Below are 72,089 nucleotides of genomic sequence, written 5' to 3'. Positions count from 1 at the left end.
ACCCAACAATACCAATTTTGGGTATATACCCAAAGGATGCTCATTTGTACCACAAGGGCATAAGCTAAACTGTGCTCATAGCAGCATTGTTCGTCATTGCCAGAACCTGGAAATAACCTTAATGCCCCTTGAACTGAAGAATGGATAAGGAAAATGTGGTACATTTCCACAATGGAGAACCCTTCCTTTCTTATTCATTCCCAAGATCTCACGCTAAGATCATAAATAATTTTATAAACCCTGAAGTCTTTATAAACTCAAGCACATTAAAATTTTAGTCTCTTTTAAAATATCAAACCTCTTTTAAAAGTTTGAGTCTTTCATTTGTGGGGTCCCTTAGAAATCAAAATTAAATAAAATATCTTCTTCAAGAGGGAAGAACCAGGGCACTGTCACAATCTGAATCAAGTAAAACCAAATTCCAACAGTATACATAACTCAATGAACAATCATCTGGGATTCACTCACAATTGTCTGGACTCCTCCGAAGGGCTTGGGTCACTCCTCCAGCTCCACCCTCTTCACAGACAGCTTGTCTTCTAGGCTCCAGCTGGCTTCCCTCTGCGGCTGCTACTGGTCTTGGTGGTCTTCCCAGGGTACTGGCATCTCCATGATGCAGGTTTCTTTGCTGCAATTGAGTTGCAGTTTCATCAATAGCCTCTCATGGGTTCTCTTCACGGTGCCAAACCTCAACTTCTTTTTGCATGCCCCCTTCAGTCCTGGGTCTTCAACTGCCAGGGAGGCTGTGCCTCCCCCAATGGCCTCTCCTGGCCTCTCACAGTGCCAAACCTCAGCTGCTCTCCACGACCCCTTTATGCCTTCAAAACCAGTTCCACCTGGGTGACTCGTACTCACTACCACGTCCTGTTTCCAAGATGAGGTACAACCATGGCTGCCTCTGGAACACAGCTTCTCTGTTCTCTCAGGAAACACTTCCCAGAAGACTTCACACCAGTCATGCTAGTCTCTTCTGAATCACCACTAATTTCTTAGCTCCAGCTGTCCCGCATCAAATGTCCCGGGAATGTCAAGGTTTTGCTCCAATGATTCTGGTATCGTATTAATCACAGCTGATTTATTTTTTCAGCCCAAGCTAACCAGAACCACTGAGTCTTAATTTAAATTAACAAATGGCCCTGAGAGAGTCTTCAAACTTCCCTCTTAAACTTCACAAGGCAGGCCTCCATCCTTTGCAGTCAACATTCTTAGCTGCCAAGTTCCCACAGAACATCCCACAGGGCACTTGTAGCCCAAATTTCCAAAGTCCTTCTATAATCCTCCTCCAAAAGACGGTCAGGTCTGTCACAGTAATACCCCAAAGCGCTGTCATCAATCCATCCTGTATTAGACTCATCTTCAAATGGATCAGGACCTCACACAAGACCTGACATCTGACGCTGATAGAGGTAAAATTAGGTAATATGCCTGAGCTTATTAGCACACGAAAGGGATGATCTCAACAGGATCCTCCAGTAGTGAAAGCATTACAGCCAATAGTTAATAAATAAGACCTAATGAGTCTATGAAGCTAAGTATACAATAATTTGAGTGAAGAGGCAGTCTTCATCTTAACTAGTTATACCCCTAAGAGAGGATGGTACCTAGGACATACATACAAACTTTAAAATATCTTTTAACATCAAGAAAACAAACAACCCAATTAAAAATTGGGTCAAGCAATTAAGCAAAGAATTCTCAAAAGATGTACTACAAATGTCTTAAAAATATTTTTAAAATATTCAACATCCTTATCCATCAGGGAAAGTCAAATTAAAATGATTTTGAGATTTCATTTTCACTCAGTCAGAATGGCTGAGATTAATCTAAATTGCCCTTTTAAAAACTAACAAATGCTATCTTGGATGTGAGGAAAGGGAAGTGCTTCTTCATTGCTGCTGAAAGTGCACATGTACGCCATGTGGCCACTCTGGAAATCAGCGTGGATATTGCTCAAAAAGATAGAACTAGAGTTACCTTAGGATCCAGCCTTGTCACTCGTGGGCATCTACATAATGGAAACTGTATTCTACGATAGAGATACCTGCTCATCTATGTTCACTGTTGCTCTATTCATCACAGATAGGAAACCAAAGTGTCCCAGACATCCATCAGCTGATAAATAGGTAATGAAAGTATAATACATTTATACAGCATCATATTATTTGACTGTTAAGTAAAGTGAAACCATGAAATTTATAGCTAAATAGGTATAGCTGGAAACATTTCACTATGAATGAAATAACCCAGTGCAAAATGTGACATGCTTTCCCTAACAGGTGGAATCTTCAGGTTTGTGTTTCATTTGGAATATACTTAATGTCAGGAAACTAGAGGCCATGGTCAGGGAATACCATATTATTGAATATACTTCATACTACACAATTGAGTCACAGAGCATTTAGAAATCAATCTGGTACCAGCTTCATTTCTACTGCTTAGCTTTCATAGTGCTGGGAGATGTTACTATGCTACGAGAAGAGAAACATAATCAATAATCTTACCCACTTCTGAACTTTATGAGCTACAGTAATGACTGGCCTGGAGAGATGAGCCAACTGATGCAATACTGGCATGAACGTTGTGACAGTAACCATCCACTTTTTATTGGATTTAAAGACCACTCAACAATAAAACTCATACCTGGTATCATTATTAGGTTAAGACCCATGTCTAAACAGGTTATAGGCCCTGGGGAAGAACACAGTGTTATTATTCTACTAACGTGACATAGTATTAAACCAATCCTATGACATCATATTTCTTGGCCCTCATCAGAAAAGCTTCTATTTGCAGTAGATGGTAGTCAACACATAAATCCCCAACTGGTTAACGTGCCAATAGTGAGAGACAGCAAAATGTTCAGCCCTAAATGGGACATCTACATCATGACCCATTCTCCCAAGGCCCAGGAATCATAACAGAAGAGAGGGGCAGAAAGATTGTAAGAGCCAGAGGAGATGAAAGAATAAAAGGAAACCGATTTTCCAGATAGAACAGGGAAGCTGCTCATATGAGCTCATAACAGTTGTGACAGCATTCATAAGATCTTCACAATCCAAGGCAGACAATAGCCCAGCTTTGAGAAGATAGGTGGTCATGAAGTCTCACTTCTAGATGAGGAGATACTGGCAACTAATAGCTTCTGGGAGGGTGAGACTCACTTGTCCTACAGGGTGGGTCCCCTAGGAATCGATTACTCTCCAGTGGATTTTGAAACAACCAAGAACATGCGGGTAGCAAAAATTGGAGTTGTTGTCATATTGTTTTGTTTTGATGTAATTTTGAAGAGGACAAAATTGGATGGGAAGGGAAATTGGATTGGAGAGACGGCATGGGAGAGGGTGAATTTGAATATGGTTAAATATATTACATGAAATTCTGAAATAACTAATTAAAAATAACTGCTAAAACAATTTTAGAAATTTTATGAACAATACCTTTACTTTTCTTCTTTTTATTACTTTTAGTAAAGTTTTTATACAATATTTTGATCATGTTTTTCTTGTTCCCAGATCCTCCCCACTTCTCTAACTTCATGGCCTCTCTCTCTCTCTCTCTCTCTCTCTCTCTCTCTCTCTTTCAAAATACAAAGAGCCAAACAAAATAAAAGAAGATAAATGAAAACAAAATAACAAGATAAAAAAATGCCAAAATAAAGCAAAATGAGCTGAAAGCCCACCCCACCACACAAATATGGAGTTCATTTTGTGTTGGCTAACTATTCCATGGCCTCAGGCCTACCCTGCAGTGTGGTTGATATACCCAGTGATACTCCATTGGAGAAAACTGATTTAACCGCTCCCAGAAGGTATCAACTGCAAGTAGTTTCTCTGCTAGAAGTGGTACTTTGCACTCACTTCCTCTTTTAAGCGCAGGGATTTTTGTCCAGCTTGAACCTGTTCAAGTCTTATGCATGCTGCCACAGCTTCTGTGAGTTCATCTGTATCTCAGTCCTGATGTATCTGGAAGACACTGTTTCCTTGGCAACCTCCATCAGCTCCATCTCTTATAATCTTTCTACTTCATCTTCTGCATAGATCCCTCAACCATGAAAGGAGAGAAGGGGCTGATAAAGACATTCATATGTGACAGGGTGCTTCAAATTCTCTCACTCACTGCACATTGTCTAGTCGTGGGTCCATTTGTTAATTACTGTCTACTGCAAGAAGAAACTTCTGATAAGGGCTGATCTACGGGCAATATGTCATCAGGGGTCCTTTTATTGTCAAGTAACCAAACACTCTTTTTTTTTTTTTGGTTGTTCGAGACAGGGTTTCCCTGTAGTTTCTAGAGCCTGTCCTGGAACTAGCTCTTGTAGACCAGGCTGGCACCAAACACTTTTTGATTGTATATAAAGCCCACTCTATGATATAGATACATCTATATCTAGATATGGGATACAGTGCCCATACCTGACACTGCTAAAGAGAACTAGATAGGCCATGGGTTTAGGGGAAAACTTATTGCTTATTATTCTGTAAAAAGGAAGAAAAGGTTTTTCTTAATTTGAAAGTTTCATGGCTCAGAAAAAAATAAGAAATTAAGTGAATAATAACCACATTGTTCACTTAGTAGAAATTTAAGAAGCATTCTGAATTACCAGTTGATTCAAAGATAAATAAGTTACAAATTTCTGAAAAGCAGTAAGAATACTTTGTATCACACAATAATGTTCAGTTATATACTCATTTATGAGAATTAAAGACAAGCAATTGAACAATTGAGGGAATAGAAATAGAGCAAAATCAACTAAAATAGATTAGTAAGATAAAATAAGATAAATACAAAATAAAAAATTGCAAGAGGACAAAGAAATGTGAAAATGTAGTAATGACTGTATTGATAGTTCCTTATGAAACAGAAGTCATATCATTGACAACATCTCTACATTTCTCATCAGTAAAAAGGGAAATTATTATACCAACTGGTCAAACTTTAGGGAATTGAAATATTATAACTGAAGTCAAGCAATTTTATCTACTGAGACCATTAAGGAAGTAACCAGATCATTGGTGAAACTTTAACACAGGAAGCAAAGGATCCTTCCTAGCAGAGCAAATCAAGGTGGGCATGACATTATCGAGGGGTAACCCCTGATATCCAGACACACTGGGAAATGATGCAGACTTCCTACTAATAAAGACAAAACATTTTCAACAAAGCATGAGTTTGCACAGTACACCAACCAACAGTCAAAGAAAAATAGCAAAAGATTACAGCTGATAAAAATACAGTAAGTTTAAGACTGCACGCGGTGGATGACTTATTTTATACTAGCATTTTTCCAGAAGCAAAATATTAAGGACAGAATTCTCAGGCTTAGTGCATTTGTAGAATAGACACCCACATAAAGAACTGAGGAATTGGGCTGGAGAGATGGCTCAAAGGTTAAGAGAACTGACTGCTATTCCGGAGGTCCTGAGTTCAATTCCCAGCAACTACATGATGGCTCACACCCATCTAAAATGAGATCTGGTGGCTAGAACACTATATATATAATAAATACATTTTTAAAAAAAGAATTGAGGAATCTTTAAGACCTACAGTTTGCAGCCTGGGAGGTGGTGGTTCACATCTTTAATCCCAGCACTTGGGAGGCAGAGGCAGGAAGATTTCTGTGAGTTCGAGTTCAGCCTGGTCTACAAGAGCTGGGTTTTAGGATAGTCCCCGAAGATACACAGAGAAACCTGTCTCGAAAAGCCAATAAACAAACAAACAAAAGAAACAATAAAACAAAACAACAATCTACAGTTTGCCAGTTCCTCTGACCAGATGCAAATCAACTACACAGCATTTATTTAATGAATTAAAATGAAACCAACTTCTCTTCCCAGAAAAAAGAAGCTGTGATTTCTGCCTAAGACTTGTAAGCATATTTAATTTTCTGAAGGAATCCAGGACATTGATGCATACTTCTTTCCCTACTAACACATGAAAAGTTTCCATCAAAATGCAACATATGATGACCAGAATACAGCAAGATATATACCTTAAATTTACCAAAGAAAACAAAATTAAGAGCTATTTCCATGTTAATTAGCAAATAAACAGTTCATTTTATGTATCATCTCTGTGTAATACTTTAAAATTGGATGTGATATCAATTTCTGTGGTTTAATAAGCTGGAAAGACGATATTTAGATTCTTGTTTGCCGTCCACAAAACCAGAAAAAGATTCACTGTGCAGAAGGAAGGCCTGAGAACGTGTAGTGCATTGACTTGGACAGGGTGAGTTGGAGAGTAGAGGATTGGAAGAGGCGCGGACTGATTCTGGAATCCATGGTGGTTTAAAAGAAAACGGTCCCCAAAGACAGTGGCACTATTAGGAGGTGTGGCATTTTTGGAGGAAGTGTGTCACTGTAGTGCAGGCTTTGAGACCTTTGCTCCTCATGTTTCCCTCAGTGTGACAGTTAGTGAACCTCCTGTTGCCTGCAGATGTAGTACTCTCAGCTCCAGCCTCACGTCTGCCTGTGCACTGCCCTGCTCCCCATCATGATAATAAAGAACTGAACCTCTGAAACTGTGAGCAAATTGTTCCAATTAACGATTTTAAGAGTTGTCGCGGTCGCCGGCCGGTGGTGGCGCACGCCTTTAATCCCAGTACTTGGGAGGCAGATCTCTGAGTTCAAGGCCAGCCTGGTCTACAAGAGCTAGTTCCAGGACAGGCTCTAGAAACTACAGGGAAACCCTGTCTCGAATCTCTTCACAGCAATAGAAAACCCTAAGACAGGGTCTACCGATGGTTTTCTTTAGCAGCGGTGTCAGAAGTAAAAACTTTATAGTTTTTCATGGATGTAGGAAAACGTAAGTCATTGCATATGATCAGCATATAATAAAAGAAACAGATATTTTCAGTAACACCAGCAATAGAACACAGGTTATGAAAATCTAAACATTTTTGGAATAAGAAATCAGCAGAAATGTCGCTAATTTTGTATGTTTTAATTAGAAATCAATCAGTCAATCAATAAATCAATTTAGTCAACAGGCCTTAGCAGTTTTTCTCTCCTTTTTTTGAGTATGGCACAATGACAACAGGAAACAAAACTGGTTTTGTTCATTTGATTTCAGTGTTCGGGGTAGAATACAACAATTTAGCAAAATTCAACTTTAGTCTAAGACGGAACAAGGGGATCCTAGATGAAAATTATTCTATGAGTCAGTTAATTCCTGACATAGTTATCAGTTTAATCATGCATTCCTTTCTGTTTTGAGAGGGGGAGTGATGCTAATGATTTAAAGGTGCTGGTGGCTGTGCGCATGCTTCAGAACCTGTCATAATGCTCAGAGTTCAGTTTTGGACATGAGGTCTGAGTCTCATTTTCATGCAGAGCACAGAGATCATGTTCGCTTTTGTGGACGCGGCCCTCTCTGTGATAGCATGCTTGCAGTTTTTAATTACCGCGCTGCTTTTCACAGTTTTGAATCATTTTCATGTCCTTGCTGCAGCACCGTATTAAAGCCTCCTAGGAAAGATGAACAGACAGCTCGGAGGCACACGGCTTTGGTGGTAATTAAATGGCAGCACATTTCAAAGCTATGGATATTTAATGTCACCAAAGTATCAGTTTCACATTTGGTTCAATACTGTGTGTGGGAATTAAATACAGAACAGTGTGATCACTGCTTAATCATGTAAATGGTATTCACATGTTAGGCCTCTGTTCTTAATTGAATTTTTACTTCTTTATTTAGAAACAAAGATTTCTTGATAAGGTTAAATTGGTTTTAAGCAGAAGCATATTCTTAAGAAATTAATTTTCATATTTTCTTGCTGGTACTCTGCTGTAGGAGAATGTCACAGCATGTGGGGTGACAGTGTGGCACATTCCCCGGCACTAAATAGACCAGGATAAGGATGGAAATTGAGTGCATTGCTGGAAATCTAACTATGGCAGTATCCATGGCCAAAACGCATTTTCGTTTTGATTCTTCAACAATAGTTGATTCATGAACACCTCAGATTATTACAAAAGGGACATCAGAAAACTTTGACATATAGAATGGTTTAAGCGCCATTTTTTATTGTTTTTATTGAGTTATACATATTTCTCCACTCCCCTCTGTGCTTCTACCTTCTCCTGTGATTAAGCACCATTCAGAGACTTGGGTTGTGTACTTAAGTGGCCAGAGGTGTTTTCTTATCTATCAGGGTGTGACAGTTTTAAAATTTCATCCAGGAAACATTTCTTATGACTTGCTAATATTTCCCCCAATAGCTACTTACGGCAAAGGGCAAAAATCACATCTAGTCTTAACTTTCTTTACTTCTTGATCAATGAATGATTTCTGCCCAGAACTCATCAGCTGAATTTCTTGAATTCCAAGAAATGGCAGCTAAATTATTGAAAAATTAAATGTGGTTGTTTGCATACTAATGACATGCATAGAAACATTTGCTTTAGATTTCAGTTGAGTTTACTTGTACTAGAAATAGATGACTGGAAACAGTGAGGTCACCAACACCCATTTGCTTATTCCAGAAAACATTCAGTCCTAGCAAAGCGTTCATTTCAGGGAACTTGAAAATAAATTTAGTAAGTTGTCGCTCAGTTCTGTGAATAAGTAAACAGACTGAATTTTTTGTTAACAGAGTACAATTTGCATTATAATAATATAATTTCTATTCTTACTTTGAAAAGAAATGGACAATCACCTGTAAGATACTTACAGAATTGAAAATTTTGAAGGATTCCTAACTTCAAATCTCCAACTCCCAACTAACCATGCAACACTAGCCAAATATTGTTTAGTTTTGTTGTAAAAACAAAAACTGGAAAGTGTTAAGTATAGTGTTAAGAAGAATAAGATTAAACTTATTTTTAGATGAATCTATTAATGGATATCTGCAGAACTTAAGGATTCTTTTAGTTTTATTCATAAAGCTTAAGGTTTTTGAACCCACTTCTCTGAAAATATTCACCGCGGTAACTTTGCTTCTTACTCAAGATGTCTAATCAGTGCATGTGACCATAGTTTCTTGCCGATAGCTGTCTCCTTCTTTGGCCAAACTGGGAAGTTGAAAGTAGCTAATTGCTTCAATAACTTTATTTTATTCTCAAATGTTCAATAACCATTCCTTGAGTTTGATACAAGATGTTTTGCCCATTCTTTGCTGAATTTAAACCACCAGGCAGAGGGAGCTGAAGGTCTTTTTGATCCTCAAGCCTTTGTGAGAGCCTCTGGAAGCAGTAATAATCAAACCCAATGAAACAGAACAAGAACATCTATATTCTGTTATAGTTTATCCTTGGAAAATGATAATCACAAATGGCCAGAATGAAAGGGGCTTCTACAAGTTCTTCAGAGTATTCAAATATTCTACTTCTAGGGACCCAGAGGGAATGTTGGTAAGAAGGGGCTGTTGGAGATGAGTTTACACTTTACAACTATTAAATAGAAAATAACTTTCAGATATTCAAGGGAAGGTAATATTCAAGGTGTTGAGAAGTTGGCTAAACAGTTGATTTTTCTTATTTATATTAGCTTTAAAGATACTTTATCTAATTTATAATTTATAGACGCTTTGGGCTAATGAGTTGGCTCAGTAGGTTGGAATGCACACGTTATACAATACTGACTGCTCGAGTTCAATATGCAGAACCCATGGTAGAGAAGACAGCTGACTCCCAAAGTTCTTCTCTGGCCTCCACGCATTCACTATGGCATGTTTGCATTTGCATTCATACAATGGGAGAGGCACATACAAAGCAATAATACTTGCAATTTGAGTAGGCAGACCCTGCTTTAAATCTGCAATCATAGTACTTATTGTGTTGATTATCATCCACCCACCTTAGAAACAACCATAACACAACTGATTCTAGGAGAAACAACTGATTAAAGGGCATACACCTCCATCTAGCTGTTTAAAATATCTTGCGCATTCCTGTTACTGGTGCTGACTGTTCCTCATAGCCAGTTTAAGTTCCCATAAGTACAAGGACCGGAACACAATTCCCCTAAGAATGAACCAAACACTTCTATAACAAATCCATTTGTCCTCTAGATTTAGATTTAGATGAACAGAAGTTGCCAGAGAGGTGACAAGGTAAGGAGGGCATTCTGTACAGGTCCCTGGGACTCCCGCCAATAAAGGCTAAGCACAGACCTGTCCTGGACCTTCTGCCTTCCAGGTACTTGAATACAGAGGTGCATTACCTGTAGATTCCAAAAAGGTAGAACTTGTCATGTCCTATCAGGTAGAAGAAACTGGGTCAAAATGCTAAAGCTTTCTTGTGTAATAACCAGAAGTAGTAGAGGTATAACTTTAAAATATATGAACGGTAGAGAACAGATGTATACATGTCACACATGTAAAGGAATATTTACTGAGAAATTTTTTATCACAGCACATAGAACAGGCTTGCTATAATTTACTAGCTTAGAAAAATCGTTGCTAACTTCTTTATAGTTATTTCAAAGGTATAAGTCATAAACTGTCGCTTGACTCAAAGAAATTTGCATTTAGAGATGATGAACCTCAAAGCAGCCTAACCTGTTCACTTTATTAGGAGGTCAAAAGATGTGATGAGGCTTTGAGGTTTGTAATGTTGCCTTCATTAACACTTAAAATGCCATTGGATGCACCATAATAGAACAATATTAGTTGCATAATAAGTATGAATGAAGGGAATGTACAATTTATTTATGGTTTCATGATTCTGAAAATAAGGTAAGAGAGTGGGTTGGGCCTGTATCAACTCTATATAAGAGCATATTGATCAATTTATTAAGAATTAGATTATCTTTTATAGGGGGTAATGTTATTCTGTAGATTTAATGTAAAAATTAAATAAAACCATGTAGCTAAGCATCTATCTTGACATCAGGGATATCAGTCCTCAAAGTGGTAGACAGTATAATGAGAAAGACAGTGATTGCTTTCCATAAGACATTATTGTATCCCACTTTGATAGAAACCTAATTTCTCTAAGTCTTTAAATACATAAACCTCTGTTAAAATAATCCCTGTGCAAACTAAAGAAAGTTAGTGCTTCACTTTGTAGCAACTGAGTAATTATGCGATTGTATTGGAGGAGTGGCAAACTATTGCAATAAGAATCTGCAGTGCTGGGAAGGATTTTATAAGGCATGGATTAGAAATCAAAGATTAATATAATAAATGCAAACATTCTATCATAAAGGAAATTTCTTACTATAGTCTATTCCAAAGGGGGAAAATAAACACAACTTTGGGTACACAGATCCTTATGACATTTACAGAAGAAACGGGGACAGACCCTGGTCACAAAGCCAGAAATAGACTGTGTGTTAGGTCTGCTGGAACTGAACAAATATTCCTTTTCCCTCACTCGCAAAATAAGCAAAAGGTCCCTGCTGGGGAGCTAGCAGTCTATTACTGACCAGGTGGACCTTGTCTTTATAAACAAAACTCATTATGGAGTCCCGCCGTCAGTGAGGGCTTATGTCTAAATAGATCTCTGACCTACCTACAAGTCGAAATGGCAGATGAAACATCATTGAGGTAGAATGGTTTTAAAATATTCACACCACAAAGACCACTCTTCTTTCTCAAGTGCTCCCTTTAATCATTTATAGTGAAATGGTAAGGTCAAAATCTTAAAATCGATAACTTATTTCAGCCTTTTTAGAAAACCTCAACAATGCAGTGGGGACAGACGGCCCTGGGCACCCTAGGCCAGAAAGCTGGTTACAACCGAACAGATGCAACGCAATGCCACCATTCTGTCCTCTCACTTCCAAAACTAAAACAGGATATAAGGAAGGACAGGTGACCTAGAGAGGACTGCAGGAGTAATGAATGGCAGACCCTCATCTAAAATCTCATGTCTATGCACCCTGTGAGCACCAGAAATGTTCAATAGTATTCTCTGCTCTATAAGTCCATGCAACCACATTCAAACGCACAGCACATTTAGGGTAGTGTTTAAAACACAGGCAATTATGTATAAAAACTAAGCTAAGGTTCAAATAATTGTCTAGAAAAGAAGAAAGTGAAATGGGGGTCATTGTCCTCATCTCTGCAGAGGTTGATAGTGTTAAAAGGTACATAACTCAACCTCAGTGTTCAGATACTTGATACTTCATCTTTATGGGCTGTTCTTCTGCAACCAACTCTTCCCTTTAAGGGACACGGGAAACAGACAATGTGCCATTATAATGGCGGCTATTATATTATCTATAAGTATCTAGTATGGAAAGATTATGATAATATAATGCATGTTGTTAGAGCAAATTTTATCACTATACTGTTAGAGAACACAGCAAGAAAACATAAAAATTTTTGTTTCTTCTTTTTTGTTGTTATTGGTGGTGCTCTTGCTATTTTGAGACAAACTGTCCTGCAGCCCATGCCAGCTTTAAACCGCTGTGTAGCTGAGACTGACCTGAAATTCTTGTTCCAAAAGTGCTGAAATTCCTGGCAAGTACCACCATTTTCAGGTTCAAATTGACTATTGTGACAGATACTTCATTGTGTTGACTTGGCTGCTTTTTAAAATATTTTTATTACCTTTATATTTTACAGTTGCAGGGGCTGTGCCTGTGTCTGTGTCTGTGCACCATTTATATACTGTGTCCACAGAGGCCAGAAGAGAGAATTGAATCCCCTAGAACTGCAGTTAACGAAGGCTGTGAGTTGCTGTCCGGGTGCAGGGAATTGAAGCAGAGTCCTCTGGAACAGCATCTACTTCTCGCAACAACTGAGCCATTTCTCCAGGCTCAACCCTTCTGTTTTTAGCAGGTCACTAACACTATTCAAAGAATTCTTACAAATGCTGTTCATCCCTATTTATTACTAATTTTTTTCTAGATATCTAAGAACAGAAAGCACATATTTTATCTAAAAGACTACAGCTCATCAAACAGCATATGAAAATCAGAGTCATGATTTCTAAAATATGTAATAGAAATAGTAAGTCATGGGATACACATATGTAGAATTGAGCAATCTTTTTCTAACGTCTGTGTCCAGCTTTTTTTGTTTGTTTTCTTGTTTTGTTTTGTTCTGTGCTAATTTTTGTTTTGTTATGATCTCTTTTTTATTGATTTTTATTGCACTATAAATTTTTACCCACTCTTTTTTTCCTCCTCCCTCCTCTTCTACCCTCTCCAATGATACCTATGCTCCGAATTTACTCAGGAGATCTTATCTTTTTAAATTTCCCATGTAAATTAGATCCGTTCTTACAGGTGTAATTTGGAATCACAGATTGTTTTGATTTGCATTTCTGTAATGGCTGAGGGTTGAGCATTTCCTTAAGTGTCTTTCAGCCATTTTAGATTCATCTGTTGAGAATTCTCTGTTTAAGTCTGTATGCCATTTTTCATTGGATTATTTGTTCTTTTGATGACCAATTTCTTGATTTCTTTGTAAATTTTGGAGATCAGCCCTCTGTCTGATGAGGGGGTTGTGAAGATCATTTTCCATTCTATAGGCAGCTGTTTTGTCTTGTTGACCATGTCCTTTGTTTCAGGAGGTCCCATTTATTAATTGTGGTTCTCAGTGTCTGTGCTACTGGGGTTGTATTTAGGAAGTGGTCTCCTATGCCAGTGTGTTCAAGTGTACTTCCCACTTTCTCTTCTGTGAGGTTCAGTGTGGTTGGTTCTTTGTTGAGGTCTTTGATTCATTTGAGTTTTTATTTTTTAGAGACTGGACCTCTTTCTGATGTGGGGGTTAGTGAAGATCTTTTCCCATTCTGGAGGCTGTTGTTTTGTCTTGTTGACTTGTCCTTTCCTTTACAGAAGCTTTTCAGTTTCAGGAGGTCCCATTTATTAATTGTTAATTGTTTCGCTCAGTGTTTGTGCTGCTGGGGATATATTTAGGAAGTGGTCTCCTGTGCCAATGCATACAAATGTACTTCCCACTTTCTCTTTTATAAGGTTCAGTGTGGCTGGCTTTATGTTAAGGTCTTTGATCCATTTGGACTTGAGTTTGGGGCACGGTGATAGAAATGGGTCTAATTTCATTCTTCTACATGTTGATATCCAGTTATGTCAGCACCATTTGTTAAATATCTTTTCTTTTTTCCATTTGATATTTTTTTGCTTCTTTGTCAAAAATCAGGTGTTTTAAGGAGTGTGAATTAATATCTGGGTCTTCCATTTGGTTCCATTGGTCCTCCTGTCTATTCTTATGCCAATACCAGGCTGTTTTCTGTACTAGTAGTAGAGTTTGAAGTCAGGGATTGTGATGCCTTCAGAAATTCTTTTATTGTTCAGTATTGTTTTGGCTATCCTGGGTTTTTTGCTTTTCCATGTGAAGTTGAGTACTGTTCTTGCAAGGTCTGTGAAGATCTTTGCTGGGATTTTGAGTGGCATTGCATCAAAAGTGTAGATTGCTTTTGATAAGATTTCCATTTATACAATATTAATTCTACCTATCCAAGAGCATTCGAGAATTTTCCATTTTCTGGTATCTTCTTCAAATTCTTTCTTCAAAGAATTTAAATTTTAAATTTAAATTTAATTTAAAGACTTAAATTTCTTGTCATGCAGGTCTTCCACTTGTTTTGTTAAAGTTACTCCAAAATATTTTGTTATTTGTGGTGAATGAGAAGGGTGATGTTTCTGTGATTTCTCAGTCCATTTATCAACTATTCTAAAGCTAATGATTTTTGTCAAATGCATGAATATATTTATTTTAGTATCATTTAATTCAAAATAGGCCCAAGAAGAAGGCTGTTGAAATATTTTTAAAGACTGATAAAACATTGTATTACTTGAATTGTTTTGTAAATACTGTTACTAACCCCTTAGCAAGGGTTTCATGATGTTTGCAAACATAACCACTTGACCATACTGGTTTATCATGTTGATAAATGTGTTCTAAACATGCTTATCTTTTATTTTAGCTTTCTAGTTAATTTAACATTTTGAATATTTATCGAGGGTAGTGCGGGGACACCCACGCTATCACCTGTGTGTAGACAAATTTCAGGAGTTAGTTTTCTTCTCCTACCATGGAGATCCGGGGAATCAGACTCAGGTTGTCAACTTTAGTGAAAAGTGCCTCTCCTGAGCTGGCTTGTGAGCGTCCTCCTTCAAATAATGGTACATAAAATGGTAGTATAAATAATATGAAAATTTTCTGTGTCAAGGAAGTCATGCTAATAGCTTTAAGGTAGCTCTTTGGCAAAGCGTGGCAAGCCTAATTTAGTAATGATGGGGTGGTAGGGATAAGTGGGGCCCAGATGACTTCTTAGTTTCTTTTGAGTACAAAAGAAACATTCTGTATTTTAGGATCCCCAATTTTTAGTGTGGATCTTTGCAACTTATTTCATTCATTTCATCTACAAACCAGGCTAGGTTAAATCCTGGATAGCATAAGAACTGGACTTGGTTGGGGTTAGGAGTAGGATTAGGATTAGGGTTAGGGTTACTTCCCTCACTAAACACAAGAAGTAAGAACATGTGTGGCTTTAAGCTTAATACATTATTTAACATATGATCAGAATTTTAATTAATCAGTCATCAACAAATGGCTGCTAAACACACTTTGGAGAATATGAATATAATAAACTTAATCAAATGCTGCATGCAAGAGCATTTAGCTTCATTCAAGGGCATTTAAAATCCATCGTTTTAACTAAATGGTTGGTATACTATTGAAAGGATAGTTTATATAAACACAAATTTTTGAGATAGAACAAAATATAAAATAATTTCATCTTCATATCTTCTGCCAATGACAGCAAGGTGGGAGACATTCCTATCACCATTGTTACTTCTGAATATTATTTAGGTTTGGAAATTCCATGTCACATTGTAGTTCAAATGAACATGTGTTGGAAGCAGTGAGACCCCAGATCTTGAAATTCTTGTAATCCCCTGATCTGAGTGCCTACAGCTGCTCTAAGCACGAGACCTTCAGGAGTTCCTGATGGAAGAGTGGTTTCTGGTGGGTTTGGCTGGGGCGTGGCTATCTCTATATAATCTGCCCCTGAACACAATAAAGGGGGCATTCTTGGGGAATTCAAGGATGACCCCTGTCACTGTCTTTCTGTCTGTGTGTGTCTGTGGATTTTAACCTCCTGCCCCTTGCCCGAAGCTCAGGAACTGGGTAATCGCGCATAGAGCACAGACACGGGGGCGCAGTGCGCGGCAAAGATGATATTCATGTCTCCCATCTTGCCACATTTGCCAGAAGACTTAAAAGAGAAACTATTTTATCTTTGGTTTTACAAAATACTTCCTACCTTGCCTTGGGCACCATGGCAGAAGAGAGTTTGGAAAATTCTGAAAGCTGGAGAAACAGAAACTGGGCTGTAAAACTGTGTATTCTAGAAGGTACTCAGATGAAGTGTTATCAGCATGGCTGCCTAAGTAAGGCAGGAAGAAGGATGACATCAGCAGACATGCTAACGTGGAAGAGAGTGCCTCAGCCCTAGAGAAAGAACTTCGGGCAGCCGGGAGTCCTTGAAGTAGAATATAGTCTTCCTGCTGGAAGAGACCCCAACTTGGTTAGACCTTCACATTTTCTTCCTTCTAAGTAGCTTCAATAATTGACATGTACGGCCAACTCTACGTTTTAGTTTGATTTTTTGTTTGTTTGTTTGGTTTAGTTTTGGTTTTGTTGGGGGAGGGTTCCTTTTTATTCTGCTACAATGATATAAAATAGAAAGTAATAATCTTTGAGCTGAAGGGGTTATTCAAAAGTCTATCTGCATGCCTACCCCAAATTTCCCTCCTCTTATATGGAAACAAAAAATCTGTTCACTTGGAATGAACCGTCTCTCGCTTTGTGGCAGGGGGCCATTATGCACTGGAAAACCTTCAGGGAAAACTACACTTAAGTTCTCAGCAGCCATTTGCTGAAAGTAGGTACTTAAAGAAGTATGATTATATCCTGGTCAAAGTAAATCCTTGCAGAAACTTTGCCATTGTCTTGCATTTATAATTACAGAGTACTCCAAGGCTGAGAAAGTATTTGGGGTAAGACCCACAGCAAGCTTAAAAGTATGCAGGACAAGTACAGGCCATGAAGGAGACACATGGGCTCTGCCTATTCAGACATCACTTCCCAGTGTTGCCACACTAGTACAGGGTCAGGAAAAAGGTCTGCCTCTCAGACAGCAGATCAGGGACAACTGAGAAAGAACTAAAAGAATGTTGGCTGATATCATTAGTAATCACTTCTGGGCTGACTTAAAGGACAGAGGACTCATGGAATTATAGCTTTCAGATGCAAGTTCTAGGTTATGATGATGTGTATACATGTAAATATTACACACAGCAAAGAAAGTGGCACTCCCATCCTTGCTGTTTAACTCGTAGCAAACAGCATCAAGGTCCCCTTGAAACATAAATCGAAAAGCACAAGATTACATATTTTGGGAGCTAGACAAGTGGCCCAGCAGCTAAAAGCACTTCCTGCGTTGCTAGAGGACCTGAATTCAGTTCCCGGTTCTACTACTAGATAGTTCAAAATCACCTCTAACCCCAGCCACAAGGAAAATCTGACAATCAATTTAGGGCTACATAGTATTCTTGCACATGTGCAACATATACATACACAAACACAAGCACACATATGAAAATCAAAATAATGTTTAAACAATCATATGCTTTTTCATGTGCTGTAAATGACAATCAAAAGAGGTATCACAGGATAAAATGAGAAACTATTTTAACTCGGAAGTCATGGGTGATTCTTCTCAAAGATGTTTTTTCCATCCAGGCAAATATTGAAGATGATATTGCGCATGTGGAAAAGTAAGAGGTGAGACAAAAGGATGATGTCATCACCTAACAGAATCCTAGGAGGCCCAGGAGTCTGGAGCACAGTTGACAATGAAAAAAGTGGCTAGAAAGGGATCATGAAAGGAAACAGGAAACTGTCTGGCAGCTCGATTTTAATTACACCAAAAATATTTTATTGAGGCACTTTCTAGGAAAAAATGGTTTCATAAGGTTTTTCTCTAGAAAGCTTTTGGGAATTCACAGGAGTACCATTTGTGGTAAACCAGAAAGGAAATAGTGAGTCCAGCTGGATCATGGATGTCCCTCTCCATCTTACTGTAAGAACGGTGCTGCTTTTGTCCAGGGTGTGTATTTGCTAAGGCAGAGAGGTATAAGCAGCTACTTAGCTCAGTGTCTCAGGAGGCTTTCCAGAGCTTTTGCTTTGGTTTCAATGCTTGTTTCCCCAAGTTTGTGTTCTTTGTGCTGGTATTAAGAAATAAGGGCTTTCCACGTGGAAGAGACTTGAGAGAGAGCAGCCTGATGTCATCCCCCAGCATCTTCACTGTGAGAACACAGTAGTCATCTTCTCCTGCCCAGTCTCTCCCCTTCATTGCATAAGGATGCAGCAGTTAGCCCCTACATGAATCAGAGAGAAACTATACAAGATATTGAATAGAGCTTGGGTCATGGACCACCCAGCACTATGAAAATCTCCCATGCTTAGGACTCAGACCATGGGCTTTAGTTTTAGGGGGTAAAGGTGAATGAAGTAAAAATTTTGGTCTTTGCTTATGTTTTAAACTTAGAGAAGTCCTAGAAGGCATAGGGAGTGGAACTAGCTGACTTGCAAGAAGGAAACTGAAGAATAATGAAAGCTCTTGTTGGTGGGAGGCACCAGAGAGGTAGAAAGTACAAGGAAGAACACACAGTTTCTTCCAGAATACAGCAGCCTGTGCTTATCACAGTACTCAGGGCCCTTTGGATACAAACTTCCATGTTTCTCTCAAGCAGCTAAGTTTTATAGTTATTAGCTCAACCATATATAAGCTACCAAACATTTTCTTTAACTAATTTTTCTAATAATTCACTTTCTTCTTGATGTTTCTCAAGTTCTTTCAAATTTTATTTGGAAAGGGTAGCCATATTTAATTTCTTTTGAATTAGTGTACATTGTTTTTATGAAATATTGGGGCTCATTATGTATGGCACTGTGACACATGAATGTAACTGATCATCTTTACAATCCCACAAGCCACCATCCTCCCTCCCCCAGCTATCCCACTTCCTCTTTCCTAACATATCTAAGTTCTTGAATCAGTCTTGTAGGTAGATTTTCTTCTGGGAACTATCCCGAGAAATCAAACCTTGATGGTAGATTTGGAATTGTTTGATTTTCAACACATTGTAAATGTAGCAGAGGTATCCCAAGGCATAAAGTAGCAAAGCCCGTTGCTGAATTATTTTCTATCATTTACAGATGCAAGGTAGCTACTGATGTAAAGCTTTAGTGGGGAGTTGGTTTGGTGCGATGGTGGGAGTAAATTCATCAGATACTCTTGCATGTATAATTACTTTATCTGCATTATCCTATCATAGAGAAACTATAACCTTAGCATTTTACCCTACCTACTTAAGTAAGAAAACCAGGTTCAGTGATGGTTTAAATAAATACTTTGCAAACTTTTTCTGTTAAGTTTCAGTTGGCGAATATTTTAAACTTTGTGGACTACATGGATCTATATCAGAACCACCACCAATGCAAAATGTGATAATCAGGGCAGTGCTTCAATAAATCTTTATTTACAAGAAGACATTGCAGTAATGATTATAAATTATCTCTATATATACACCTCAGACCTAAGAGGAATCCTAGAAGTACACAAGCACCAACCTCATACTAAGTAGTGATAGATACATAGGTCATGACTCTCTATGAGGGCCATGGAGTAGGCATCCTTTACAAATGACATGGTTGACCTCATCTCCGAGGCAGAAATTAACTACCAGGTCTTCTTACATGGTGTTGAAGCCTAGAATTGTATTGCAATCTACATTAAAATTTGATCCTTGCATGTGGGAGACAGACAACAGAAATCACTCAGTACTACCTTGAGATCGAGTTTGTGAATGCATGGTATTTCCAGGAGTGTTAAAAAAAATCCTCACTATCTGGTGAGTGACCCAAACCACAGGACACTACTATATATCAGCATTTACTAGATCTCCTTAATGCTGGTAAACTGGTCCTGATAACCTTTAGTGGGAGCTGGGCATCAGTTCTAGCCAGGCTAGCTGTATTAATTGGACACCAGTGGGCACTTTTAATGTTCCCAGAAGCTCCTTGACATCCATTGAATGGAAATCTCGAGCAGTGGTAGACTGTCATAAGCCAGTGTAGTTGATTCTGCATTTACACAAGATTACAAAAATGCGGTTATCTCAAGGTTGATCAAACCCTCAGTTAGACCATCTGTGAGGGGAAAAGTCTGGGAAAGCTAAAATATACAAACTTCCAAGGCTGGAAAAGGAACAAATGATAAATGTTTTGTGTTTGTTTGTTTGTTTGTTTGTTTGTTTAAAAAAAGGGAAGATGAAACAGAAGGGTTCAGTGCACTTTCATTTCCTAAGATAGGACAGGATATTGAGGGCGGAAAAAAAAATTGTATTTGGCAAAATGATCCAACAAAACCTGACCAACCCCTCAACTTTAAAAGCGCAAATGTTCAGTTTTACCAGCAAGTAGATAGAAAGACAGCTTCATAATAAACTTCTGTAAAAATAAGAATGGAAGCCTGAAAATGTAAAGGCAGGGCAGCTATGAGCACTGTTGAGCAAGTATATGTGGAGTAGGATGTTGAGTCCTTTGTGCATGTGTCAAGAAGTAGTATAGCTTATATAGTAGATTTATTTCTTAGTTTTTTGAGGATTCTTCACACTGATTTCCAGAGAGGCTGCCCAAATTTGCTTTCCTCTCACCAGCAAATTGAGGGTTTTCTTTTTTTCCTCCACAGACCTCACCAGCATGTGTCGCCCTATTCACAAGAGCTGGAAAACAGAGTTAAGTCACTTGGACTGACAACGCTCCACACAAGAACCATAGATTAACAAAATCCCCAGGACCAGACACATGAAATCTCCTCTCGAAGGGCTGGTGATTCTGAAAACAATATCACTTATTGGTGTATCCCTTGGTTACCTCTAATGCTTCGACGGTAGCCCCATACTGTTAAGACAGCACACACTTAGCACTCATGATTTGGACGACTTCAGCTGTATCTAACCAGAAAGCCTCTTTTCCTCTTTCCTGTGGTTTATCTTTCATGATTTCAAAAAAAATACTATGCAAGTTGCCAAGGGATGGAAGCTGTTAAAGAGACCTGTCCAGCTGCAACACCTGTGAACCACAATTAGCAGCATGCAGGACATACATAAAGGTGCAAGTGGCGTTGAAATGCCAGTGACATTTAGCAGCTGTCTAATTGGATTTAAGGCCCACTCAACAGGAGAGAAAATATGTCTGTACTGGAAACCTAGCCAGCTTCATGGGGCTAGTGAGATCATGGACTTTAGAAGAGAATTTATTACAGCTGTTTTGTCAGCCCAGACTAAGTCCTGACTATATTCCATATCTTGCACTTATCCCCACAGGTAAGTGCAGCTATCACCCCTCTTCAAGGAAGTTTCTCTGTGCAGCAAATGGAGAGCATCAAAAACAAACGAACAAACACATCTGGACATAATTCAGAGATCAACAGACCACGGGGATCATAGCCTCAATAGCTATTGCTGTATCCCAGATCCTGAATGTATGACTCAGAAAACATCACAGAGGAGGGGCAGAAAGACTGCAAGAGCTGCGAGAAGTCTCTCCTAGAATGACTGCATGCGAGACAGGAACAATAGGAGTACCAATAGACATGCTACTGTAGAAGGGAGGAATTTCCTGGGTCTCAACCATAGACAAAGAACTATAGACAGCCACCTACAGCTGGGAGAAGGAGGATTAGCCTCTTCTAGGGATGGAACTCCTTATTGATTTTTCAGAGCACAGTGGTTAGCCTTAAAATCATATACACACAAACAGTAGGTTATACTTGGATACATTTGTGTATATACATACATATATGTGTAACAAATATAATCAAAGCAAAAAGGGCTACCAACTTGAGAGTGGGGGAACATGGGTGTGGTTCAAGGGAAGACTACTGGGAGAAGCTGGAGGGGTGCAGTGGGAATGACACAAATCTATTTCAAGTAAGAATATTTACAAAACGGAGTGAGGACAGGAAAGGGGGCAAAGAAGCCGATGCCCATGATAATGAATTAAATACTGAAGATCCATTTGGAACTCATTGGTATTAAGGTAAATCCAATCTATCGATATTTGTTGTGATGATGACAAAGAAAGGAGATTAGTCTGGGCTGAGGAAACCTTAAATTCTGGTTTATAATCCTATTTCTCCCCAGCTGTAGTCACGGAGGCACAAGGGAGAAGAAACCTTAGTTCCAACGTGGCAGAGGACATAGCCGCCAAACTGGGACCCCTACTGTCCCTTTGAGGATCTCCTGATGGATTCAGCAGAGGTTATAGGAAACTGGAGTTTTCAGATATTGAATACGGGAATGGTCTTTGAATTCTTAAATGTTTGGGCTACTTGTATATCGTTCTGGAAGAAAGATGCCAAAAATATGTGTTTAAAAACAGGTGATTCAAGCTCCCAGTGGTGCTGATGATGATTTCAATCTTGGTGAAGAGCAAAGATGTGAATTTACCGTATGTCACCTACATGCAGTGGGTTTCAAAAGTAAAAAAGTGACCTTTCTGGGAGGAAGACTTACTTTAGCAACAGCCATAACTTGGAATAGCAGGGGTTAGATATCTTCTTGTGAAAGCAATACTTCAGTGGTTTACTCAGAGATAAATCACTGGTTTCCTGACTACCAGGGAAAAGTCTAGATTTTTTTCCACTAGAATTATGGAATCCATGTTATGATATTTTGCAATTGTTTGCTGTCTTTTAGTGGACTCCAAAGCGTTCCATATAGGCATCATCGCTACTTAATCTGGGGACCTAAGAGGTTCACCCCTCAGGTACTTTTGCTTGCTTTGTGGATAAGATGAAATTATCCTTTCCTTAGGCCCATTTTACCCTTTTCCTGTAAAAAACAAAGTTTCACAAATGGTGATGCCATTCTTTCCTGCTCCTAAGTCAACTTGAGAACTCTCTTTCAGGAGAAATGTGATGTCAAGGACCATTTGACAGAATTTTGCATGTTCACAAGTGGGAGTCGAGTGTGAGCATTGCAGTCATCGTAAACTCCATATTTAAGCAGGCAAGGTGTATTCATTTTTTAACTAGACACTTTCCTGATTTATATGTCTATAAATATGTTTGTTTGTATTTAACATTTTCATGTCTATATGTACTATTTTCTGTCCTTTTTCTTTCTTGCGCCTTTATCCTCCATAGTTTTGCAGATTCTGTTTATTCTACTGAGTTTGATTCTGCTCCATGCATATCTTTTGTGGTTATTCCTATTTGTTCTGCTTTTCTTTGCATTTTTTTTCAGTGAGGTTTTTTCAAGTTAAAATTTAAGTATGGGTATTTTTCTTCAATACTAAGTTTTAAAGGAATGAAATAAATAAATAATAAACAGAAGTTATATGTTTCATCTGTTAGAGTTCTTTGGATAGAAGTGCCAGGAACATGACTCAGACAAAGCAAACATGTCTAAAATGACTTAATTGTTCATATTACTAATTTTTTAAAAGACTTAAGAAAGCTACCTGAAATTAAGCACCATCAGAGGCCTGAATTATCAACATATATTTTTTCCCTTAAAAATACTTGTTGTGTCATTATCCTATGCATTCACAGTTGTGTTTTTAAGCTCCTCCCTACCTTCATTGATCTCTCCTTCCTTCCCCTCTTTCACCCTTCCCTTTATGTATAGATTTGTCTACCTGAGCTCACACACATGTCATGGTGTGTGTTTGTGTAGGTTAAGGCACAGCATTGGGGGTCAGTCCTCCTCTTCGGTTGTAATCTACACAAAGCTGGCTTTTCATGGATATTGGGCATTCAAAGTCGGGTTCTACTGCTCATACACCAAGCACTTTACAGGTAGGGGCATCTCTCAAGGCTACAATCCAAAAAAAAATCAAGTTGTTATAATTCTCTACCTACTTTCCCCTTTCTGTTAAAAAATAAAGAAATCTAAGCCATCAGACTTAAAAAAAAGTCAAAGAATTCTGGGTCAAGCACCCTTCTCAGCTACAATGACTACTAATTTTCTGGGATTGAGTAACTACATCATCAGTCATGGCAGCTATTCTTGCACAAACATAAACCTATGTTACATATAAAAATATTAAACTACCCCTAACTTTCCCATGCTTTCATGGTTGCTAACTCTGGAATATGATTTGAAAATCACAATTGGTACTATAAGGTCTGCAATATTCAAAACCAGAATATATTCTGAACATTTTCATGTGTTATGTGGCATCAATTAGTTAGGTTTTTACTTTCAACTCCCTCTAGACTTTGAATTTCTTGGGTTCAGAATTATGCTTTATTTTTTTAAAAGCTACCCCAAACTACAACAAATCACTTGATAAGGAGGGTAATGTGCGTGTATTGAATTGACTGAGGATTTGGTTTTTTTTTTTAACCTTGGCGAAATACTAAATACATTTTTAAATAGGGAAGGATAAAGATAATGCAATAAACATAAAACCGTTTGAGATTAGCCAAAATCTGATGAAGATCTTACTTGGTTCTCTAGCATATGTTTGTAATAAAATCATAAAGAATCCAGGGAAAGAACTGAGAGGCGTGGCTGTTAAAAAAAAAAAAAACCCATGAAGCACTCTGATGATTGCAACGAGATAAATGGTGTCTCACACTTGTAGACTTTATTTTAAATATTAATTTGTGAATTTATGTTAAAAGTGAGCATTTAATTCCTTTAATTGAATGATTATATCAACTAGATGTTTTCATGTGTCATCCAAATTATTGTTAAGAAGTCCTGGTAGTATTTTATAGATTTTTTTCCCCCAGAGACTTTTGAGTAATAAATTGGATGTACTCACAAAATAAAACTTTCTGTATTAGTTATTTTTCAAGCAAATACACCTCAAAATATCTATGCAGTTTAGTGTGCATATTCAAATGTGTATTTTTGAAGAATTTGACCTATTTTGGGTATATTTTAACATATAATAAGAGTTTATTTGTTTCCTGGCCAATCTAGATTTTAATGCCATACATAAAATTCAGCAATGAGGGCATTTCAAACAATCTTGAAAATGAAAATTTTCTCACTATTGTATTTTGATATATAAAATAATTATATATGACTTAAAAGGTCTGTTTATTTATCAGACATTGACATGAGAGCCATTAAATGATATTTCCTGGCATGCGGCCTCTTTTTTCATCCTTCTTGTAACACAATAGTATTGTTTCTTTCTTTAGATTTCTTTTCTCTTAAACATTGTCATGTCTTCATCAAGACTGACCGGATTCAGTTGTCGCTAAGCCTTTGAAGACTTGGTGGCACTGTCTGTGAAGACTGGCTTTTTTGGGAGGCTTTGAACTCTAGCAATATTACTAGACACTTTGTACAGTGTAAAAGGGGGGGGGGAATTTCTTGCTATGCCAATTGCCAGCTTCACAGCAGCTGTGACACAAAATCTGGAAGTTTGTATTGGAAAGGCAGCCTTAGGCACAGATGTTGGAAGATGATAGCAGGCATTTCCAGCCATCCTTATGGAGATCACACACACACACACACACACACACAAACACACACATGAGCTTACAGAAGAGACTGAGCTTCTTCTTATGCTTTCAGTCCCGTAGGGCTGGTTACTTAAAAATTAAGGAGTCTTTGTTGTTGCTGGATTCCTTCCTGCCTTTGCCAGGCTGATGATTGGGAAAGCCAAATTGCTTGCTTTGTGTCTTCCAAGTCTACAGCTGAGGTTGGGCAGGCTTTCAACATGAGCTACTCCAGCAAATAGAGCGATGGGCACAGAGCCAGCACTTCCCAGGGTGCACTGCAGTCTATTTAGCACAGCGCGCTTCTGAGCATACAGAGAGTGGCAGGGCATCTTATTTACCTTCACTTCAGACTGTATGCTTTGTGCGCCCAGAATAGACAAAAGGCGGTAAGACTGTGAGGGTCTGATTCACATTCATTTGTACCAGATGGGAGAAACTGCATTTTTCCAAGATGCTTGCAGTAAAGTCACAGTCACTGCAGAAGAAAACAGAAATATGGCATTCAGCTGTATTTTTAAAAGTTGGTCGTTTATATTAATATATTAGAAGCAATTATTCTATTAAGCAAGTTTAATATGGTGAGTGTATGGGATTAGCATGGTGTTACAGTGGGATGGTCTCAATTAAAGTGATGCAAACCTATCAAAAATTTGGTGTGATTTGCAAAATATTTTTTTTCTGTGCTTTGTCAGAAGCTTTGAGACTTACCATGCTTGTAGAAAATTGATATTGTCTCCAAATGGCCTGGGAAATATACATTTTAGAAAACTCTTATGTTGACATATCAGACCTGATGAACCTGGAACTCCTTCCTCAAAGGTCGCTCAGATTCTTTCTACATTTTGCCTGAGCTACCAATCGTATTGCCTTGGCTCAATGATCTCAGGTGTGCAGCTTATGCCGACTTGTGCATGCTCTCACAGCTGTGACCACTGACAGTTGTGAGTTTATCTGTGCCATTACCCGGTTGTGCTCAAAGACTCTGTATCAGTCAGTCATTTACCACCTCTTGCTCTTACAGTCTTTACAGCTATGCTTCAGCATTTATTCCTGAGCCTTGGGAGGAGAAACTGTGGTTCAGATGTCCATTTAAAGAGTAGCCCTTCAACCCTCTCCCAAGGTCCCCATGCTCCCAATTTACTCGGGAGATCTTGTCTTTTTCTACCAAATACTAGCACACAGAGGAGAGGTAGTCATGAAGTTCCATCAGATACACTATTGTCAATTGATAGCTGCTGGGAGAAGGTCATGTACCTTTAAGAGTACATGACTGTCCTCTAGAAGAAGGTCACATATCCAAGAACAGGGATGCACACACAGTTGAGTGTTAGGGAAGAGGGGTGGATCTGGGAGGCGTTAAGGGAGAAAGTGAATATGTTCAAAATATATTGCCCAAAATTCTCAAAAAAACCACACTATGCCCTGTCTTATGAGGAAAAAAGACCTCTCTACAGACCAATACTTAGACTTTGAATTGAAATCTGCCGTGCATGTGGTGTGATTCTTTTACCCTGGTGTGATCACACTTCTCAGTGCAGGTGATGAAGACATGTAGAGAGGGATACAGTCTTGCATACCTTGCTGCGTTCAACCCTCTGCCTGGAGACAAATGAAGGCCCAGTAATTTATACTCTAAGAAGTCTTCCCCAGGCTCTACTGGAAAAATGTTTGAGGAAAGGGGAGTTTGAAGGAGATAAACAAGAATTTCATCTACAAAAGACCCATGTCCAGAACCAGGAACCCAAAGGAGCTTGGCTTGTTGAAGGCTCTGTAAGGAACAAAGTCAGAATGGCCAGAACACAGGACACTCCAAGTGGCCGAAGAAGATGATTGTAGTGTTCGGATCCTAAAAGAAGTGTCAAGAATGTGTTAAGGTGACTGAGTGAGTCTTAAGATCTGAGGTATCATCACATTCAAGGCTTTAACAGTGAGAATGACCACACGAATTTCTGTGTTAGCAAGGACTAGAATGAATTTGAGTGCCGGAGACAGGTGAGTCTCAGTTTTGTAATTAACAGCAAATGATTGAGGGGCTGGATTAAGATAGTGATGGTAGGATTGTTGTTATTGGTGTGGTTATGTAAGATGTGACATGGAAAGGGACCAAGAAAAAAATGATTTGTTTAAGTGGTAGAAGTAAAACTAGTCACAGCCGGAGTGGAGCAAGCTCTAAGTCAAAATGTCTGTGCTATTAATGGGGACTTCCGAAGGCTTGTGACTATCTCTCACACTATCTCATGTATGAACACGGAAGGATCTGAGCTCTGGAGACCAGGTTATCACATACTACATGAGAAGAGTTGACAGAGCATGCTGCTCCCAGCAACGATTCTTGACCCTGAAGAACAAAGAACAAATCTGAAATTTGGAGTTTTACACACAAGCTCTATTAAAGGATATGGGAACTGTTTGCTCTAACTTAAAACAGATATGGGCATTGTGAATTTTCTCTACTTCGTGTGCTTTTGTTTTTGAGGTTACGATGTTGTCACTGACCGGTATCCTCTTCAAACTTCCTTAAATCATCTTGAACTACAACTCTGTTTAGGGATATCCTAATCTGTGAAGTTCCTCTTCCCTGCCTTCCATTTTCACATGCAGAGTGTGTTGTCCATCTGTCTGTGAAGGAAACACCCAGTAGCAGGGCCAGTGCCACCTGTAACTGGCATAGCCGCACTGTGCCTTTGAAGCCATGTGAGCAAACAAGCCCAGAAGCACCTCTAACTGACACATCTCTATTCTTCAGATTACTGCCCAGGGTGAAACCAAATTCTTAGGAGTGTGATAAAAGATTATATGCTAGTCCTATTTGTATTTGCTGACACCAGAGTAAAACAAGCATTTAATTAGCAGGATGAATAATGTGTTTGAGAGATAGGAAATCATGGTACAACTGTGCAACCTTGATTGTTGCAGGTGAGCTTCAGAAAAATTAAGGAATGCGAAATGCTGGCTTCCAGTCCACCTGTGCATGAATTATAGGAGTCACAGAAACCAGGGTATTCAATTCCCCTGGGCAATGACTATTGCCACATACAGTTATAAATTCCCTTTGCAGGCAGAATTTGAAATTTCAATTTTAATATGCTATATTAAACCAAAACCTCACAGCATACTCAGAATGTTCCCATTAGTAGGCTATAGGACAAGACTGATTTTTCTCATTTATTAAGACAGAACCTTTGCTAACTGTTTAGTTTCTTTTTCCTATTGTAATTAAAATACTCTGACAAAATCAATTTAGGGAGAGAGGATTAATTCTGGTTTACAGGTCAAGGGTGCATTATCTTCTTGGTCCATTTTCATAGAGAAGTCAAGGAAACAGGGACTTGAAGCAACTGGTCACTCATGTGTAACTAAGAGCAGAGAGCAAAGAAGGCATGGTGTGCTCAATTCTCTTTCTCTACTTACACAACCGAAGATCCGATCCCAGCCAGGAAATGGTGGCACTCACTGTGTGTGTGTTGGGGGGGGGGGGTTCCTTTCCAACTCAGCTAACATAATCCAAGGAATTCCCCACAAGCATACCTATCAGCCCAGCCCATCTCCCAAGTGATTCAGATATGTCAAGTTGATAACTAACACTAACAAAGAATGACCCAATGATGTGCATATTTACTAAGAATATTGTCCACTTGGTCATTTATTCATCTGCTAGATATTGCTAACAACCAAGCATTAATAGATGAAATTTCAGTAAATTTGTCAGTCAAAATACGCACAAAGGAAAAACTGGGAAATTGAATCATTTTTTTTCTAAAAATTAAGCTATGGTTTTTATTATTCAATTTATTAATATTTATTATACTCAACTCAATTTAAAGACTATAGGATTGCTGGTAAAGCATAACTTTTCACCTATAGTGAGTCTATTCTAAAACATAATTTATGTTTATATTTGAATATATGTTGAAAATATCAGGAGTAGAGACATGTATTATTAGTTGCTATTGCGTTAAGAATAGATGACAGTGATATTTGAAGAAAAGAACTACGGGTATTTGATTGCCATCCTTGTACTGAAGAATCCTAATTCTATACTTTAATTTAGATGAAAAAGCACATGCCAAACATAGCCAGAACTGTCTTACTTCCTTTGACTGAGCTAGTAAGCTATATAGCCAGGATATGAGTGTAAGCAGTTTTGCATCAATTCTATTTACTTCCTATACTTTATCACTATTACTACTACATCTTTGTATAAAGAGAGAAAACACTTGAAAGATTAATAATAAAATTACCTTTTGAACATATCAGTTGGGAAATCACTTCCATTTGATTTGGAAACCAACATCTTTGGAATGCAAAAAAAAAAAAAATAACATTACCTGATAGAAATGACTAACAGAAGCAAGCATTTTATATAGTAGCATTCTATTCAAATATCCCCTCCCTTCTAAGCATCGAGAAACAATAGCAACAGTATATTACACATTTAATTCCTTTGTACCTAGCATTCCCACTGGAAGCAGACTCTTGGAGCTACCAAGAATACAGAATGTGTGTGGGAGCAGTGAATACTGTAATAACTGCAGAGGATTCTACAAGAGCAGAATTTTTCATCTTTCTGAAATATTGTCTGCAGTGTATATACATGCAAGTCTGCAGATTGTTAATACAACCCTACCTGCTCATTCCATTTAAGAAACATGAGGCTGAAATGGAATTCTGCATGAGATTAATGGAGAAAAGAAAATGAAAATGCGACTTCCATACGCAAGTCATCTGATCTGGAAAGAGATGGAAATTGATCTTGTAGAGCAGCAGCCTCTCACTCCCAAGCATTTATTTCCTTTCAACCTGGAAGCAGCTATGCATTAGGGAAGGAAAGACAGGTTTCTGTGAAGCGAGTGTACAATTGGAGGGACCATGGAAATGATGCTTTTCTTGGGAAAATGTCCACAGTGTAACAAAGAATATAAAAGACCAATAATATTTACCCACTGTAACAGTATGTATATATTCTATTCAACTAGACACCAGTATCAACTTGAAGAGATTTTGATCTTAACAATTAAATGATACACAAAAGATATTATACATTTTAATCATGCAAAGTAATTTAATACATGATCCATTCTAGCAGGGAATATAATCAGTTAAATGGTGCATTTAAGGAACCAAAAACATTGACTGATTAGATACCCATGAAATGTTCCTAAAGCTTCAAAAAGCATGAAAAACATGATGGATTTTATGATATTTATAGAGTCAAAGTGTTTTCAACATTGCCATGTGTTAGTTTTTATTTTTTAAAAACAAAAATATTAGAAAATATACCCAAATATTTATCTTTTATAAACCTCCTGAAAGCAAGGAGGCAAAATAATCTGTCCCACATGACCCCTGACAAAGAGCTTTGGCTAAGGTGTGGCGTAGAAATCATGACACAATTCTAAATATGTATCACAAAATTTCCTGAATGCTTTCAAGTTATTTCTCAGTTGTTAGGCCTTAGATGGTAGTTAGCTATATTCATCCAGGGAGCTATTCTACCGATTGAGAGCACCTCGGATTTCAAAGCTAATTCATTTTAAAGCCAACTACAGTATCTAAAATCACTTTAATGATTTAAAGTAGAAAAATAAATATATTTGCACCAAAAATTAACTATAGTTGAAGAATCGTTGTATATGTTTTAGACCAATATTGAATTTGGAGAAATAATAGAATTTTAATTAATTTGCTGACAAAGTCTCATAAAAAGTATGCAATATTGTTTTTTCCTTATGAAAGAAGCCCATAAAACAATAAATTTCCCAATAAGTATATTTCTTGGTTTAATTACTTTTGAAAAATCATGATCAGTTAGAACTGTAAGCCCCAACCCAGTATGGTGGTCCATGCCTATAATCCAAGCACTTGGGAAGCTTGAGGTTTAAAAAAAAAAAGTACTAGTTCAAGGCCAAATGGGCTATCTAATGAGTCCCAGGACAACCTGGGCTCCCTCCCAACATCCACTCACACAGAAAATGATCAAAATCAGCAACAACTGCAGCTTTCAACCTACCATCCGTGAGGTAAACAAGACCGTGTGCAAGTGCTAGAAATTGTCTGTGTCTGGATTTAACATCCTCAGGTAAGTCCTCAGTCAGCTCTGTGACATCATCATTTATGCAGTGCTACCGTTTTCAAATCCATACGAGCTACTATTACTTAAAACTCTCAGAAACCTCCTAAATAGTCAATGATAAAATATTTTAAAGATCAGAGTTTGCCAGTGTGAACTCTCCGAAACCACCTAAATAGTCAATGATAAAATATTTTAAAGATCAGAGTTTGCCAGTGTGTTTCAGTATATACTAATATATATACTAATTCTATAGCACAGGTTAATATTTATAAGACCAGAAGAGTCTGGCAACTGAAGCCTCAGAAAAGCTGTTATCTAAATGTCAGAGTTCTTTCTATGGACTGGACTGAAGAGATAAATTGTAACTTATGAACCCTTGAAAGATATAGTGTGATGTTTTCAAAATGACTTTAACTACAGAATATAAACTATTTTCTTTATCTTTTAGTTCAGAGTTCCTCCTGGTCTAGTGTTTTGCCAGACACAAGTTGAGAAAATAAGGTTCAATAATCATGCTATATGTAATAGCAAAATTTTAAAATCATTAAAATGAAAAAAATATATAAAAACAATTGTTAATGAGCTAAGAACATTATTTATAGATTTTTCTTTATTTATATATTTCATAAATAGTATATATTGTAGCCTAAAATTTTGCATATAGTTATAACAATATCATACAGTTATGTAAGTCTATTTTATGAGGTATGTGACTATCAAACAATTGTCCTTGGTGGGATTTTCATACTTTTAAATAGTCTATATTTTCTAAGTTGTCAACTATAGAAAAGTAACTTTTAAGTTCCTTAAATCTTGCATTAATAAGGAAAAGATTAAAAGATGAGAAAGGCCAGCTGAAACATTTTAGAAGTGAAATCTTTCCTTTGTCAGAAGTCCAAACACCTGTTCTCAAGCTTGAGATTCACAAACATTACACCATAGGACCTGATCATCAGGGAGCACACCATAAAAGAGGACTGCATTTGAGGTTCAGATAGTAAACAAGGACAATTAACACCCATGATTTTTTTATAAACCGTTCTTTAAACTTTGACTTCTCTGTTACATTTTTACTTGTTCTCTCTGATATGTCAGAAGTACTTACAAAAATACTTTCATTTCACATTTAAAGTAGAAATACTTTTCAGTTGGAAGGCTCCCTTTACTCATTAAGGTCAGACTAATGACACTCATTTTTACTTCCCACAAAGCAAGTTAAATATGAAAATTATTGAAAGTCAAGAATCAGATGGGCAGAATTCATTAGATCTGGATTCTAAGTTAAAAAATAAGTTTTTCAGATGATTATAGCAACATAAATAATAAAACACTGAATACATTAAATTGACTTATTCTTTCCTTTTATTTGGTTTATTAGTTCTTTGATAAATGCCATTAATGTGCTTTTTTTTATATCCTCCCTTCCCTCAACACCTTAGACATCCCTCCCTATCCATGCAAATTTGTTTTCCCTTTTTATTTTATTAAATTCATCAAGCCCAATATGTGTGTTCTCATACTTTTGGGTTCATGGGTTTCTATTGGCAAAGCATCCACCTACCATGGGTCACATCCTTAAAGATAATTCTCTCTCTTCCACCATCTGTCAGTTGCCAAAAGTTCCCCATCACATTTGGGAATTTGTGCCTATCTCTTTCCTTAATGTTGAGAGTTTTCCTGGTTTTATCTAGCAAAGGCATTTTGAATGATGTCATAGCTATTGTGAGTTTATATTCAACTGTCCTGTTGTGCTGTGGGACAATGGTCTGTACCCTGTCACTTATATTTTAAACAAATGCTGATTGGCCAGTAGCCAGGCAGGAAGTATAGGTGGGGTGACCAGGCAAGAAGTAGAGGCAGAGCAATGAAAATTCTGGGTAGGGAAGCACATTCTTCAGTTGTGACCCAGCCTCAGAGGAAGCAAGATGTGACTGTCTGGCCAAAGATAGTACCAAGCCACATGGCTAACTCAGAGAAGAATTATGGGCTAATGTAAGATATAAGAATTAGTTAATAAGAAGCCTGAGGTAATGGTCAATCGGTTTATAACTAACATAGACCTCTGTGTTATTTCTTTGGGACTTAACGACTGTGGGAACTGGGCAGGACAGAAACTTTAGTCAACACTGTTGTGTCCAGAAAAGTGTCATTAGGTCATTTAACACCTCTGCCCCTTAAAATGTCTCTCCCCCATCTTCTGTGATATTTCCTGAATCTTAGGAGTAGAGAGTGTGTTGTTTATGTCACTTTTAAGACTGATCCTTCTGCAGTCTCTCATTATCTTCACTTTAATATGTCCTGGGTCTCTATGATAATTGGTATCTCCCGCAAAAATAAACTAAGCTTTTCTGTTGATCCTTAAAGACTATTAATTTGGCTGTATAATGATAAGCTAATGGTTGTTTTAATTTTATGTCCATTTAGCTCAATAGTAGTAGTAGGTTCTTTCCTGGGTCCTATGACCTGTCTTCCCACATGTTCTTTACTCATTTAACTGCTGGGAATAGGATTCATCTTGCGATGCAAACCTTAAATCTAACCAGAAGTTAACTGGTTACCAGCATAATTTTTATGCTACGAATACACCAGTGGGTATGTCTTTATCAGGACAGTGGTTATTGTGGGTCATAAGGTTCACATCTTGGTTAAAATCAATGGTTAGTTTTCTTCTCTGTATTATGCATAACACCTTTCCAGGTCTGTGAAAGATATCCTGTAGGAATAAAGCTACTAGGTCAGTACCAACTTGGTTTCATCATGTTCTTTGACTTCTATGTGTGGAATCTTTAGCAATATGGAGTTACTGTCAAGCTCTGTAGGGAAACCAAGAGCCATGGTAATAGCCTATAATGTTTGGGGCATCTATGGGAACTCAATATCTTACACTTTTAAAAGAGGTAACCCACTTCTGGCACAAGGATTTTTTATTTGTTGATAAAATTTCATGAGAACTCGAATCCCATGTTGGTTTGTTTGAAAAGTTCTGTGGGATAATATTTCTGTACGCTGTGAAGATGTAGTCCTCTCATTCTCATTGGTTAATAAAAACAGCTGTTTGACCAATAGACAAGCAGGATAAGGTTAGATGGAACGATCAAACTGAGAATTCAGATGAGGAGGGGCAGAGTCAGGGGAGATGCCAGCCAGTTACCAAAGAGGCAAAACATGTAATAATTAAGGTAACATGCCTTGAAACACATGGTAAAAATTAGAATGATGGGTTAATTTAAAGATAAGGATTAGCTAATAATAAACCTGAGCTATTGGTCGAGCATTAACAATTAATATAAGCCTCTGAGTGATTATTTGGAAGTGGCTACAGGACAGGGTAGGACAGAGAAATCCCCATTGACAGAAAAGTCTTGATATGCCTATTGCTCTAGTGTGATTATAGGATCACTCTTATAAATGAACAATAAGGACACTAAGAGAGACATACATAGATCTAATCTACATGGGAAGTAGAAAAAGACAAGATCTTCTGAGTAAATTGGGAGCATGGGGACCTTGGTTGAAGGGGGGAGGGGGAGGCAGGGAGGGAAGCAGAGAAAAATGTAGAGCTCAATAAAAATCAATCAATAAATAAAATGAACAATATAATTACAATGTTTTGATTAAGTATATGGTTATCTAGTTTGAGCTATCATTATAGCTTAGCCCTTTGATGTCTACATGTTCCACCAACTCTTAAATAATCTTATTGGATGGGCTTGAAGGCTGGATTCTGGGAATTTTTCATTTTTATAGTCAAATTATTACATCAGCTGATGTGCCCAAGGTTTGAGTCAAGTGACTTCAACCTAAATTTAGAGAAGTATAAACAAGTTAGATAATACAGGTTGTGCCTACTCAAACACTTCCATTATGTGCAGCATTCACAATAGAAATATTATATCAGAGGAAACTTCTTCATTAATGTTTGCTTTCCCTTAGAAATATCCTATTTATGGAGTTTATTGCCTGTTTTTTTTCTCTTTTTGATTTTTTATATTGCCTTGGGAATAAGTAATATTATTTCTTTATTGCTTAAAGTTTTGGAAAATTAAGAGTGAATTGAGTGGGAGCCTTCTCAGCTTGGTCGATCACCTTCCTGGACCTGGGGGGAGTTGGGAGGACCTTGGTCTTAGCATAGAGTGGGGAACCCTGATGGCTCCTTGGCCTTGAGAGGGAGGGAGGGGAGGTATGGGTGGAGGGGAGGGGAGGGAAGGGGGAGAAGGAGGGGAGGGAAGGGGGAGGAGGAGGGGAGGGAGGGGGGAGGAGGAGGGAAGGAGATGGAAATTTTTAAATATAAAAAAAATAAACCATGAGAAAAAGAAAGAAAGAAAAAAAAAGAGTGAATTGAGGCAATCTTTGATTCCAGTTATGTTATATTCCTCCCTGAGGAAATAGCTCAAAAAATTATATAAAGCAGTGAAGGTGAGGATAGAAATAATGCACTTACTAAAAACAAATTAGAAGAACTGTCACAGAATAGATTTTTCCCACCACATTTATATCCTTAGGCATGAAAAAAAAGTTAGAGATTGAATCTCTAAATGAGTAAGTAAAATACGATTTCTAGCCTTAAAAATATGTTCAAACTAGACATGGCAATGAAGTTTGTGAACATGGGTTTAGTGTTATCCTGCTTTGCTACTAAAAGCAGCTACAACGAATACTTATGCCACTGTAGCTAGGTCACTGTCATAATATAATTTGTGTTTATGGTTATGCACATATATTTTTGCTTCAAGAAACATAGACTCCTTAACATGTTTTTGTTGAAGAAATAATTTTCATACCTACCACTGCTTCCCAGAGATAGCTGTCTTGTTCAACTTGACAATCGTATTATTTTCTGGACATCTTACTTTTGATTTTGATAGGAAACCAAACATCTGTCTACCCCTTTTTGTGGTCTGTACAGAATTTTTTATTGGAAAATTCACAAGGAGATTCATTCAATGTGGCCACATTTAGAAGAGAGACAAAGTGATTGCTCCTGTAAACCCATATTCGGTGTCCTGACCAACATAAAGTTTAAAAAGAGATCAGTCTAGCAGGTTGTGGCCACCTGCCAATCATTGTATCAGCCCCAAGTCTTTCCTGCAAGGTCATATTACAAGTTGTGAATCTTTCTCTAAGAGACAAGCTCCCACATGCTATTAAATATGTTAATTATGCTTTGGAAGACTAAGAACTACAATAAGTGTCAGGTCCGTGAAAACTTACTAAAATTTATTTTTTTAAATGTGTTAATCCCATCAATAATGAGTGAGGATTCTTTATTCCCCACATCTAACCTAGCATTTGTTGTCTCATCATGGTATTTAAAGTATCAGTTTCTTCTTCTAACAATAAATCAATTTGTTTGTGGGGGGCAATGAGAAGAAGAAAGGGGAGTATACATTACCCATTCTGGGTTATTCCCTCCTTGGTGGAGGCAGATTGATGAAGTGAATTCAGGCCCAACTAATTAGCAGCCTTCTGAATAAGGGAGAGCTCGGCTATGGGGGTGGGAATCCAGGTCTGGTTAGTGGCATTTTATCCCAGGTTGATCGGAAAGGCTTTCACCTGCCATTGAGGCCAGAGAAGATGGGGGAGATGTAGCAACTGTGGGGTCATCTGGCAGCATGCAGAAATTTCTGCCTTCGGGGGCAGGCAGACATTGAGGCGCTTTACTCCAAGGGTACCACGGCAGAGGAGTAACCTCCAAAAGCGTGAGCAGAGCTGATGGGGAAGCAGCACATGCTGTCCTAGCTGTGAGCATGCTCTCCTCAGCAGGTTTCATGGGGCTTGAACTGTCTGTCTCTCCTCATCGTCAGATGCTGTAGAGAGATCAGACATGGAACGGGTAGAGGGGATGGAGAGATTGTCCATTTTTTTTTAGAGCAACTGTCAGAGAGAAGATGGCAGTCAACAGTGGTGGACAACTCCATCAGACCTTCATATTCTATGCTTAATGGGGGACTTCTATGATTTTTTAGGCCATAGCCATATGACCACATGGTTTTTCCGGACAAGGTATGCTGTTTGGGTGCAGAGCCTTGGTTCCACCTTCTGGGGGATCATCCCTTAGGTTGAGGTACCAGGTGAGCCAAAGCAGAAAACAAAAAGTGCTTTCCTAGGGAGATAGATAGGCAGACAAACATGACAGACAACAGAAAAGAACATGAGAAAGGGGTCCAATGCTTTCCTGCCAAAGGGACCAAAAACACAAAATATTGAGCAGCCTTCTCATTGAAATACACCATCCTGAGGACACTGTCCAGCACCAGAAGTGAAAAGAGGGAGATGACGAGATCCTATCCAGGTGCTAAATGTTGCTGGGTCCTCACAGCTCCCCTGGGGGAGGGTACTGAAAAGGCACAGCATCAATAGCATAAACACCAAGCATTGGGTAAAAGGCAAACAGCAGACTTGTTTATTCAGCAATGGGCAGAGTCTTATACACCCTCCTTCCAGCATTCAGACTGCGTTCTGATCCATTGTTATGGTGTGGTTGCCCCTCATTGGCCAGGAGGACCTCTCACAGTGCCTGCTGCTAGGCCCTCAGACTGACTCCAGGTTGCCTCATCTCTCAGCCTTGTAGGCCTTATCTTCCTACAAGTACCCAGGTCTAGTGACGTCCTGGGTCTCAAAGGAAAGCCTACAACCACTACTTTACTAACCAAGCATAATTCCTAACTACATTTAGTGTTTTTCTTTATACCCACTAATGCATATAGTCCTTATGCTCAAGAAAACTTCTTTTTATAACAAATAGAGACCATTACAGAGAACTACAACCAATCAAAACAGAGTTGTGGAGTCTACCCTCAACTGACACATCTATACCGTAACTCTTGAACCCAAGACTCAGGGAACATTGCAGAAGATGTGGGGGTGGGACTTGCAATATCCAGGGGGAAAGGGAGTTTGCTGTGAGATTGTGTCTCCTAGAATCGTCAACAGAAATGCCCATAAAGTCTCGCCAACATGAGTGTTTAAATATGAGCTGAATAAGGACAGCAACAATACACATAACAAAGTAAACTAAGTGAAAGTGCCCATCAGCCTTAATCCTACACGCAGGGGACTATAGGTACTTAAGGAATGCTGAGAGGAGAAATGGTCTCTCCTAGGGATACACCAACTGGTTACCCAATACCAAATGATCAGCCCTGAAAACATACACTCAAGTGACATTAAGCATATTCAGCAGGGTTTATTTGTGTACGTAGGAAAACTTGTGAGTGTGAGTGTGAGTGTGTGTCTGTGTGTGTGTGCATTTGTGTATTTAACAGTAATTAATGAAAAGAAGGTCCTGAATTTTAAAGAGAGCAAGATGGAAAATGTGATACAGTTAGAAGGGAGGAGGAGAAAGCTAAGAATGATGTTAACTATGATCTCAAAAAGTAAAGGAAATGATTTTAAATTGAATTAAACTTGGAACTTCCAGTTCAGTCAGTGGCAAGCATGACGTACATAACATAACAGGATACACAAAAGACCAGTTTTCTCAACTAAATTCTGTGAGTACTGTGAACTTTACAATTGAGCATATTTTATACTTTTTTAATATAATGGAGGTTATTGGAAATACACACAGATGATTGTAAGTTATGCTATAGATTTTCCTTTGGTTTATTCAACTTGTCTACCATTGTATTTTTCCTTTTTCCTTCTGTCTCTATGTTTTCTCCTATCTTATATGGTGTTCTGTAATAAAAATTTTGTAATAGGTTGTAGGAAATAAAATCTTTTAGAAGTTTAACTATACCTGTTTAATAATAATTGAAGAATATGATTATCATCACTATTTTTCAGATTAGAACATTTTAAAATAATTTAATATTTCAGTGCCTGGAGAAAGAATCTTGGTCATAATGTTTACTGGAATCTCAGAACAAATCATTTCATATTTATCTTCTAAGTTTCTCCTCTATCAAACTGTGATTTTTTCAAAGATAGTAGAAGGCTTGAGTCTTGTAAAATTGCTTTAGTCACTTTCTTGATGAGGTACCACTACTGAAGAACATTTATAGCATACAGGCCAGTCCTGGATTTATGCTTATTTTTTTTTCTGCAAGACTGCTCACAGATCTCCACAATAAGGCAAAACTCACAGCTGTTCCCCCCATGTCAGGAAATCCCACATATCATAACTTCTGTCAGCTGTGGGGTAACAAGGGTGAAAATGTTTAAGAACAGACATATATATTTCAAGTCCATATTTTTTTGCCTTTGAGTTTTGAAGCAATGGCACGGTTACTACGTTCATGAGTAGAACAACCGCTATAAGCATGACTTACATTCAGACCCACACTGAGAGACATGGCTCACGCTGCACCATTTAAGAGGCTTTACTTGTCATCCCTTCATTTCAGCTGAGCATGTGATGTGAATTACCCTAGAGATACTAAGAGAATGATGAACATAAAGTCAAATTCTTAATAACACTAAATGGGTGAGCAAATGGTGGTGATGGGCACCACAGCAAGTGCCCATACATCTTAATCGGCAGATTTATTCGAACATAAAAAAGAAACGGAATAATTCTGTAGCCAAATAGGACTCAAATATCCTTGGTTTTTCTATAACAATTACACATAACTTACATTGAAGGATGACTGTTAGTAGAATATAAAAGAACAGAGCTCTGTTTGTTTTAAAACTTATTTAAAATTTTCATTTATATGTACAATATTTTCATGGTACCCCTCTGTTTTCCCCTCAATTCATTCCATGCAGTCCCTATGCTCAAATTCCTGTCTTTTTCCCTTTAATTGTTGTTGTTATACACACACACACTCATGCTCTGCACATACACACACATACACATACACACACATGCACATACACACACATGCATATGAATGAATAAATATATAATTACGGGCCTCATCCCTAGGAAAGACTAATTTTCTCTTTCTTGGCACTCATCCATTACCTGCAGCTCTTCATCCAAGGATGGGGCCTTGTGAGATTTCCCCTATCCATAATGTCATGTCACTTGGTGTTTTAATCATGCAGGTTTTATTTAGTGGACATATGTTGGGAATTCCTTGGTCACAGTTTCCCTGTCATATATAGAAAACACAACCTCACAGCAGATGTTCTGATCCTCTTAGAAACTTCATGTCCACTCTTCCAAGTTGTTCCCTAGAGCTAAGTCAGAGATTGTGTTTTGGGGCCACAGTCAGTTGCTTTCTGCATTTTGATGAGTTGTGCCTCTCTGTAATGGTCTCTGTCTGTTGCAAAAAGAAAACTTCCATTTTGGGTGAGAGCTACACTTAGCCTACAATAATAAAGATAATGATTCAAAATCCAGTTAAGAATTCTACAGATGTAAGAAAGCATAAGGTGCTATGCAGAGTACAAGTAAAACAGTCAAAAGTCCTATTCAACTCTGATGCCTACAAACCACATCAATGACCAAGATGAACTAGTATCCCTAAAGGGGCAATAATGGCACTTTTACCTTGGTGGCAACCAACAGCTCTCTAATTGGACTGAAGCTTGCTCAACAGGAGAGAGTTCATACATAATAGTTTAAACTGCAAACCTAGCCAACAATCTGTGGTTATTGAAGTCATGATTCCTAAACAAACATCTGCTACAGTGACTGTCCTAATCCAAAAATTATTTCTTAACTCCAATGACTAGTATTTACTGTGGTTTAACTGAGTTTGCATGTATCTAAACTTTACCTTAACAGATAGTGACTTGAAAAAGAAGTGTCATTTGAAAATCAATCATACAGAAACATGGGTCTTATAGGAAGATGAGAAAACACAGACTCCTTTATGCAGCATCAAAGCTATGAATGTGGGAATATTCTCCAAAAAGCTGTGCACTAGTGCAACACCTGCATCAGGATTTTGGTCACCAGCAGGAGAATCCTTAACATTTCTCCATTAAGACAGGGAAGTGAAGGCATATATTGCATCAGATACATATTTAAATCACTGTCCATTATTTATATTAACCATTTTCTTTATCTGCTAAAACTCCAAAACAGTCCAAAAGAATTATACCATCTTTCCCTTTTTACATATTGAGGTAACTCACTTGGGGAAGGACAGATGAATAGCCCCAAATCCCACAGCTAGAAAACAAACAAGAAATTCTGGTACCTAATTTCCTAAATCCTGGTAGGTGACTGTTTTCTCCTCTACTTATGGTTCACTACTGCTATGTCAGTCAGAGTTTTCCACCTCTCTTTTCAACCTGGGTTCTCTTTCCCTCTTATAACCCCCCTCTCTTTCTTTCTTCCTCAACCCCCATGACATCATGGAGAATTAGCTAAAATGTCTCAGCCCATGTTTCATATTCTGCATAGTCCATGGCCAGATCCACTTCTTCCTTACAGAGTTCTTATCATGTGACCAAAATAGACTTGCTTTTACTTTGGTTTATAGCATAATATAAATACCTTCAGGGTGGTGTTTTATAACATTATTGACTGTATATACACCACCCAGGCTCAAGAAAATATACTAAGTAATAAACAAAATACACACTGTTAAAAATTATTTACATATAAAATCTCAATGAATTTGCCCTAGTGATTGAAATCTGAAAAATCTCTAGCAAGAATTCAATAAGAACCAGTTGCATCTTGTAGGGAGTTTGGGGGAAAAGTTTAGTTTTGGTCCTTGCCTGAATCTCGTAGTTGTTCCATGAAGAGTTCAATCTCTCATTGTGATCAGTTTAGGAACCTTGCAAACAGATCGGTAGTCTGCACTGATTCTTACTAGTTCTCTCTAATAATAGAGTAGTTTGCATGCTTAGGTTTAGTAGGTTATACCTCTTAACTTAACCTATTGGAAAGCCGCTCGTATCCGCAGAAGGAATTATTTATGGTATCAATTCCATGGATTTAAAATCTGGACATTTTTCTCGTACATGCATTTAACAAGGTTGCCATCTTCTCAAAAAATAGTGAAAAGACCCTGGGCATGTGTTAAAATATTCTATACACTTAGGCAGATATAGATAATTTATGTCGCAGAAAATTTCATGCAGGAGTCACTAGAAAGTCATAATAGAAATGTTCCTCATGAGGTAATAATGAGAAAAAGCTTGAGAAACATTGTTGCACTCCAAAGGTCCACTGACACTCTTTTACTCATGCTGTACAGAATTATTTACCACAATGATGCACACAAATACTTTGTACCATGTGAAAATTCACAGGCAAACTTCCATAGACTTTAACGTGACATACAGCTATTATTTAAGTCATGGTCGAAGTTGCAAACATAAATTTAAAATGTAAAACATCCTTTTTTTCATGTTTCCTTGCTACAATTTGATTATATTTCAAAGGGAAAAAAAGGTATTTAAAAGGTAAAATATTTGAATCATGGAAGATCCTGTCACACTGGCAGGTCACATCTTCCACTCATCAACTGTGGATCCTCTCAGTCATCTTTACACCTTTAGAAAAATGACCTCCTTTTCTTCTTGAATGGCAAGGTATAAGTACCTTGGCCTGCAGCCAGTTATTGTACTGACTTAGGCCACATCACACAATTGTCTGGCTGCCACCTTCTTTAACAGAAGATTTCTGAAGGCTGTTTGTGATTATATCCCATTAGGAGATAAGGAAAAATAGCAAGTGTCTGTTTCATATGAACTGAAACGACTTCACTCTAAGAAATAGCGTAAAACTGTGGCATGTTGTATTAATCAGCAAGACTCCACTGCAAAATGTTTTAATTTGGGGGGTTTTGCTAAGCCTTGTCTCCTTAGGCGGCATAGATCAGTTGAACCAATAGCAACAAGGGTCCCTACTTCTAATTCACATGTCTGATATGTAAATAAGCCACCAGCATGAAGTGTCTCCATTTTAATACCTGGGGGAGGAAGGAAACTTGAGTTTGGGATTGAGTCCAAACCACTACAGTATGGAATAAGGAAGAGAAAGAAGGAAGGACCCCATAGGAGACCAACGGTTGGTCAATTCAGACCTGTGTCTAGGCTGCCCTGAGATCCAGATGGACTTTTGATTCTCCTGGCTGGACCTTTTGCAGGGCAGCAGAGCTACTGGCCAATAGTAATCCTTCATCTTTGCATTTATCTTTCTCAGTCTGCTGCTCCTTGGAAAGACATACACAGACAGATTATAGTCTTCCTCGGCGGGAGAGACAAGAGACTGATCTAGTAGGGTTATTAAGATTTGCTCACTCCCTCTGAAGAATACATTACCTTTTCTTGTTGGTAGTTATGTGACGCCTTTCCTACAGATTTTTATAATTCCTCTAGTTCACTCAAAGTTTACCTAAAGTAATATTTGTCTATTTCTCCTTTGTTCTACTCATGAAACCCAGTAATTATGGAAAGGTTAGGGCCGAAAGTCGTAAGAATATCTATGTTCATTAAAGTCCCCTTCCAGACAACATTCTTCATTTTACACACGAACTCAGGGGGGAAATGTTTCCTAAAGTTTCTTTAAGGGGTAAGAAGCTCAGAATAGACTCTGGATCCCCTAATGCCCTGGGCAGCACATTTCCCTACTGGGTGTCTTTCATGTCACCCCACTGCAATAAAGGCCCCTCACTATCCAGAGCAATTATCCATGCCCCTCTCCTTAGAGGCATTGTCCTCACGTGGCCTCTCTTCCCTTGGGACTCAGCTCCTTTATTCTCAGTCTATGCTGCACTGTGTTCTGTTGCCATTCAGGGCCTCTGCCCTAGCCACTCACCTCAAGCCCATGCCCTTCCTTGTCCTTATATATACCTCCCTTTCATCATCACCTTCTGCCATCCTTCCAAATTACTCCTCTAAAGAATATCATTAATGCAGAGGTTGCCAAGTCAATTTCTTTCATACATATTGTCTCCACTAAACCCCGTGTGTTTATCCACTCTTTACTCATATTCATCAGAGGATACATCCTCTTTTCCCAGCCTGCCATAAGCGTTGGTGGTATAGATGAAGACAAAATTTCCATTGTTTAGAAGCCTTTGACCCATCAGCACATCTTCCACTCTGAAGGCCGATGTTCCTCAGGCCTTTGCATATTTCTCTTCTGCTGTTGTCATTAGGCTTTGTTCTTGACTTTGTCAACACAAATCTGTATACTTGTCTTTAACCATAAGCCTATTCTGTTAATCTGAATTTCCAAATGTCTACTCTATACACCTTTTACCTAATAGTCTGGCAGTTCTTCACATCCTACTGCCCAAAAATGAAATCATGATCTTGCTAACTTATCCTGCTCCATGACTTCTTCTCTAACTGCTCCCAATCTATTATGAAGCTATACTAAAAATATATGTGTACTAGTCCACACATGTGGTATATATCTTTAATTTACCTTCTTCCTTTATTCAATATATATATATATATATATATTGAATATATAGTTTAATTAAATTATATATAAATTAACCATATTTATATTTAAATTGTATGTTTAATTATATGTAATTGAATTAATAATCTATCAATTAAATATATATTTATATGTGCACATAGTTTTAATCCTGGAGGGAACTTTCCCTAACTATCTTACATATGTACCCCTGCCACTACAGTTTCCTTCTTTTGGTCCAAGTCCAGTTACTCAAATCTATCACTGATGTGAGTACCCTAAACATCATATGTTCATTTTTCTACGTTCATTTGAAAAAGCAAAGAGGGAGTGATGGCTCCTAAAACCCTATTTTTCCATTGACTTTTTCTGATACATAGCAAGTTCTTTGAGGGTAGCTATTAGCTTGGCTTTGCTGTTTAATCTTTACATTCACCATGACTAGTTCAGTGCTTTACTGACATAAAGAGAGGACTAAGTTTAATTGAAATGAATAGATCCACTTTGAACATATTTACATTCAAGCATTTTATTCTGATTAGTTTTTACATAAGCATTGCAGATTATTAGTTGTTAAATATAATAATACAATCTACAAAATATAATCAGACTTCCCGCATATTCCACCCACCATACTTGCAGCCCCATATATGCTTTCTTTCCTCTCTCTCTCTCTCTCTCTCTCTCTCTCTCTCTCTCTCTCTCTCTCTCTCACACACACACACACACACACACACAGATAGATACACTCCTCAGTTTAAAACTTTAATATAAAATCAGTTTTTCTCTTGAATGTCAATTTTTCTTTATATATCTTTTTTTTTACACAGACAAACTTGGGAAATAGAAAGTCACGATTGCTAATCAAATAGGCACATGATCTAGCTAGGTAACACTCCTCACAACAGACACATTTTTATAACAACTACTTCGCAATTAGGGGTGTCTGGGATACATTTGCTATTGATTTTGGAAAATAAGTGAAAGGCTATTATTAGAGATTACAATTTGCCTTAAAATTAATATTTCTTTCTGAAATGAGTATAGTTGTGGGAGTGACATTGTATCCTTTTTGCTATTTTGGGTAAAGGAGTTGTAAGCATTTCTTTTATGATCTTCAATTTGTGTGTGCTATTTATAATAGTTGTGAAAGTTGATGGCTATAGTTAGAAAAAACTGACATCTCGTATGTTTGTGTTGATGGTTCTGGACAAGGAAGAAACAAACATTTTCATGCACAGGAACTGATTATAGCCATATGATCTTTTTTGTCATTTTGTGATTAACAGCAGACAGAGCATTCTCTGTCCACCTAATAAAGAAGCTATATTATGCAAACAATGACCTTGGACATCTATTGCTCATAGCATCAGGTACAAATCACAGACACATTCTTCCCAGGTCCTGGTGTCTGTGTTTAAAAGCTGTGAGGCTACAATGTCATACAAGCACTGCCTTGACACATTGTTGACAAGAACTGCCAAGCACCTCGGCCTCATCTCTCATACAATAAAGCAATGGAGTTGGAAATGATCTCCAACATGACACTGGTTACACTTTTTCTTTTCAGCTGGAGCACAGATATCCTTCCATTTGTGCCATCTTAGCTAGCTCAAAGACGCCTTTTCAACATTTCTCTAGTTCTAGGAAATGCAAATAAAAGAGGAAAATGAGCAGCTGTGAAACCATTGTAAACATGTGTCATCCATCCCATACTAAACTCATGCTTTTGTTGAAGGTTTGGGATATCTGTCTTTTCTTTTTCTAACATATCGGTACATAAAAACCCAAGGGTGGACTTGTTTAAGGAGATGATCGTTATTAACACAAGCAATACATGGTTTTGGTGCTAATGGTAAAGAACAGAGTTCTAGCAAGTGTTTACTCTGTGGCTTATTTATGAATTTGTGGCTCATTCCATATGAACATGGGTTTGCCTAATTTGTCCACACACTATTGGGAAAGTGAGCCTTCCCAGAATCAAAATTTCACCATGATCTTCCTAAATCAAGATTGATATTATTTAGTAGAATTATCCTTCCAAATATAAATGATACCTTGCACACCTTGGACATAGCATTGCAAAGTATCACATATCAAGGTGTCTTCAGGATGTTGTAATTCAATGCTGTTTCTTAGGGTACTGTATAATATGCTCTCTCTGCATCATTTGATTCCAAGTGCCATTAGATAACTTCATTTTTAAATATATTGGGTTTTTGGTTTGGTTTTTTTTTTTTTTTTTTGGTTTTTCGAGACTGGGTTTCTCTGTGGCTTTGGAGTCTGTCCTGGAACTAGCTCTCTTAGACCAGGCTGGCCTCAAACTCACAGAGATCCACCTGCCTCTGCCTCCCGAGTGCTGGGATTAAAGGCATGTGCCACCACCGCCCGGCATTAAATATATTTTAAATTAGTTAGCAGAATAATATGCAATTATTAGTGTATATTATTGTATCTTCTAATATACAATCACCTTGCAGAATACCTGTAATGACTTCCCTGCTCATGTCTTTTCGAGGAGGGATCATATCGTGTGGACTTCTAATTAGACTCTTTTCTGAAATCAAATATTGACTATTTTAGATTAGCTAAATGCAATGAACAAGAACTCAGCCTCATGATGCATTGCGAGTAGATAGAAATAGCAACAGATGTTCTAGTTCACCCAGGACCTGAAATAGACTGAAAAGAGAGAAGTTTCTGTCTCCTGTACATCTTACAAATGAAAGGAAGTTGTGAGATAAGCCATGCGTGTGCCCTCAAAAGCACAAACTATGCAAAAATACTCACATTAGAATCTGAGCAGCAGAGTAATGTGACGGTGTTTGACAGAGCTGAGCCATCTGAACTGGCGTCCTTATATTTCCTGTTATTTTAACTAATAGAAATTGGTGGGTTTGAAGAATTAATTTAGGCAGGAAATTGCGTTTTTGAAACCAGGTTCATGACATCATGGAAGTTATTTTTCCACTCATTCTCCTCCCATTTTCGCAGTCGGTCACAGGCCCTGTGCCTGGTAGCTTGTACATCGCTTGAGATATAAAATCTGTATTTCTGAAACAATGTTTCAGGACTTGGTGTTAATTTGATTGTATTTTTTCTGTTGAAATTCTTTCCCCTAACGATTTCTTGCTCATGTGTCCTAACTCCCTTAGCTTATTTTAGGAAAAAGATATTTTACCAAAATTGATAACATTTTCATATACATAAATCTTAAAATACTGCTTTAATTTCTACCTTGTGTTTGTTAGACAAATATATGGATGGGCCAGCCCTGAAGCCACCCACATCCTGGTATACACTGAGCAGAAATCAAGCTTCCCTTATGAAACAGAATCAGTTCCACATCCTCTGTGCCACACATTGAAATTCTTGCCTTTTTTTAGCTAGTCTGTATGTCAGCTCTTTCTTTTTTATTTATTTTTTTTTTGTGAACTTGCGGCCTCAGATGTTAGTTAAGTTTTACTATTCTTCAAAAGCATTGATTTGAAAAACATGCGAATGGAAAATGAACATGCTAAACTAATTAGGATATGCAAATGTGGTTCAGAGAGACTGCTTTTTAAGTGAATCATACTTATTTGAATATACAAATAAAAGAAAATTTGTTTCAGTAACAATCTGGAAGTTAGTTCATGTGGAACAAATAAGGGCTTAAATTATAAGGATTAAGTTTTCAGGATCTACTTTACAGTTCACCTTTTTAATGGGACAGAATGTGCAGTTGAGGCAGAGCCCATGTTAGCATGGCCACCGAGCGCTTACTGTGGTCTTGTCCTCATTTGGAGGTGGAGACTGAGGAAAAAGTCTCATGGGGGTTTTACTGATTTCTTTCAAGGTAGTTCAAAGACAAGCAGGTGGAAACCTCAAATTATGAAAAACAGACAAAAAAATCACTGTTCTTCTAAAAATTATTACAAAACAAGGGATAGAGATTTGGAATGCTGGTTTCCAGAGTCTCATTTTTTGATGCAAAACCAGCGAATTAGACCAAAGTAATACATGAAAAAATAAATGTTGAGTATACTTTAGATTGAACCTACATCCCCGTAGGCTGATGCTATGGCTAATATTTAGGAATCATCTCATATAGATAAGAGAGATTAGGGTTCATCAAGTTATAGTTAAGTAGTGAAATAAGCTATGTGCCTACAGATATGATTCTAGAGCACTTACCACTCAGCCAGCAAACGACATGATACAGTGGTGAGTGATATGGAATTGTTGTAGGATTCTATTGCTATGTAGTTCCACGTTTAATTAAAAGTATACTTTCATGGTTCTTATGAAACAATTCTATGACCTATATTAGATGAACAGCTCCTAACAACTTTGATAGTATCTATTTTTCACTCAAGCAATCAATACATGTGAAGCTATGAGTATGTGTCAGTCATGCTCAAGCTAGAGCCTAACAACACCAACATGGCATGCTTATTCCGGGAGACCCCAATGCAGAAGCTTCATTCTCTAGGAGAAATCCTATGTTCAGTTAAGATTATCTAACATGATGAGTGAGTGAGTTGATGAGGAGTTTTCTACCTGGAAGGGTGGGGTGAGAGAAAACCGGAAACAATATAGTCATACACAGTACACATATTCTCTCTTACTCTCTATCCGACACATATGCTCGTATCTGTGTGCATGCACAACCCCCCTCCACACACACTGATACCTACTTAAATGCCAACAGAATGAAGGAAATAGAAAATAGCTCACTTTCAATAGGAACTAACTTATTTGTGTTTCCCCATGGCTTTCAGGGCCAGTCTTTGCATCTGTCTGAGAAATAAAAGTGAAGGGAAGCAGACTGTAGGAGGGATGAGGGAAGCTCCCATCACAACGATGCTGTTCTCAGGTCCAAATGAAGAGAAGCAAATGTAAGCAATGTCCTTCCACTTACTGCCTTTTACTTTGAAGTATTCATGATTCTACTTGGGTTGTGGAAACAAGAGGGTAGGATTCATGTCATGGGGAAATTCACAAAAAGACTTCTGAGAAGAATTCCAGCAGACCCATCATCAAACTAAATCATATGGCAGAAACATCAGAAGAACATAAAGTGGGAAGGTGTGTATGTATTATGGGATACATAGACACACTGCAGGGAACTCTAAGTGAAAACACTTGCAGAGAAGGAGGGACTTCAAGCCCTGGTGTATGTTTCAGGACTTAACAATTCCATTGAATATAGGCAAAGTTGCCCAAATGAAGTTCAACTCTGGTTGTTGAATGTGAAATTTTCAGAAATGGAATTCACTATTCTTCCAAGGAGATGGAGGAAGAATGAAAGGGGAGGATGATTGGCATGCAATTTGAAGGACCATAAGACTTTCCCAGTCTTTGGGAGCACACTACAATGTCAACTTCAACCTGTGTTGAGCAAGAGGTCATCTAGCTCTGCTGAATATTATTAGGAGGGCAAATGTGCCATCTCTGTAGAGCAGTGGCCTGATTTCCAGTTTATGCCCAGGTTTTCAAATGGAGGTCTAGACACCACGCCCATGAACAGTTGAAGTTGTGACTGGATCAGATTCCACTGAAGCCCCTATATGTGTGTGAGTGGATGGGATTTACCTTAGATTAATTATAGACGCACCTGATTTATATGGCCGTTTCATTTGGAGTTCTATTTCAGGAGGCTGATGTTGAAAGTCTTTCCTGATTAGGATCAACCCCAGTCTTGCCTTATAGCCATCACGTGTGATTCAAAAGGAGAATTGAGACATAAAAGAAGCAACAAAAAGCAAAATCTATCCCCTCTATAATGTCACGAGGACATTCTGAAAATGACTATATAAGCATTTTTACACAACTCCCAGGGGAGCACTGTGTATGAATGGCTACCTCAACTAGATCTTTTCACAAAGCAAAAGCAGCTGTCTTTCTCTGTAGATATCACCAAGGGCTTCCTCTTGGCAAGTGAGGTGCTACCCTGGGATCTGAGCCCAAACAGTTAGTTATCTGCTGCCTGTATTAGTTACTCTGCTGTTGCTGCAACAAAACAGCATGACCAAGACAGCTTATAAAAGAAAATGTTTAATTGGGCTTTTGACTGCAGAGGGTTAAAGTCCATGATTGCAGGGTGGCAGGGACATCTGAGAGCTTACATCTTCATCCACAAGGAAGAAGCAAAGACTCGCACACTGGTAATGGCTAGAGTCTTTGAAAACCTGAAAGCCTGCTCCTATTGACAACTCCTTCAAGTTCAAGTTCACATCATCTTAATCCTTCCCAAAGAGTTCCACCAAAGGTTGCCTATGTAAATCATTTTCATTCACACCATACGACTGCCATATCCCAAGAACATGGGAAGGGAGAATACAGAAATTCAAAGTATTCTGCAGGCTTTTAAAAGCATCTTCACGTGCTCATTCAGTCCCAGTCAAGCTGACTTTGGTGAGCATGTGATCAAACTAGACTCTCTGAATGTGGCTGACAATGAGGGCTGACGGAGAAACCAATGATAATGACAGCGGGTTTTGATTCTACTGCATGTACTGGCTTTTTGGGAGCCTAGTCTGTTTGGATGCACACCTTCCTAGACCTGGATGGAGGGTGGAGGGTCTTGGACTGCCCACAGGGCAGGGCACCCTGACTTCTCTTAGGACTGGAGAGTGAGGGGAGGGAGAGGGTGGGAGCGGGAAATGGGAGGATGGGAGGAGGTGGAAATTTTTAACAAATAAATAAATAAATAAGTGTAAATAAATAAAAGCATCTTCATGTGTGGGGTGTATGTGCGTGTGTATGTGTGCATGCACAAGAGTACGTGTATGTCCCTGTGCTTGCCACTGCATGTATCTAGAGATCAAAGAAAAACCAAAGTCCTTACATGTTCAGTTAGTATTTTATCCACTTAACCATCTTCTCAGTTCCTAGAAAATTTGAAGCTAAACATGATATCAAAGACCAGAGAATATTAAAGTAAGCACAAAGCAGAAATAGGCATATCCAAGTGAAAAGAGCATGGGGAAGAGGTGTTTCCAGGAAATGATAGGAAAAGAGGATGCAGGGGTCAGCTTTTAACTACCCCACAAAGCCATGGCAGTATATATAGGCAGGCTACAATGCAGACAAGCAGAACAAACTTAGGAAAGTGGAGGTAATTGTACCATGTAAGGCTTGAGTTTCCGGAAGGGATCATCCTGTATTTGAACTCTTTCAATAGTATTCATAAGGAAAGCTCAATACTGAACTGAAACATGCAAATAAAGTTAAGTCAAATATAAGACTAGAGATGTACATTTAGGAATTACATGTGGATGTTAGAGGACATGAAAGAACAGCGCTCAGTGCCAAGAGAAACAAACCACACGATGCTTTATTTTTATCATTAGGTGGTATAGTATATTTTAATCATTTTTATGTGTATAGATTTTTTTAAAAAAATCCCAAACACTCTTTGTCAAGATTAGCACATACATGAATGCACATGTGTACACACACACACACACACACACAGAGAGAGAGAGAGAGAGAGAGAGACAGGCACATCCTTCTGTAAACTGGGAATTATGTGGTGATGAATATATAATACTTAATATCAGGGATGAGGAAACAGGCATATCCCCAATATTAAACTTTACCTACAAAATTAGGTGCTACATGAGCACATGTTGCCCCTGCTGATATTAATGCATATTCTATGATCAAAAAGGAACAGCACTCCGCCTTTACTAGGTTCCAGACCAACAGATGAGCTCAAGATGTATTCCCGTGTGGTAAACTGGGGATTTTCAGAGCATCATAAAAGCTTTTTATTGTACACTCCAATGCTGTCATCCACAGTTAGCTAACAAATATGATAGGTTTTTAATATAATCCACTCCATCCTTGCCAGTGCTCCTTGTACATTACGTCATCTTTCTGTGGGCCAAGAGTTTGTTTTCCCCAGCTGGCCTTCACGAAGCTGCTGACAGCCCTTCTGACTGAGAAACTGTAGAACAGCAATCTTCCAATTCACTTCGCACTACCGACAAAGAGCGAGCTGTTGATACGCTGATGCGAGAGCACTCTATCAGCCGTTACACAGTGTCTGTGTTCTCAGCATGTTCCGGGCGTGATAAGCCAGAGCACATGCTTTCTGACATCGTCTGCATTTCACTGCTGCGTAGAGAGCTTCCTGGAGTTGAAATCGGGGTGACAGGATGCAAAAAAAGCCAAGTGTGACATCATCAGCAACTGGTAGCAGTCACTGTGTCATAAATAATACTTTGCAGACGTGCAAGAGAATTTTTAAATTGTGCAAAGTTCACCAGAATTCCTATGAAGGAAATTTGAAATCATTGGTATTATTAATCTCCACACACTGATTGTACCCGAGTGGTGACAATGTATAAAAGGATCTCCAGTTTCATAGTGATGGGGCACGCGCCACATTGGTAGGTTAAAGGGCTAACCTGTATTTTGAACAAATTGAAAACTGTAGTGTTTTTTTGTGTGTGTGTTTGTTTTTGTTTGTAGGTTTCAATGCTCTTCCAACTCAAAGCAGGGTCACATATCAGCAACAATAGGTCCCACAAAGCCATGGGTGGCACTGTGCTGGAAGTGGCTGTGCTGTGTGGGTGGAATGGCTCCTGATTATGATTACGCGTGGGTATTAATAAGGACAGCAGCTGCAGCAATCTGTTCAATTTTATGCAAATTAGCCCTGGCCCTCTGGCTTCTGGCTAGTGGCCAAGGCAGCCTTCGGCTGGGTAAAGTTTGGGTTTATGCTTTATTCTACTGCGGCGAAGGTTTATTTAATTATCTGTATTTATTTAAAGCAGAACAGTACAAAGCCATTCTGCATCTTGGCCAACTTTGTGATGGCTGAATTGTGTGGGATTTCCCACCCACCCACAAGCTCGTTTGAATCACTGAATACATGAATCACTGAATATGTTCCTGCAAAATAAGAAGCATTGGTGTTTCTCGGTGATTTCTTTGGTAATAAATGCCTCAAGGTAAGTTCTCCCTCTAAAATTAAAAGTCTATGAAATGAAACCAAGTAATGCAAGATCACAGATATGGCAAAATTTCAGTACTACTTTGTAGGTCAGGCTGTCTGAAATAGAGAAGGAGATTAATATACTGTTTTTAAAAATCTATTTTGAAGCATGTATACTTGTTAGGAATATATGATCACAAAGAAGTCCTATTTGTCCATTCTTATGTTTTCCTATTAAGACTTACAATTATTTTTGGTTGAATATAACTGGTATGTTAAATAGTAAATGGGAACTTTTCTGTGTGAATAAATTATTCCCTTTACAGATTTTCTTCATGGTAAATTTAATTTGCATAGTAAATTTATTTCCTACTAAGAAATATATAGAGGAACTTGAGCTCAGCTCATACATCTAAATCTCAACTGTGAAAATTGATGAGGTTTCAGAAAAATTTGAAAATATTATTGTCTATCTACAAATTATTACATATAATGGAGAAATGCAAGACATGATTTAGAACCTGACTCTGAGTTTTATGCATACATATATTATTTTCATCATATCTGTAGTGATGTTTGGCTTACACAGATTCATGGTGCTCATATATACCATTAATGATTTCATCTGACACTTGGGAGATTAGAATAATATCTAACTGTATCAACTAAATTATATACAATTATATTTAAACTCATAAAAAATGCAGAGATAGCACCCACCATTTTCATGCCCTTGTAGTAAGAGTCCAGCATTTGATCATTGCTTCTTTCTATTAATCTGGGCTCTTAGGAGCCTTCTTTTATTTTAAGCACAGATTCATCTGACAGCCAGCACTTGTTCTGGTTTTGAACCAAATGCTGGCAGCGTTCCCAGAATATGAACCAGTTGTTTCTCTTACACACACTCTCTCATTGTCCTTCACCACCCCAACTGCTTTCAAAGTAATGCGCCATAACCAAACTTGCTCTTCCTTTAATGAGAATGACAGTCCTTGAATCAAAAAAAAAATACTCCTCCTGCAGCCGCTGATTATCTCCGGGGTAGATGAGGACAGTCATATGCAGTGAAGTGATGAGAAAGAACAGGGGTATAAAAAGAAACTCTTCAAAACTGGAGCATCACACTTACATATGTATAAAGGAACCTGCCTTCAGTTATCTGTTTCCTCATTTCAGCTGTTAGAAGCCAGATCTCCCAATTGTACTAATTATTCTATCCAGTAGCAATAGTAAAATCTACTCTAGTTTTACATGACCTGCTGTTAGTGTTGGACTCTGACTCTATTTTTCTAATAAAGACCCTTCACTTGCTCTTTGTCTTCTCACCCTCCGTATTGCTGAGATGTGTCATAGGTGAAGCAGAGATTGTGAAACAGACAGACAGTCCAGCTTAATGGAGCATATCCAGTATTTCTAAAGTTCTAGAAGGATGACAAGCTTTTGGAGAATGATGTAATCACAGGACTCTGTGAAATGCGGATTTAAAAAAGTAGTCACCACAATTTTAAGTAAGAAACACCTAAGTATGCTTACTTTCCATAATGTGGAGTAGTCAATACCTAGTTTAGCATTTGAACAATGTTAATTTTAAAATATATACATTCTTAAGATAAAAGAAAGGGAGGATAAATAGACAATAAAAATTATAAAGAGTTTTAAAACAGTTAATATACTAAAAATAGATATGAAGTTACTAGGATAGAAGGATTATAGTAGTTTATAAAGTAAAAAAAGTTGTATTAATTTATCTCAGAAACACACAACCAAGTAAAACACACACACACACATAGTTTACAACACAGGCAGGAAACAACTTCATCTTCTCTTGCTGATTTATTTGCCTCTAGACTGGAAGGGACAGGTGGAAAGGTCTAAGTAAAGGCACCAATAGCAGTATTTCATTTCTTTCCTTTAATGGCTTGCCTTCCTAGGACCCACTAGCTTTGGGGTGAATGCTAAACATTTCAAAATTCTTTGTATTCTCTCCCATGACATTTCTACTGATACTTCATAAATGGCAAGTGAGGATATAGGATATTTATATCATCTTCTGGTTTATAGGGAATGAAGTAATCGTTGTCCAATAGTGAGTTTCAATGACTTGGTTCCTTTGAAACATTTTCTAGGAGACGAAAAAGCAGTTTCCAATTACATTTCTCATTGGCAATGGAGCCAAACCGGAGCTGGATTTCTCCTAGCATCTATACTCATACCATATAGGAAAGTGAATGTTAACTCTGAAATTCTTAAAATTGCTAAACACCTATTTGGATGGCTCATTAGCATCCCCCTTCAATGTCAATTCCGTTAGGACCATGAGGAGTGAGTTCACCCATTGAGACGGTGGGACAGATCTAATGGGAGACCACCAAGTCCAGTTGGAATGGGACTGATGGAACAGGGGACCAAACCGGACTCTGAATGTGGCTGACGGTGGAGGAGGACTGAGAAACCAAGGACAACGGCGATGAGCATGAACTCTACAGCATGGACGGGCTCACTGTGAGCCTTGTCAGTTTGGTTGCTCACCTTCCTGGACTTGGGGGGAGCTGGGAGGACCTTGGATTTAACATAGTGAGGGGAACTCTGATGGCTCTTTGGCTTGGAGAGGGGTGGAGTGGGGGTATGGGTGGAAGGGAGGGGAGGGAAGGGGGAGGAGGAGGAGAGGAGATGGAAATTTTTAATAAAAAAGAATGAGAAAAAAAATTAAATCACAAAAAAGATGGAACTAAAATATTATCACTTGACAAGTTGTTCTTACATTTTTATTTCCTCTTTCCTTGACTGTTTAAGCCAGAAAGATGGACTTTATAGTGTGCCTTCATCACTAGAAGGAAAATCTCCTGCTCTAGTAAGTATTAGAACTCAAAGGTTGCTAATACTGATAGTAGAGCCATAGCCCTCATGTAAACAGGTGCTGTCCTTGATACGAAGAAGAATGACTATTGTCTTAGTTTGTTTAGTGATGATGTAATCCAGTGCTATAAGTTTACAATGAACCAAATGCATTGGCTCACATTTGTTGGGGCCAGGAAGACCAAGAGTAGCATCTGTGGAGGATCTTCTGGCTATCCCATCCCCCAGTAGACAGGCAAATAGAATAAAAATATTAAAAATATATGCAGAGATAGCAGACCCATCTTTTATGAGAAACTCACTACCAAGGCAGTGAACTCATTACTACCTAGGAGTGATAATTTGCTCCTAGGACAGAGGCCTCGCAGCTAATCATCTCTTACAGGTTCCACATGCCTACACTGTGCAGTACAGATTAAACTTCCAACTCATGTTTTTGGGGAGAGCATTTTCAAACCATTCCAGTAAACAGTTGGGAATTCCTAAAAACAAATGCTTAGGGATTATAGTAAAACTTCATCAGCTTTACTATATTAATCTATACCATACATTACCTTACATGTGCATATACATACATTGCTAAAGCTAGCTTATATTATTTAATGAGATAATTGATTGGGTGATGAAATGTATTTTGAAATATTATTAGCACCCAAGTCCAGGATTTTATTAAATTTGAGTAGCAGTTCCCATAATATTTAAAATATTTCTAGTAAAGGCATCCACAGGATCATTTTAAAGCCTAGTTTAAAAGTTTAAGTGCAGGAATGTTTAAGTCCTTACTCAAAATGGGTCTGTTGACTAGGCTATAGAATTTTGCACTTTCTACTATATTCTCATGCAAATTTCTTTATCTCTGGGTATTCTCTGTCTACAGGGAGTATTTGAAAGTCAGATAGACTTGGCCTTAATAGTTTACTGTTAAATGGTGTCTACCAAACTACCAACATCTGAAATACATGTGGAGTTCTGGTTATGTTCGGCTTCTCCAGTCTAAACACATTCTGTCATCTTTGCTACCTACCTACCTACCTACCTACCTAAACACACACACACACACACACACACACGCACGCACACACTTGGATCAAGACTTCTAAGTACTTCAGTCTTGAAACAAAATAGCCTTCCTGTAAGTTTCCTATTCCATTTATCAATTCGAACGAATGGCTTGAATTCTCCAAATGAATTTACAAATGGACACAAACATATTCTGTATATAATTTGTACACTGAACAAAAGTCTTTTTAAATAGAGATCTCAAAGTTTTAAATCAAATCTAACAGTGCATGTTTAAACTTGAGCTGGCTTTCTATATTTGTTCTTTGCTTTTTAATAGAATGGGAGCAAATTCTTAATTGCCTGAAGTGTTCAGTCTCTTGAAAGGCCTTTGAGGTCAACCTGAGAGAGATGTTTATTGATACTCAAAAACACTACTGAGTTATGTTGGAAACAATAAACATTTTTATTCTTTGACATAAGAATACATTCAAAGAATATTTTTCTACCCTGTAGACATCAAGAAGAACATTATACTAGCCATTTGAAAATTCCAGATTTCAAAACACAACATTATTTTTCAGCAATTATTGAAAACTGATTTAGTGAGTAGATGTGTAGAACATCTTGCATATTTCCAAAGAAGCAATCACTATGAGATATCTCAAAAGGCAGAAGCAAAAAAACCTTCATTGTTTATGGGACAGCAAAGCTTGTTCTTAAACGCCGTGTGTCAAAGCTTTTCTAGAATTTTATGCATGGCATTGGGTGGAAGTACTTTTAGTCTGACTCCAATATTTGTACTACTTTTGTGGAAAAGGTATTTTTGCTTCTCAGTATGCAGTATTGAAAATAAGTCTATCATGACTGGGTGGCCACTGTGGAGATAGTTTCAAGCATATAAAATATAAAAAGCATGCATGAAATATGCTGGTATATTAAATTAACATCTTGCAAAAACCCTGCTCCAAAATCCAGATACTTCGATTGCTTTTGACAGACCGTAGGCGGTCAAGTTTTAACTTTAAAGAAGGGGCTTTCTGTTTCTGTTTTCAAGTTAAAAATAATGAAAGGAAAACACACTGAAATTCCCACATTATTAAATAAAACATTTAAGTGGCCAAGGGCCAATCATTGTCACGCCATGAACAAATGCCTTACGGTAATATGTTCCATAACTGTTTGCTAAAAACTACCAATTTTAACACATTTGCACATGATTAGACTCCATAAAAAGTTGCTTATTGAAGCCAGTGTCATAACACACTGCTACTCATGCCCAAGGGGAGGGAAGCTTCAATGTAAACCTGAACAGAAAGGTGGTGTGAAATAAGTTCCGCGTTGTAAAAACAGATCCTAAGTAGATTTGCCAAATGGCTGACTCTGCTTTCGTGGTCAGAAGTTCATAACATCCCTGTTCCAGGGCTGGGCAACGCTACATAATGGCAATGAGAAACTTATCCAAGCAATTAAAAGATGCAAACATGGGTGCTTAAATAAAACGTTTAAATCTGTTTCGAGTCTCGACATCTCTGTATTTGGAAAACTAATAGAAAGAGAGTTTGGGTTTGAAAAGATGAACTCTTCTAAAAACTAAAACAAACAACTAATTAAACTTACTGTACAGAGGGTTGGTAAGCTAAGAGACAAAGCAGCAAATGCCTTTAGTTTTAATGTGATCAGAATTATGACATTATTAGAAAAAACAACAGAAAATGTAAAGCAAACATTTACTGTGTCAAAATAGTTTCTTGGAGGAAATTTGACTTACTTTTCAATGAGTTGCTTGCTACTTGTACCTAAGCTCAGGTATCTATTTTAAAAAATTCTTGTTTGGCAGTAAATCTGATAAAGCAATAATAATAGACTTAAATTATAGTATGCAAAATTTCTGTGTATACATTTATACATTTGATAAGGAATGCTGATATCTCCCTCACTAAGAATCTGATGTAACATATAAAATCCAGCATGGGCTACTGTTTAAAATCTCAAACAATTCAAAACATAGAAGCATATACAGTTTTTGAAAGTGTATATTGTGGAGATGATAGATGTACATTAAAATATTAAGAAAGTAGCATTAAAAAAAGAAAGTAGTTTTAAAATATAACTAAATAATAAAAGATCATCTGATGATTCCTTTCCCATTCTCCATTCTCTTCTGTGTGGGTTACTGTCCAATAATAATGTATCTATCATAAATACAACTCCAAAACTGTAGAAAAGCTTTGTAAGTCAATTATATGAACTGTTTCATTTAGCCCTGTCTGTAAAATATTACTTCAAACTGTGGTCACTATGTGACAAATGCTACAAGGAGAGGTTGAAGAAAGAGGATCATAAGTTCACCTCTGGCCTTGTCTATATTGAGACATTGTTTATTTTATTCCAGCATATGGCACTATTTAGTGTCTCTGTACTACTTTTCAGCGAAAGTGGGAAAAGTGGATAATCTTTCTCTCTTCCTGGTCAATGTCTTACATTTGGGTGTTTTATATATGATACAGCACACTAAGTTTCCCGCCTATGTCTAACATGCTAATTTTGTAACTATGGATGAGCTTTTAAACTCTTAATAGCCAGAAACTTGAAACAACCTAAATGTCCCCCAGACAAAGAATGAATAAGGAAAATGTGATACATTTACACAATGGATTTGTGGTGTTTTTATGAATTGCCTTAACGTCCCACCAGGCTGTGATACTGATGTTGGAGTATACACAGAGGAAAAAAATAATGACATCTTGAAATTTGCAGGCAAATGGGTGGGTATAGAAAACATCACATTGAGTGAGGTAACCCAGACCCAGAAAGACAATTATCATATATACTCACTCATAAGCTGTTTTTAAACATAAAGCAAAGAAAAACCAGCTTACAAATCACAATCCCAGAGAACCTAGACAACAATGAGGACCCTAAGAGACACATACATGGATCTAATCTACATGGGAAGTAGAAAAAGACAAGATTTCCTGAGTAAATTGGCAGCATGGGAACCATGGAAGAGGGTCGAAGGGGAGGGGAAAGGAAGGAAAGGGAGCAGAGAAAAATGTATAGTTCAATAAAATCAAATAAAAAATTCCTTTTAAGCATCTATGGAACCTATTAAATGATATTTTTTTATTCTATTAATGTTTCTGACAGAGCTGATTAATTTTTGGATGGTGTATTTCTCAAATAATTTAAACTTGATTAGAATTAACTTGCTTGATTCTTTATCAGTACTTATCTACTGTACACAGTACAAGTTTAATATGCTAAATTATTTCAAATGCGTCATTTTTATACTCGCACAATCTCTTCTTTTCCCCTAATTCTCTTGACTCTCCTGTCAGTCTCCTTTTCTGCTTTCATTCTCTCTCTCTCTCTCTCTCTCTCTCTCTCTCTCTGTCTCTCTCTCTGTACAATTTCATGAAATCTAGAATCCTTAAGTGAGAGAATATGTAATACACATATTTCCCTACCCAACTTACTTCAGTTAATATCAGGATTTCAGGTTGCATCCATTTTTCAAGAAAGGTGAAATTTTATTTTTATTTCTTTTATAATTTATATTACCTATAGTATATTAATAATATTACATATTACATCGTATATAATATATTAATATTATATATGTCTTATATAGTCACATTACATTATATAATTGATATATGTATTACATGTTATATATTAATATATATAATATAGTCTACATGTTCCACAATTTATTTATTCATCTCTTGATAGATTCGTAAGCTAGTTCCATAATTTGGCCATCAAAAAACTTCTTAAATAAACATAAATGAAGGACTATGTCTTCAATGAATTCACTTGAAGAGATTCAGGAATGTACCCAGAAACATTATGGGGGAATCATATGTTTCTTTTACTTTTATTAGGTTGAGGAAATTCCAGACTGATTTCTACATTGGCTGAGTGAATTTATTTCTTCAAGTTATGCTTTATTGCCCAAAGATGTGTAATTTTTGTTTGCAAGAAAATAGTTCTCCAAAATCTTTTCTGCCATTGCTGGAAGTAGAGCCTCTGATTTCTAGCCTTGCCTCTGTGGGTCTTCAAACAGCAAAAGCTGTCATTGTCTGAGACAGTATTTAACTTCAGGCTACTTGCAACATGGACCTACTTTATATATTTACAGCTCCTGTTAACATTTTAATTGTACAAAGCCAATTACTATTTGGAAGTTACATTTCCAGTCTAAGTAGTAATTCCAGTTTTGCAAACAAAAGGACATGTAAAAACTCAATTCTAAATGTTTGAGTCTTCTTGGAACACACAATTATCAAATTCAGCCATTACAATGTATCAAACAACTTAGGAAGTGGGAGAAATTTACTTTAAATTGTGGAAGAATAAGTTCTTTTTTAAATTTGGCAGGTAGGTCAAATTCATAATGTCTGTACACCAAAGCATTAAACAACTACTTATTTTTTTTTCTGGAATGATGTTGTTTACACTTTAAGACTTGCTCATCAATGAAAGCCTGAAAGCTAAACGCTGCTGTTGAGTCACCCTACCACAATTCCCATCTGCCATTATGGTACAGAATTCGAAGCATTTGTTGCACGCTTCACAAAGTTTTAATAAATGGTACACGGAGACAGAATATGTGAACTGTGAACAGAATATGTTGCATGGAGGCCTGCTTGTTTGTTCCAGCCGCCCAGCTAGCTTAGCCCCCAAATAACCACACAGAAACTGTATTAATTAAATTACTGCTTGGCCCATTAGCTCTAGCCTCTTATTGGCTAACTCTCACATCTTGATTTAACCCATTTCTATCAATCTGTATTTGGCCATTTGGCAGTGGCTTACTGGGAAATATTCAGCATGTCTGATTCTGGCGGCTCCATGGTGTCTCTCTGACTCTGCTTTCTTCCTCCCAGAATTTAGTTCTGTCTTCTCCTCCTACCTAAGTTCTGCCCCTATCAGTCCAAGGCAATTTCTTTATTCATTAACCAATACAAGGAACACATAGAAAGAAGGACCTCCAGCATCATCTGTTGTTAATAATTATGATGTTTTAATATTTTCTGACCACTTTCATAACACAACATAAACTGAGTAGGTGTATAATGAACTTGAATTTATTTTGTCCAGATATGGAAAATGAGAAATTCAAGACTACAGTGGCAGTAAAGTACCCAGGAAGAGAATATTCTCACAAATGCTGTCGCCTGGCTGATCCTCAAATCTTGGGAGGAATGAATTAATGGACATCCTAGAGCAGTGGTCCCCAACCTTCCTAAGGCTGCAACCCTTTAATACAGTTCATCATGCTATGGCGACCCCAACCATAAAACTATTTTGTTACTACTTCATTGCTGTAATGTTGCTACTATTATTAATTTACTTTCAATATCTAATACTTAGGATATCAGATATGCAACCCTCAAAGGTGTCACAACCCACAAACTGAGAACTATTGTTGGATAATAGTTCAAAATAGCACATCTCCATGCCTGAGGGTTTTATTTCCTTTCCTGATAGCCTGACTCACTCACCCAAGTCTGAATGTTCCATATCATCCTATGGTGATATGTTTCAATATGAATTTGTTGGTGACACGAATATCTACACCATAGCCACAGGTCACAGCTCAATATCATCTATATATAGGGATACAGCCCCCAACACACACTAGAAAACAAAACAAAAAAAAAAAACAGAATCGGGATTGAGTGAGAGGGGAACAGAAGTGGAAAGAATAAATTTAGTAAATATGTATATAAATTGTAAAAGAATAAATAAATAAAAAGAGAGAATCATGAATTAATGGGGCTTTTTCATTGTCGATTTATCCTAAAAGATCTTGGGGAAATATAAATAAACTATACTATTCATCTAATCTATTCTTTATATATTCATAGCTATTAATAATAAATGCATCACCTAATTCGTTTGCTTTTGTACACCGAACATATCATAGTTGGTGAAGCCATTTCACACTACCAAAAGTCAGCATAATGAAACCCTTGAGCTGAGGGCGGCAGCACCTGAGCCACAAAGCCAGCTCCCCAGCCCCATTAAAAAACCCTTAACACTGTAATCCAAACTTTTTCCTAAATAGTACAGAAAATTTGAATCTTTGTTTTAATTCCTCCCTCCATTTTCCTCAGCAGAGGCCAACAAATACTAAACTTGTTGTATTAGTTATTCATGCTCTTTTTCTATAGTTCCAACATTGAAATAGTTGGTACAATATGTACATATTGAGCCCCTGTGTCTTAAAGCATTTCTTTCTTTGTTTTTAATTTCACTGGATATTATAATAAAGCAACACTTCTCTGTCCTTGAATTTCATTTGTATTTTATTAAATAAAACTACCTGAGAATCAGAAAAGTAAAACAGCCACACTGGTCAGCCTTACAGACCAGGCAGCAATGAAACACACATTAAAGCCCAGTTACCACACTAGCTTGCCATAGAAACCAGACAGTAGTGATGTACGCCCTTAATCCCAGAACTAGAGAAGATTATAAAACAGGAGGAGACAGCTCTCATTTTCAGTCTCATTCTGAAATTCCTGGAGGTAGGATCACCATTTTCAGACTGAGGTCGAGGTAAGAGCCAGTGACTGCTTTGCTTTTCTGGTCTTTAGGTTGAACCACAATATTTGTCTCCAAGTTTTTATTAATCATGCTTCACTTCTAAGTTTATCTTCACTGAATAAGTAATCAGCTAAATTTCCTTCTCCAAGAACAATGGCATTTGGTATGCTCAGGGCTTCGACTCTAGAAAGTAAATGTTTAAGAGTAAATTTTTTATTTATTATGGGGTTGGTTGATACATTAACTAATCACTTAGGGTTTTTTTTTAGGCAATTGTCAGTACATTTTATTCATTTTTTCATGTCTTCCCGTGCCACTTAATTTTTTATTGATTTTTATTGAGCTCTACATATTTCTCTGTTCCCCTCCCTGCCTCTCCCCTCGTCTTCAACCCTCTCCCAAGGTCCCCATGCTCCCAATTTACTCAGATCTTGTCTTTTTCTACTTCCCATGTATTTAGATCTATGTATGTCTCTCTTAGGGTCCTCATTGCTGTCTAGGTTCTCTGGGATTGTGATATATGGGCTGGTTCTCTTTGCTTTATGTTTATAAAACAGTTTGTTTATTTTTAAATATCTGGTGCTGTTGCTTCTCCTTTACCTCATGAGAATCATTTATAGATTGGATCTTCACTCTGGCTCATACGGAGTAAAACGTGTCATATTTCATTGTTTATCTTTTTATTTTTGTCTTTGAACTCATGATCTTCAGCTTCCTGGTATAATGTTAGCCATAATGGGGTGCAATTTTTCAGTGTTTCTCTCTATAAGTATACTTAACTACACATAAGAAGTCTTCTTTAGGGCCAGGTAGATGACTCAGTGGATAAGACTACTTACTGTGCCTGCAGAGGACTCAGGTTTGGTTCCCAGTACCCGTGTTGCCCGTAAAGGTGCCTGTAATTTCAACTCTAGTGAATCTGATGCCCTCTTCTGACATCCACAGGCTCTTGCATATGTGTGGTGTGCATAAGTTCATGGAAGCAAACACAAATACACATGCATTTTTTCCAGTTTATTTATTTTTTATTAAAAATTGCCATCTCCTCCCCTCCTCCTCCCCCTTCCCTCCCCTCCCCTTCACCCACACCCCCACTCCCTCCCTCTTGAGGCCAACCAGCCATCAGGGTTCTCTACACTATGTTGAGTCCAAGGTCCTCCCAACTCCCCCGAGGTCCAGGAAGGTGAGCAACCAAACTGACAAGGCTCACACAGAGCCCGTCCATGTCGTAGAGACCAAAAGAAAGAAAGTCAGAACCATGAAGGATGCGTTCACCCACTGAGACGGCAGGACAGAACTAATGGGAGACCACCAAGTCCACTTGGAATGGACTGATGGAACATGCGACCAAATCGGGCTTGGTCTATACACATGCATTTTTAAAAAGAAATAAATATTCCCTTGAAGGGAATTTGAGAACGAGGAGGGAAATCATCAGGAAGTAAATGTAGTTGTATGCAAAGGGGGATGTGAGAGGTTAATAAACCAAAACAAAACTATTGGAGAATGCCATATTGGTGCCTATTGATCTTCTATCAACTTAAATAACCTATTTTTTTTTTAAAAAAAAACCTTTCTAAAAATTAATGCCATAATTATGCCGCCTACTTATTTTTTTTCTTGTAAGTATTTTAAGATTGTAGATTTGTTTTAGTCCTGGTCTTCTTTTGTTCTAGATTTTACTTTTGAAATGTTTACTTGGAAATCTATCTTGCTCCTTCTTGATACCCACCTGTCCCAGGATTCCCAGAAATGTCATCTTCATTGTGATGTGGTGCCTCGGCTGGGTGCACTAAATCAGCTTGCTGACCAGTGTGTCCCTTTTACTTAATAATTCCTCAAAAGGAAATCAGAAAGTAAGTGACCAGTGGAACTGCTCCTCAATAAAATAAGTACATTGTTTTTTACATTGTGTCAGTAAATAATGCCCACGAGTGAAGATTTCAGTGTTGCCTTTAAAAAAAAAAATTATGTGGACAGCTTTCACTATTAGTCTTGGAGCTCTGATAAGCAGCTTGATTTTAAAATAATTCCAACTTAAATTGTTTTCTTTTTGTGCTACTGGGATATTTTCCAGTTCCAGACCAGACTCTGTATTTCTCCAGAAGCCTAGCAGGGGTGAACTCCTAACAGTTACGTTGTCCAGTGGACATACATATATAGTTGTCTCCTTGGTATGGTTTTTAAGGATCTCAGTGTCAGAACTAAGGAATTGATACCACATGTGTAGGAAATTTGGTCTCAAAATGATTTTCTGGAGAACATGTGTATATTGTCAGAACTAGACCCATTCTTTACTGATTTCAAGTCAAATTTTACAAAGTTTTTAGATATATTGCAGAATGCATATGTATGTGCTGAATCTATGACATATGTTCATATCTAGAAACAGCAGCACAAATGGTCAGGATTTCCCAGTGTTTAAAAAAAAGAGCAAGTTCGGCCTCTATTAAGGGTGAATGACTCTACCCTCCATCCCCCGCCAAGTTTCAGTGGTTACAGATATCTAAAGTGATCACTCCATCCTTATTGTCCATCCATATCTTTTCCTCTCTACCCTCTGCAGTTCCAAGCCTTCGGGAATCTCTTTCTCTGCCTTGAGGAGTCTCCATTCTCTGTGTTTGGCCTTAGCCTTGAGATGTATGTCTCTTTAGTGTCACAATGACAGTGATGGCCTTCACATTGGAATAGGACCTCAAGAACGCAACCTAAGAATGTTTATATAGTCTAAGTCAATTTTCATTGGCACTAAATAAGTGGGAAACTTTAAAAGAGAGTGACATGTTTTTAACTAACTAAAATAATGCTATGCACAAAATCGGTTCTGTGTTTTAATACTTAGCCCTTTGAGTGCATGCAGAATGGGCAAAGCTTAAGAAATCTTTCTAGCATGCAGAAGCAAATTCAAGACACACACAGTGGGAGATTGGCAGTGGGAATCTGTCTTCCCCAATCAGCCTAGTGCTTCAGTTTGTTATACAATGGGCTCTCTCTTACCCAATGCATGTTTGTGACTGACAACTATTTTATCATCAAACACAGACTCCATCTGAAGCCCCTCCCAAGTAATAGCCTTCCCTGGTATACACTGGAGCAGAATAACAAGGGGGAGGAAATTGATATAAGTGTCACACTTCAAGTATTATTTGTTCATAATATATGCCAGCAATATTTTTCTATTTTATATCAAATATAAATTACATAAAACCTGAAATTAATTTCTAATAATGAGTCAAATCAGTTGTGAAGAAACAAAAAAGTAAAATGTACTTTCAAATGTAACTGAATAGCTGTCCAAAAATAAAATTAATTTATCCTAGAAGCTTTTCTTTCTGTCAGATTTACAGAACCTCCTTAGAGTGTCTCAAGTTGACAAAACTGGAGGAAATTTGGGGTACTTTAACTCTATCTTGCACATTTTCTGTATAATGTTTTTTATTATCCAGTTGGGAGCACGTAAAGAGGACTCAGACTTCCCCCACTAAGGGAACTTGACCCAGAGCCAATATCGAAGCCAGAAGCAATTACTGTTCTAAGCCTGCAAAATAAAGCAAATGAATATAGGCTAACACAGAGCAGCGGCACTTGTGGCAAGGCGGAGAGCAGATCTGCTTTGCAAGTGCATCATGTCAAATAGAATATAGATCAAGGTTGGAGACTTGGGATCTTTTCCTTCCTGATATCTTAATAGTTTTAAATATTCATATATTTTTAACTTCTGAAGACAGTTTTAAAACAAGTGAATTACAAGGAAAACATGGTTGCAAATGAAGATTTACTTACTTTGGTATCTCCAGCCTAAACTAGTTCTCCAGCTTCTTCCTATAATTCCATAAAACTACCTACCACATACCCTGTTCCAAATCTGCTCTTACAGTTCTCTACTCCTGGCCTTTCCTCAGTCCTTTATTCAGCAAACAGTACCAATTGGTGAATGTCATGTGACCAAGGCTGAAAGCTGAGTATCTTTGCCAGCTTCCTCTCAAATCTGTTCTCATTTCTGGACTTACACCATTGATGTACTCTACCTACCTTCTATCCCATTTCACCTTGAACCCTAAAATGTCTCTCAGCAGCTTTTTTGATTTACCCCTTCCTTTTCTTACTCCAAAGTAGCCAGTGATTAGTTAAAATATAATACATATTGTGATACTTGTCTACTTTACAAACCTTCGTGGCTCGCCAGGACCTCCATAGCAATTAAATATCCTCTCAGTGGACTTTCTGTTCAAGACCCTTTGTTTCTTCACTCTGACTGTAGGCTCCACCCTCATTTATTCAATGTACTTTAGTCCTGTCCTAAAAATAACAAAGCTTCTCTCCATACATGAAGCTTAAACATGTATCCTAAATGCTTAGGCTCTCTTGGCCTGCCATATGATTTGTGTTCAAGTCATCACTAAACATTTACCAGCCAACTTCAAGGTCAGGAAGAACAGTGAGGTACCTTTGACTAGAGCAGACATGAGAAAATGAATTATTTTAAAAAAAGGTTTTACTGTGTGGCTGTAGTAAATTTTACTGCATTGTATTCTGATATCAATTTTGTTTCTTCACTAAATCTAATAAAGACTTCCTAAAACAACTTCTACAAAAATGTTTGCAACCTATATACCATTTATCATATTGCATTATCTCAGTTTGTATCTAAGCAACCCGCAAAATATGAATATGTTATCTGAGAAAACCTATTGAGTTCCTACTACATGAAAGAAATTGTACTAATTTACTGGGGGATGCTGACAAGAAAAATATTCAACCCTCTAGTAACTAATGGAGTAATTGTAGTTAGTGCTAAGTATAACAACCATAAAACAAATATGTTCTTCTTATAAAGTCAAACTAACTGTTGGTGAAAGCCATACTACATGAAAAGAGTTCCATAGAGAAACTTGGAGTAGTGTAGGGAAGCTGCCAAAGGCCTTACCTGGAGAGCGATGCCTAGGTTAAGATAACAATGAATAGAAATTAAGTAAAGGGCTGAGAATTCATAGAAAACACTGGGAATCAGAGAGCTTTCTCAGGATAGAAATAACTAGCAAAAAAGTTCTGAAGCCAAAGAGCTTGAGACATTCAGGAACAAGAATGGAAACCAAGATTCCATGACCTTCAAAAGCAATAGGGGATTTGGTTAAAAATGGTATTGGAGAAACAGGCAGGAACTGGGTCACCCTGAGCCTTCAAGGTTATATGGTGAAGTGCAACATAAAGATTCTTAAGAGGCTGGGCGGTGGTGGCGCACACCTTTAATCCCAGCCCTCGGGATGCAGAGGCAGGCGGATCTCTGTGAGTTCGAGACCAGCCTGGTCTACAAGAGCTAGCTCCAGGACAGGCTCTACGGCTGCAGAGAAACCCTGTCTCGAAAAACCAAAAAAAAAAAAAAAAAAAAAAAAAAAAAAAGATTCTTAAGAGGCATTGATAAAGAAAGGAACATATTACTGAAGTATTTATCAGCTGTAGGAGTTCCCTGGTAGAGTTTTTGTGGTCACTTATATATACTGTCATATCATCTGCAAATAAGGAAAGTTTGACTTCTTCCTTTCCAATATGAATCAACTTAATCTCCTTATTGTCTTATTGCTATAGACAGAACTTCAAAAAGTATGTTGAATAGATATGAAGAGAGTAGACAGCCTTGTTCCTTCCTGATTTTAGTGGAATCACTTTGAGTTTCTCTCCATTTAATTTGATGTTGGTTCTCAGCTTGATGTGGCAGGATACAAGAGCAACTCCAAATAATCAATAGCCATTTTATATACAAATGATAAAGAAGCTGAGAAAGAAATCAGAGAAATATCACCTTTCACAATAGCCACAAATAACTTAAAATATCTTGGGGGTAACACTAACCAAAGAAGTGAAGGACCTCTTTGACAAGAACTTTAAGACTTTGAAGAAAGAAACTGAAGAAGATACCAGAAAATGGAAATATCTGCCATGATTTTGAATAGGTGGGAACAACATAATAAAAATGGCAATCCTGCCAAAAGCAATCTATAGATCAATGCAATCCCCATCAAAATCCCAACACAATTCTTCACAGACCTTGAAAGAACAATAATCAACTTCATATGGAAAAACAAAAAAACCCAAGATAGCCAAAACAGTCCTGTACAATAAAAGAATTTCTGGAGGCATCACCATCTGTGACATCAAGCTCTATTACAGAACCCCAGTAATAGAAACAGCTTTATATTGGCATAAAAACAGAGAGGTTGACCAGTAGAATCAAATTGAAGACCCAGATATTAATCCACACACCTATGAACACTTGAGTTTTGACAAAGAAGCTAAAATTATACAGTGGACAAAAGACAATATCTGAATAAATGGTGCTGGCATAACTGGATGTCAACATGTAGAAGAATGAAAATAGATTCAAATCTATCGCCATGCACAAAACTCAAGTCCAAATGGATTAAAGACCTCAGTATAAATAAGTCCACACTGAACTTGAGAGAAGAGAAAGTGGGAAGTAGCCCTCAATACATGGACACAGGAGACCACTTCCTAAATAAAACCCCAGTAGCACAGACACTGGGAGAAACAATAAATAAATGGGACCTCCTGAAACTAAAAAGCTTAGGACACAGTCAATAAGACAAAAAGGCAGACTACTGAGTGGGAAAAGATCTTCACCAATCCCACATCAGACAAATGACTGATCTCCAAAATATGTAAAGAACTGAAGAAATTAGACATCAAAGTACTAAATAACCCAATTTAAAAATGGGGTACAGAGCTAAACAAAGAATTCTCAACAAAAGAATCTCAAATTGCCAGAAGACACTTAAGGAAATATTCAGCATCATTAGCCATCAGGGAACTGCAAATCAAAACAATTCTGATACCATCTTACACCTGTCAGAATGGCTAAGATCGAAAACACCAATGATAGCTTATGCTGGAGAGGTGTGGAGTAAGGGGAGCACCCATCTGTTGCTGGTGGGAATGCAAATTTGTACAACCACTTTGGAAATCAATATGGTGGTTTCTTAGAAAATTGGGAATCAACCTACCTCAGGATCCAGCAATATCACTCTTGGGCATATACCCAAAATATGTTCAGTCATAGTGCAAAGATATTGATCCAACTATGTTCATAACAACATTATTTGTAATAGCCGGAACCTGGAAACAACCTAGATACCCCTCAATATGTGGCACACTTATACATTAGAGTACTACTCAGTAGAAAAAAAAAAGACATCTTGAAATTAGCATGCTAATGGATTTAACCAGAAAACACCATCCTGAGTGAGGTAATCCAGACCCAAAAAGATGAATATAGTATGGACTCACTCATAAGTGGATAGTAGCTGCAAACAAAGGATATCTAGGCTATAGTTCATGATCCTATAAAAGCTAAATAACAAGGTGAAACCTAAGAAAAAACATATATGGATCCACCTGGAAACTAGAAATAGATCGTCTGAGAATGGAAAGGGAAGAGAAGGGGAGAAAGGGAGAGGGATGGAAGAACTTGAGGGAGCAGGATGGTCGAGATGGAGGAAAGACAGAGATGAGAGCAAAAAAAGAGCTACCTTGATTGAGGGAGCCATTACAGGACTAGCAAGAAACCTGGCTCTAGAGAAAATCCCAGAAATCCACAGGGATGACCCCAGCAAAGACCCTAATCAATAGAGAGGGTACCAGAACTGGCCTTGCTGTGTAGTCAGACTGATGAATATTTTTTTTCTTTTTTATTGATTTTTATTGAGCTCTACATTTTTCTCTGATCCCTTCCCTGCTTCTCCCCTCCCCTTCAACCCTCTCTCAAGGTTGCCATGGTCCCAATTTACTCATGAGATCTTTAATATCACCATAGAACCTTCATCCAGGAGCTGATAGAAATAGAGACAGAGACCTGCAGCAGAGCACTGGACCTAGCTCCCAAATTCCAGTAGAAGAGTGGAAGGAGTGAGAATATGAGAAAAG

This window comes from Arvicola amphibius, chromosome 14 (assembly GCF_903992535.2).
Source record: "Arvicola amphibius chromosome 14, mArvAmp1.2, whole genome shotgun sequence".
Lineage (NCBI taxonomy): Eukaryota > Metazoa > Chordata > Mammalia > Rodentia > Cricetidae > Arvicola > Arvicola amphibius.
This window is presented reverse-complemented; position numbering follows the sequence as displayed.